Source organism: Hibiscus syriacus, unplaced genomic scaffold, assembly GCF_006381635.1.
Source record: "Hibiscus syriacus cultivar Baekdansim isolate YM2019G1 unplaced genomic scaffold, ASM638163v2 tig00111427_pilon, whole genome shotgun sequence".
NCBI classification, from domain to species: Eukaryota; Viridiplantae; Streptophyta; class Magnoliopsida; order Malvales; family Malvaceae; genus Hibiscus; species Hibiscus syriacus.
In genome coordinates, this window is record NW_024063088.1 from 1564791 (window position 1) to 1636879 (window position 72089).

The window sequence follows — 72089 nt, forward strand, 5'->3', positions numbered from 1 at the left end:
TAATATAGAGAAAACAAGCTAGACTTGTTGCTCAAGGTATACTCAAGAAGAGGGCATAGACTATGATGAAACATACGCTCCCGTAGCTAGGATGGAAGCAATTAGAATATTATTAGCATTTGCATGTTTTCATGAATTTAAATTATATCAAATGGATGTTAAAAGTGCATTTTTAAATGGTTTTATAAAGGAAGAAGTGTATGTGGAACAACCTCCAGGTTTTGAAGATTCAAAATTTCTGGATCATGTTCTTAAATTGACAAAAGCGCTTTATGGTTTAAAACAAGCTCCTAGAGCTTGGTATGAAAGATTGTCAAATTGTTTAATTGAAAAAGGTTTTTCAAAAGGGAATGTTGACACTACATTGTCTTTAAAGCACAAAGGTAAAGATTTATTAGTATTTCAAATTTATGTTGATGATATAATATTTGGTTCTACTAATAATGTTCTTTACCAAGAATTTTCTAAGCTAATGCAAAGTGAATTCGAAATGAGCTGATGGGGGCTCTCATTTTTCTTGGGACTCCAAATCAAGCAAAGAAAGATGGCATCTTCATCAATCAAGCTAAATACTCAAGACATGCTTAAGAAGTTTGGACTGGAAAATGGCAAACCTCATGACACTCCAATGAGCTCTTCAACAAAGCTTGACTTAGATGAAGGAGGTAAATGTGTAGATGTTAAATTATATAGGTCAATGATTGGATCTCTACTTTATCTAATTGCAAGTAGACCGAACATTATGTTAGTGTTTTCTATGAGATTTCAATCATGCCCTAAGAAATCACATTTACTAGCTATTAAGAGAATCTTTAGATACCTTAAGGACACTCCTAGTTTAGGACTTTGGTATCCTAGAGACTCTAGCTTTAGCTTGTATGCTTTTTCTGATGTGGATTATGGAGGATGCAAATTAGATAGGAAAAGCACCTCCGGTGCTTGCCAATTCCTTGGAAATATGTTGATTTCTTGGTTTTCAAAGAAATAAAATTGTGTTGCATTATCTACCACTTAAGTCGAATACATTTCAGCTGGTAGTTGTTGTGCACAAGTTTTATAGATGAAACAACAACTTTTTGATTATGGAATTGAAGTTGGTACCATTCCTATCAAGTGTGACAATACTAGTGTTATTTGTCTCACTAAAAATCCCATCCAACACTCTAGAACTAAGCACATTGAAATAAGATATCACTTCATTAGAGACCATGTCACTAAGGAAGATGTAGTTTAGAATTTGTTGATACTTTACACCAATTAGCGGATATCTTTACAAAACCTTTAGACAAGGAAAGATTTTGGACACTTAGGAGAGAATTAGGTTTGACCAACCTATTTTCACTTAGTGTTTAAAATAATTTTAGCACTTTTAAGACTAAATGAAAAATGCTAATTTTTGATTGCATTCATTGCTATTAGTTAGGGGGAGTTTATGATTCTTGATGAAAAATTAATTTTATGTTCAAATATCGTTTAAAGAATAATTTGATTGTTTGAACATGATTAATTTTCAATATATGAGTTGCCAATACCACTAGAGAAAATTAATTTAGCATTTTGTGTGTTTAAAATCGGATTTTAGCATTTTGGTGCAGAGGGAATCGATACCCCCATGAGGGAACCGATTCCCCCTTTGAAGGGAATCGATTCCCCCCACAGGGGAATCGATACCCCCCTGGGGTTCTGGTTTTATCGGGCAGAACCTCACATTTTTGCTCAAACCCTCTCTTTTCTCTTCTCATTACCGCCTTTCTCCTCCTCTACTCTCTCAAATCTCTATTTTTCCTCAAATCAATGATTTTAATCGGAATTCACTTCAAACATCATCTTCTAAACCTGCTAGCATCATTAAAATCTTGCAAACAACATCAAAATCCACTCAATCTCATCTTTCAAGGTAAAATTTTCTAAACTCTCTATTTCATTGATTTTGAACATAGGACTAGTTTTAATTAGTTCTAGGTAGAAATAGTGATCGGACATTGATTGTTTAGTGATTAGAAACTAGATATAACAACTAATTTCATCAAAAACACAAGAATTTTCCAAAATATTTGAAATTTTCGAAATAAAAAAATATATTGTTTTTCAAATTATTGTGTTTTGATTGAATTATGTTGTTGTTACGAAAACTATATTGTTTTTCAAAATCTTATTTTTCGATAGTTTTCAAAAACTTTGCCCATTAGGATTGAATTAGAGAACCTTGAAATATTGAGGACTCAATTGAGTTTTGGGATTGATTGAATTGCATACATGTGTTTTCTAAATTGCAGGTTATCCATTCTATTCCAATTTCCTAAACCATGACCAATTCTAAACGTGCTAGGTCATCATCTAGTCGCTCACACAGTCAACCAAATCCACCTCCAAATCCTCCTCCTATTCCTGAAATTCCAATTCCTAATCCTAATCCCATTGATCCTAATTTGACTATCCAAAACTCGTGCTTCAATCATCCTGGTCCTAGAAATCATCGTTTTTGGTATTATTAATATTTCGACTCTTACAAAATTAGAGAAGAACATATCCCTTCTCGTCAAGCTATGTTAGATATTAATTTTAAATATCTTCCTCTTTTACAAGAGTGGAAATTTGATAAACCTTTTGATCTTGAACCCATTGTCTACCATCAACGTTTTCGTATCTTCTATTCTAATGCTGTTTGTGTTAAAAATCGAACTGAAACCGAAACCATAGGAGTTTGTTCCTACCTCCTAGGACAATTCTTATATATTGACTCTGCTTACATAGCCAATGCATTCGGATTAGATAATGATGGTATTTCAAATGAAAAACAAATCTTATGATCTCGTTATAAAAGAAGGGATAGTGCAAGTATCATAGACCTTCATGAACGTTTTCTTCATCTAATGATTTCTTGGTGGTTTCGACCATCCGGAGGTCGTTATTATACTCTTAGAGTCTTGGATCTTTGGTGGTTACATTGTTTCGAAAATAGTATTAAAATAAACCTACCTCAGATCATTTTTGTTGAAATTGTAAATCTTGTTCCTAACAAGAAACTCTGTTCATCTCTAGTTTACGGTTGCATTTTGAGTAATCTTTTTTCGAAAGCCGGGCTTAGAGTAGGTCTAGATGCCTCATTTCCTCTAAAGAAACAAATTAATCTTCTTTCTTTAACGAGAGCGGGAATGATAAAGGATAAGGAAACCGGTGAATGGGTTCGATCGTCTTAACATACTCCGGGAGCTAGTTCTTCACGAGCTCAACCAGAAGCTGACGACGATCCCAAGCTTCAACAATTAATGCGAGGCATCGATGAAGCCGAAGATGAGCCTGAATAGCCCGAGGAGCAGCCCGAGGAGCAAGCACAACAAACGCATCAAATGCCTCCATATTTTCAATCTTTTATGGAGACATTCGATTTCCGATATGCTACCATGGATTCGCGCTTTACTTCTATAGAGTCCCATTTATCCACAATGGGAGCTCAACAATTAGAAATCCTCCGAGAGATACGCACAAACAAAGCTTCGATGAATGAACGTATTGATGCACTCTCACACGAGATGGCCGCTATGCGAGCTCGTTTTCCTCCTCTCGATCCTGATGTTTAATTATGTGTTTAACTTTAAAACTTTGAACTAAAAGATTATTGTTTCAACATTTTGAATGTTTTGGATAGTTTGATTTTGTGGATTGTTAGACTTTGGATTTGTTTGGATGTTTGAATTTATATATTTGGTTTAATTAAATTTATTGCATTATTTACAACATATTATATATATGACCAATTTTGCCATAACACATTGTTTATGAATATTGATTATGAAACTAATGGCTAACGTTTCTCTTGATTGTGATCTTAGCAGCTTAAACTATAATCAAATTGGCTAAATGATTCAAAACCTTGTTTAAAATCTTTTACGAATCTTTTTGATTTAACAAAAGGGGGAGAATGTTAAATATTTTAATGGGAGAAGTGTTAAAGTAAGGGGAGTAATTTTCAAAACGTCGTTTTTGATTCAAATCTTAAAATTACTAAAATGTTTGTTATATCAAAAAGGGGGAGATTGTTGAAAACATTTGATATTTCGATATAACAAATTAAGTTAAATGAATTTTAAGATTTTCCAAAAGATTTTATAAGTAATTCGATATATATTCGAATATCAAAATATTACTCCAAATCTTTCAAATGTCATTTTTAATCCTTACTCAAGTGTAAAATTAATTTTTAATCTTAAATAATTCAAAACATTTTACAAAATATTTCGAACCATCACAAAGCCAAAATTCCAGATTGCTCAGAGCGAACCGATTCCCCCCAGGGGTACGATTTCCCCTGAATGGTTGGCTCCTAGAATTCAGTATGCTCGGAGGAACCAATTCCCCTAGGGGTACCGATCCTCCTGTGTAACGTCGAAATATTTGAATTTTACACTTAGGGAACCGATTCCCCTAAGGGTACTGATTCCCCCACTCTCCAAATGTTTTATTAATTGATTTCACACTAAAACGGCTATATTATCTTCATTAATGATCCCAACATTCAGAAGTGATTCAAGGTGTATTTAAGCAAGCTTAGAAGCCATTGATCAAAACAAGAGCATCAAGCAATTAGAATCAAGAGAGAATCAAAGAGAAAGCATCAACCTCAAGTTTGAGCATTTCAAGCTATTTTCATTCATATCATTTTGTTTCAAGAAACTTATTGTGCTCAATGTATTCATCTTGAGTGTTCTTTTCTTTGTTCTAGAATTGTGCAAACAATCTACCTTGTGAGGATTTCCTTGTAAGTTGCAAATTTGTATTGTTCTCTTTGGGAGAGAGTGTTCTCAAGAATATGGGGTATAATTCTTGAGGGTTTGTAAGATACTTTTGTCCTCAAAAGAAAGACAATTAGTGAATTTGTAGAAAATCCTTAGTGTGGATAGCTAAGGTGTGGACGTAGATTGGTTGAGAAAGTCGAACCACTTTAAATCGCTGTGCAATTTCTTTCAATTTTCTGTAAAAGCTTCCACCAAAATTTTTATTGCCAATTCATCCCCCTCTTGGCCAATTCCGTCAATTGATTAACTCAACATATATATTTTGAGTAAGAATACACAAATCAAAATAAATATACAACTAACACACTAATCATAATTTCAATAATAAATAGCAATAAATTTAAAACATACTACTTGAAAACCACTAAAGTTCTAAAAAAGATAATGCATACAATTTAAATTCGGGATTCTAAACAATTAAATAAGAATGAATGGATCAAATGGAAATAATAAAAATATTTTAATTAAAAATTAAATCAACTTACTTGTTTGCTCCAAAAAAATTCTATCAAAGCTCCAAAATTTCTTTCCTTTTTCTTTTTTGCTCCAAATCTATCGAAGTTACATACATAAAATTAAAATTATATCAATAAAATACAATCTACAAATTTAAATAAAACTAGAAAAATAATATTTCTTCAATAAAAATTAAAATACCAAATTCAATTTACCATATTTTCACCAAATTTTCTTCCTCTTTCTTCTTCCTCTTTACTTCAATGTTCTTCCTCACTTTATCTTCAACCTCGTATATTTAATATAAAAAATATAAATAATCAGTTGATCTAGTGGGATGAGACACTAAGTCCCTTAAGTAAGGTCAGGAGTTTGAATCCTGGTATTTACGAATGCAGCAAACTGGGTTGAGATGATCGCCCTAATCTATGTAGTATCCGATCTAAATTAATTAGTCAATAAATCAGATATCAGTGATTAATTAAAAATATATAAAAAATTAACTCTCTCAATAAATCAATTTATTTTCCGGTTACCTATACCTACCCATAATGTCTATTTTAATAGCCACTTAGGGTGCGTTTGGTTCACGGAATATAAGATTACCAGTGGGAATGTAAGATTACCAAGGAATAGCATTACTGGGAATGTTGTATTTTGTGTTTGGTTGGCTTAGCAGGAATGTAAGATTACCGTGTTTGGTTAAAGGAATAAAAGATTATTGGAATGTATATTTGACCAAATTGTCTTAATATATATTTGTGTAATTACAAGTTGGAAAAATATTTATATATTTTCTTTAAAAAAATTAAATTCATAATATTTATATTTTTTACAAAATTAAAAATAAAAAAAAGTTTAATGAAATGGTAAAATTTATTTTAACCCTTGAACTTCATATAAAATTTTAATTATAGATTTTTTTTGTAAATCTAAAATAATTTAAGGATAAATTTGTAATTAACCTTCGTAAAAATTTTTATTATTCGATTACAGAATAATATATTTTTGAAAAAAAATAAAAATTTAAGGGCATTTTAGTCCAAAACGCCGGTAATCCAACAATACCTAAGGAAAGGGAGGTAATGACATTCCCGGTAATATACCCCAAAAAATCCACTATTGGTAATCTTACATTACCGGGAATAGGATTCCCGGGCTAACCAAACGGGGGAATGTGGATTCCATTCCCATGGGAATCCCACATTCCCCCATCCAAACACCCCCTTACTCTTCAATCTCATATACCCCTACACTATAATTTATTTTTTAATAAACCCTACCCTATATATCAAATCATATCACCCTATCACCCTATCACCCTTCATTCCGAAACCCCATAAATTTGCTTGCAAATGAACCTAGCCTGCACTCCTACACCAACCTGCATGCAGAACTAAAGGAATTTTGAAACATAAAAAATAGATTCAACCATACATTGCGTTCAATTTTTAATTAAAAAACAAATAAAATATTTTTTTAATTTTAAAAGCCATGAAAATAGTAGACGGTGTGTGTTTGCACCATCTTTAATTTTTAATTTAAAATGTAAAATAAAATAATAGAATAGTGTAATCGATAGGAATATATTCGTCTCCAATATGTGATTTTTTTAAAAAAAAAAGTGAAAATGGATTACAAACTAACCGCATTTAATTTTTTATTCGACAAAATTAAATTGAATAGTAAAGTCGTGCTTCCATAAATCCGTCTTTAAATTTACTATTCAAAATATCATAGATTGAAAAATAAATTATGAGTTGTTATATTTTGAAAGAAAAAAACTTAAACTCTAATATTTCGCTAATTCAGCCGAAAACAAACCAACAAAAGTTACAAAGGTTGGAACTTGAACTCACGTCCTTTGGCTATAACAACAAAATCTTAGCCACTAGACCAAACAAGACCTTCGATAATTATTCTCCAAACATATAGTGCATCCTAACTACAAATTAAGAAATTTTAATTAAAACTATGACCCGAACCTAGGATCGCTCCTGAAGAAAAAATAGAATCTAGCCATTCAACTACTTTATGATATTAGTTATATATCATCGATTTTATATTTAATTTATAGAAATATTTAATTCAAGACCTAATTACTTTTATTATTTTTTTTGGTACCGTAGATACTATTTTTCGCCCAACAACCTCTCCCCGGAGTTTACGGCACCAACAACATAAAATCAATGAAAAAATCAACAAATTATCACCAGAAAAATCGAATCCCATTAAATCTACTTTCAAAATCCACTAAACCCATTCAAATAATAGAAGAAATCCCGCAAAATCCGGGTTTGATGCAACCTACTCCACCACTAAACTCTCATGCTTGCTACTATATATGGAGGGGAAACCCGAAGGCTTCAGGAGGGAAGAGGATACACGATCTACACAAAAGAAATACGAGGACAAAAAAATAGAGAAAAAAGAGAGAGGGAGGAGATTTTTTTCATCAACTACATACCAAAAAAATCGAAGCAAAAAAGGCCATCATCGAGCAAGCCATTGAAAGAAAAGAAAAATCAAAAAAGATAAGTGGAGAGAGCTTATCTTCTTCGCCTATTGTCGGGGTGTTCGAAGGTCGCCGGAGTCTAAGTTGTAGAGATCGTTAGAGGAGAGTTGGAGATAAGGGGAAGAAGTTTGGTTCCTGGAAAGAAAGAATAAAAGAAAATGGAGGGGATATGTTTTGCGGGTCTCACGTATTCTGGAAATTAAAAGGGGAGAGGTTTGTTTTTATAAATGTTTTGGGTAAATCATGTTTCAGGCCCCTAGGGTCTAGAAACTGCATGATTTGTTCATTTATCTTAGGAGTTAATCATTTAATGGTCCCCTTAACTTTAGCATTTTTTAGTAGCAGTCATTAGTAGTCTATTTCATCATTTGCATATTTGGTGCTTCCACCAAAGTTCAAGGTCCCTGAGTTTGAGAAGTTCGATGGGAACAGTTGTCCCTTAGCCCACATCATTATGTTCTGTCGGAAAATGACAGGGTATGTGGGAAATGACCAACTACTGATCCACTACTTCCAGGAGAGCCTGTCCAGTTCAGCTATCCGGTGGTACAACCAGCTAAGCCGATCATATATCAAGACCTGGAAAGACCTGGCCAAGTCATTTCTGGAACAATATAAGCACGTCAATGATATGAGACCAGACCGGCTTATGCTACAAAGCCTAGAGAAAAAGCACAATGAAAGTTTCTGACAATACGCACAACGATGGAGGGATTTGACTGTGTAAGTTCATATACCGTGGATGAAAATGAAACTAGGAAGCTCTTTGTACAAACCCTGAAAGCACCTTACTTCGGGCACCTGGTGGCAATCACATCGAGAAGTTTCTCAGATATAATTATGGCTGGTGAGATAATCGAGTTGGCCATAAACTAAGGAAAAATTGAGGGAGAGGATTCCAGTAAGAAGCCTCCTATGAAGAACAAAGAGATAGAGATCAACAATGTCAACACCAACAACATCAACAAAGATGTTACAATCTCAAGTTCAAAAACCACTGCTGTTGTACCATCTGGAACTTCTAAACAAACTCAGAGAGAACCAATGAATGAAAGGGAATCTTACCTGACTAATATGGGGATGGACCTCATAATGTCTTCCGTGAAAAGATTAGCATCAGTCCAATCCCAATGACATATGAGGAGTTGCTCCCAACGCTAGTTGAGAAGAATCTTGTGATTCTGGTTCAATCCAAACCTACAGAGGCCCCATATCCTGAAGGCCATGATATTAACGCCATATGAAGCTATCATATTGGGAGCTCAGGGCACACCACTGAGAACTGTGGGGCATTGAAACGTAAGGTCCAAGATCTTATCGATTCAGGGGCATTGACTTTCAATGTGTAATGGGGCATTTTGATCGAGAGTCGGATGGGGCATCCATCAATATTTTTTTTGCATTTTCAAGCATATCATCTTGTTTGAACTTTTTTCTTTCATACTTCTTATGTGTAAATGTTTTTAAGTCACTTGACGTTCAAACATTTTAAATAAAATGTTTCCTTCTAAGGAAATGAGCAAATTTTAATCTTGAATTCCTTGAATATAACCTTAATTAAAAACTTTTTAATAATTGAGGATGTAAATCTTTGACAAATGAAAAGATTGAACCCTACAAAACAATGACCACTTTTGATCCAGAACATACATGCTCTTCTCTTACGGGGACCGAGCTAGTTTTCTCTTCCCATGAAGAGTTCATCAAGGGTTTGGCATTCAGACATGTATTAGGAGCGGATAAAATAGGGTATCTAGTACCCGAAATTGCAAAGCTAATTGGTTTCTACTTCTGTTAATGACGTTCAATAATGATCATGATCTTCTCAAATGGAATGGTCAAGTAGGTGAATCTAGTTTAGGTCAGTTGTTTGGAAATTGAACTCTAAAGATGATATTCCTTGACTTTCAAAAACACCTAGACTATAACAGGTTCTTCTTAACAAACTTAAGAAATTGGACCCCTATACCCAGATTATAATATTATGTATATACAATAAAGCTTGAACTGTCCCTCTAAAGCAATTGGTTAAACGCCCCGACTTTATGGATAAGATTCAGCTAGCCTGATAAAGGTGATTATAATGTACAATAAAGCTTGAGTTGTCCCTCTAGAGCAATTGGTTAAACGCCCCCGCTTTATGGATAATATTCAGCTAGCCTGCAACAAATATCTCTCCGAAGCTCAAGATCAAAGTTGAGGCAAAGAAAGCCATTTTTGGGGGGAAATTTGATAGGGGAAGGAAAATAAATTGTCTTAGGTTAAGGTTTGCAAGAGTACACCCTGGTGGAAATGAAGACAAACTGAGTCAGTGATAGATTGAAGACTGCTCACGCAATTATTCCCTTCACAGAGCAGCGTTTTGTGCATCGGATTTAAGCATATTGAAGAATCCAAGATCAAGAATCAGAAATTCAAGATTCCAGAATCAAGAGTCATCAAGACTGACAATCAGAGATTGAGATTTCTCTCCAAACTCTAACATATTTCGCATATACATTTTAGGCATACATAAGAGCATTGCATCCATAACATCACATATGTGCATAATTTTACAGATTCATGCTAGAGTCAATTTCAACTTCACAACGAAAGATATTGGACTCGAAAGATATGTAATTTACAAGTGTGGATTTTAACTTCACAACGAAGGACGTCCAATTAAAAGCTCAATTTCATAGTGAAGGAGCCATCCGCAATTTTAACTTCACGGAGAAGGATATCGTGCCCGATGAAGTGATTTAGCGTCACAGCAAACATGCCATCCACAGATTTGACTTCCTTAAGTCAACGATTAGAGCTTCTAAAAGGATTTCTTTAACATGCAGGAACAAGCAGATTATCGATCGCTTTTGAGATTGTTTCTCTCGAAACAAGGGGTCGTCTCGTTTGAGACTAATTTACTCAAAACAAAGTTTTGTCTCTTTTGAGACAGTTTCTCTTGAAACAAATTTTGTCTCTCTTGAAACAAATTTTTTCTCTCTTGAGACAGTTTACCTTTAAACAAAATCTTTGAATATGTTTTCCTTGAAACAAATTTCGTCTCCCTTGAGACAGTTTCTTTTGGAACTAAGTTTTGTCTCTCTTGAGACAGTTTCCATATAAACAAATTTTGTCTCTTTTGAGACAGTTTCTCTTGAAACAAATTTTGTCTCTCTTGAGATAGTTTTCCTTGAACCAAAGTTTTGTCTCTCTTGAGACATTTTCTCTTGAAACACCAACCTTTGAATAAGTTTCTCTTGAAATAAATTTTTACATCCCTGGAGACAATTTCTCTTGAAACACAAAAAACCTTTGAAATCGTTTCTCTTGAAACACAAAAAACATTTGAAAATGTTTCTCTTGAAACACAAAGACCTTCGAGTTCGACTACACTCAGCTTCAAGGGCCATCATTTGCAGCATAACTCAAGTCTAGAAGGGTTATCTGCCAAAGACCTTAGAGTTCAATTCCATTCAGCTCTAAGGCGCATCATTTGCAGCATAACTTAAGTCGAGAAGGGCTATCTGCCAACCAAAAACCTTCGAGTTCGACTACACTCAGCTTAGAGGTAAATCAAATTTACAGAATATCTCAAGGCAAAAAGGGATATCTGTTAATAAATTGGTCGAGTTCAATTCCATTCAGCTCGATGACATCGCAATCACACTATTGTCCAGTTGCAATCGAGGTTTTCAAGTCAAGAAGAAGACTTGGGTTAACTGTGCCTTAGTGACGAGAAAATGTTTTCCTGCAGCATAGCTTAAGTCGAGAAAAGCAATATGTCAACGAAGACCTTTTGAGCTCGATTTCATTCAGGTCGAGGGCTTGTCAGCAGCATGGTGGACTCAAGAAACTACTTTCAAGTCGAATTTTTAAACCAAGGTCTTTAAACCGAGAAGAAGACCAAGGTTGACTACAATTTGGCAATGAGAAGCCACATTCTGGTCCAAATTCTGAACTACGACTTCAATTCCAGATCATTTCAAGATAGACTCGACTTCGCGTCAGATAAGTTATCCGCAACTCAATTTGACAGGGAGTTATTGAAACATCAGAGTCAATTTTCAACTCCACCGAACAAAAAGTGTGTATTTTAATCGTTTCCCTATCCCTGTTACATGACTATAGGCAAAGAGGGGTAGCTGTAGACACTATTTTTCACCAAGCAACCTCTCCCCGGAGTTCACGACACCAAAAACACTAAATCAATGAAAAAATCAACAAACCATCACCAGAAAAACGAATCCTACTAAATCTACTTTCAAAATCCACTAAACCCATTCAAATGACAGAAGAAATCTCGCAAAATCTGGGTTTGATGCAACCTACTCCACCACTAAATCTCATTCACAAGTCAAGAAGAAGACTTGGGTTAACTGTGCCTTAGTGACGATAAATGTTTTCCTGCAGCATAGCTTAAGTCGAGAAAGCAATATGTCAACGAACCTTTTGAGCTCGATTTCATTCAGGTCGAGGCTTGTCAACAGCATGGTGGACTCAAGAAACTACTTTCAAGTCGAATTTTTAAACCAAGGTCTTTAAACCGAGAAGAAGACCAAGGTTGACTACAATTTGGCAATGAGAAGCCACATTCTGGTCCAAATTCTGAACTACGACTTCAATTCTAGATCATTTCAAGATAGACTCGACTTCGCGTCAGATAAGTTATCCGCAACTCAATTTGACAGGGAGTTATTGAAACATTAGAGTCAATTTTCAACTCCACCGAACAAAAAGTGTGTATTTTAATCGTTTCCCTATCCCTGTTACATGACTATGGGCAAAGAGGGGTAGCTCTAGACACTATTTTTCACCAAGCAACCTCTCCCCGGAGTTCACGACACCAAAAACACTAAATCAATGAAAAAATCAACAAACCATCACCAGAAAAACGAATCCTACTAAATCTACTTTCAAAATCCACTAAACCCATTCAAATGACAGAAGAAATCTCGCAAAATCTGGGTTTGATGCAACCTACTCCACCACTAAACTCTCATTCATACTACTATATATGGAGGGGAAACCCGAAGGCTTCAAGAGGGAAGAGGATACAGGATCTACACACAAGAATTACGATGACAAAAAAATAGAGAAAAAAGAGAGGGGGAGGAGCTATTTTTCATCAACTACATAACAAAAAAATCGAAGCAAAAAAGGCCATCATCGAGCAAGCCATTGAAAGAAAAGAAAATTCGAAAAAGAGAAGTGGAGAGAGCTTATCTTCTTCTCCTATCGCCGAGGTGTTCGAAGGCCGCCGGAGTCTAAGTTGTTGAGAGCGTTAGAGGAGAGTTGGAGATAGGGGGAGAAGTTTGGTTCCTGGAAAGAAAGAATGAAAGAAAATAGAGGTGGATATGCTTTGTAGGTCTCACATGTTATAGAAATTAAAATGGGAGAGGTTTGTTTTTTTAAAAAGTTTTGGGTAAATCATGTTTCAGGTCCCTGGGGCCTGGAAACTTCATACTTTGTTCATTTATCTTAGGGGTTAATCATTTAATGGTGTCCTTTACTTTAGCATTTTTTTAGTATCAGTCACTAATAGTCTATTTCATCATAATTGTATACGTTTCACGTTGGTCATAATGTTTTAAGTTATTCCATTTTAGTCACTGTTAATATTTTTATTTCATTTTTTATTTTTATTTTATTTTATTTTTGTTTTATTTTATTATTATTATTACTTTTTTCCTCTCTTTTATTATGCTTTTTATTTATTATTAATATTTTTTGTTAATTTATTTTATTAATATTTTTTATTATTTGCTTTTTTCTTAAAGCTAACATTTGCTTCTTTTGTTATGTTTTTTCTTTTAACATTTTTATTCATAACCTTTTTTTTTTTTTCCTTCTTTGATTTACTTATTAATTAATTAATTTTCTTTAAACTAAATTTTATTCGAATCGATGATTTAAATTTCAACTTAAATTTTAATTTTCGCAATTAAAGACGACCGACACATTAATTGTACCGAAAGGACGGTTCAAGGGTACTAATTTTTCCTTGACCGTAACCGACTCCCGAACCCGACACATTTTTGGTAAAAACACAGATCAGGTAAGATGGTGTCCGACCCACCTAAATTCGTTTCAAAATGGTCGGTGGCGACTCTAACCCACTCATTTCAAGTCGAAGCCCAATTTCGAGCCCAACCGAAAGACGGTTCCGGAAGATACATAAAAGTTTAGGTTAAGGTGGCTCTCCCAATCCAGGGTCATGATATACCTAAGACTCAATTGTTATTTACATAGAGATTTACAGATTGCCCATCAAGAGCGATTATGGTAAGATTCGAACTTAACCTTATAAACTCAAATTCTTAATATTTATTTAATTTTAAAATTATATTATATCATAAATAAATATTTTAAAGTTATTTTTTCAAATAATTTAATATAATTAGAAGATATTAACTGAAAAAAATATGGAGTCAATCTCAAGTATATTTTATTCATCAATGATCTTAAATCTATATAAAACTATTTTACGTTGTAAAAGTAGATCCTAAACAATATTTTATTCTAAAATAAAGTTAAAATAAATTAGATTTTAATTATACAATTATATAAATTAAATAATAAAATTGATAAAATATAATTAAATTTACATATCTTTTCAACAGTGCTATGTTATGGAACTAATTAAGGAAGAATTTGCTTGACCCAGTGGCTGAGTTTTTACCCTTCTATCTTTTCAACAGTGCTATGTTATGGCACTAATTAAGGAAGAATTTTGGTGGTTTGTTTTCAATAATTTAAAACTGTTTTTTTAAAGTTACATAAAACTAATATAAAATTTTTATTTAATTGCTGATGTTGAAATTTTAAAATATTAAAAAAACTTATGATTTAAAAAAAAATGAGTAACAAAATAAAATAAAGATAATAATTTAAATACTAAACATATAATTTATTTAATTTTTTTATTGTGATACGAGATTCTAGAAATCCGGTCATATTGCTTTGAGGACTAGTTTGAATTTAAATATCGCCCGTCACTCTCAAATTAATGATTAGTGGCGTTTGGTTGGATGGAATCTCTTGAAATTGGAATTCAATTTCACCACTTTTCCATTTTTGGTTCAAAATTTTTAAGGGAATTGGAATCCCTGATGGAATTCAATTCCATCAAATGAGGGAAAGTGAATTCCATCCAAAAATTCAATTCCCTTGTTGGAGGGAATTAAAATTTAACCATACTACCATCATCAATCCTTTGGTAACTTATTCATATATTGAATAAAATTTTTTATTATTTCGGGTCGAATCCGGTTTCTAATTCATATATTCGGGTCGGGTCGGGTTCGGGTTTAGGGTGAAAAAAACCGGACTGACCCGAAAATATATATAATTCAGGTCGGATCGGATTAAGTCATTGTTTTTATTAAATAATTTTTTTTTATTTCGGGTCGGGTCAGGTTGGATTTCTAATTCATATATTCGGGTCGGGTCGGATAAAACTTTATTTTGTTCGGGTCGGTTCGGGTTTTTTAAGTGTGATATTCGGGTCGAGTCGGGTCGGGTTTTTTTAAGTGTGATATTCGGGTCGGGTTCGGGTTTAGGGTGAAAAAACCGGACCGACCCGAAAATATATATAATTCGGGTCGGGTCGGATTAAGTCATTGGTTTTATTAAATAAAAATAATTTTTTATTATTTCGGGTTCGGGTTGGGTTGGATTTCTAATTCATATATTCGGGTCGGATGAAATTTTATTTTGTTCGGGTCGGGTCGGATTTTTTAAGTGTGATATTCGGGTCGAGTCGGTCGGGTTTTTTTAAGTGTGATATTCGGGTCGAGTCGGTCGGGTTTTTTTAAGTGTGATATTCGGGTCGAGTTAGGGTTTAAGGTGAAAAAAATCGGACCGACCCGAAAATATATATAATTCGGGTCGAGTCGGATTAAGTCACTGTTTTTATTAAATAAAAATATTTTTTTATTATTTTGGGTCGGGTCGGGTCGGATTTCTAATTCATTTATTCGGGTCGGGTCGGATGAAACTTTATTTTGTTCGGGTCGGGTCGGGTTTTTTAAGTGTGATATTCGGGTCGAGTCGGGTCGGGTTTTTTTAAGTGTGATATTCAGGTCAGGTCGGGTCGGGTTCGGGTTTAGGGTGAAAAAAACCGGACCGACCCGAAAAAAATATATAATTTTATCTTATATATTAGGAATAATTACAATAATACCCTCTATATATATTTTTTTCAATTAAGTCAATGTTTTTATTGAATAAAATAATTTTATTATATTTTGAGTCGTGTCGGGTCGAGTTTTTAATTAATATATGAATAAAATAGTTTTTGGTATATTTTGGTAACTAATTAACATACTCGATTGGAATGTATCGAAATATTGCTCAATCTTTTGGTAACTTATTAACATATTTTGATTGCTATAATTTTAACTTATAATGTTTATTAGAATGATTTTTATAATTTATTGAAATGAATAATCAATCAATAAAATGAAAATTTAATATTTAATATTTTTTTATTTTTTTATAATATATTACTACATGTAAGTTGTAAAATAAACTAAAAAAACAAAAAAACAAGAAGGGCAATTCTGTCATTTTACATTACTGAATCAAATTCATCTAATATGTCTGCGAACCAAACAGAATATGGAATTGAATTCCAATTCCATTTCCTGCCAACCAAACAGAATATGGAATTGGATTCCAATTCCTACAGATTCCAATTCATTCACAGATTTCAATTCCCTCATAAACATTCCAGCGAACCAAACGCCACCTAAGAGTTATATAGCTCTCTGAAGATATGTCTTGAGTTTATGTAATCAACAATGACGAACATAAAATTTTATATCAAAGGTTAAATTATAATTTTTTTAGGGAAAAAACCATATCAATAAAAATATAAAACCAAATTATATGAAAATTTAAAAATTTCAGGAGTGAACACGGCCAACCTCGATAGCTTTATCCCCAGTGATTAAGTTTGAAGGTTAGTAGGAGAAGCATTTGCTGCTAGCCAAAAGCCCTTCTCACCGAGCAAGCATGGAAGATTAACATTGGTGAGCATACTTTAGTCTTAACCCATATGTCTGGCAAAGTTCTAGCCTTTGTCTTAGATGTCCAACGACGTCCATTTGATTCTTGGATATGGAAAGGAATTCTCATTGGTATATACATTTCTAAGCCTGAAATGAATGTTCAAATCTTATAGGTAGTCAAGTTGGGAACGTATGCAAAGAGCAACAAAAACAAAATATAAGAACAAAAAATACTTGCATGAACTTTTAAATCCCTAATCTCCTCTTTCAACGCTGTCTTAAATAGGTCGGATTGAATTTACTGAGTGGTCTTAATGTTGGAAAGCAGGGACGAATCTACATTGAAGGGCAATTGACCCCCCAAACTTTGATGGTTTAAATCCCTAATCACATGCGGCAATTTGTTGATATTCACGATTCACTTGATTCTCCCCCTAGGGTTTCTCTATGCAACTTGATTGATGAAAGTGTAATAATGTCTATTTATGAGTCTCCATCCCTTATTCCCAGGCTTGAAAAACTTCAACTTGAGCCTCCAGTGATGGTTCACGTACAGGCAAATGATGGTACCAAACTATATGGTGCTTTATATAATCCGGATGCAACAAGATTTGGATCCCCACTATAAAAACCTTGGTCAGTGTGTATGGTGGTCTTGGTGTTCAGCTTGTTCATAATTCTTGGATAAATACAGTTGACATGCGGGCACAGTACATGCGGAGCAAGGGCATTTTAGTTTGAAAGGTTGTATTTCCTGCATTGACAACTTATATACCTTGATCATATTTTTCCCTCTAGAAAAGTTTAGTTCATAGTTTAGGTTATATGACTGAGAAACATGATCTGATCCTTCGACAAAATGAAAGATAGGGGAGGGGACTATTGATTCCTAATAAGCCATCAGTTTTGGGACATTCAGTATTTAGCTGATGTGTTTGATTTCTATATGTTAGCAGTTTTTTCTGACATCTTATGCATCCATCCCTTTAGTTCCTCACCTGACGAATGCTCTTTGCAGTTATATAATAGAGGATCAGCTAGACGTGGACTGAAGTTTGAAGTCTGTCTCAAAGGAAACATTGGCCGTATTGACGCTGAGGATCAGCTCACCGGTGTTCAATGGCTAATTAAACTGGGGCTGGCAAAGCCTGACCATATCTGGTTGTACGAGTGGAGCTATGGTGATTATCTCTCAGCCATGGTGTTGACCAGGTTCCCTGATGTTTCCCAATGTTCCATCTCCGGTGCTCCTGTCAGATAGTGGGATGGCTAAGACACATTTTATACCGAGAAATACGTGGGGTTCCCTTCCAAGGATGCTGAACGTTACGAGTATGGCTCTGTTATGCACCATGTTAGCAAGAAGAAAGGAAAATTGCTGTTGGTCCATGGCATGATCGATGAAAATGCACATTTTAGGCACACAGCAAGGCTTGTGAACGCACTTGTGACGGCTGGAAAGCCGTATGAGTTACTGATTTTTCCGGATGAACGCCACATGCCACGCCGCCATAGGGACCGAATTTACATGGAAGAGAGGATATGGGAATTCATCGAGAGGAGATTGTGAGTCGAACTTCCATGTGATATAACCTCCTGCCTTCAATAATAAATAGTAGTTTGGGTATCATTTCTCTTTCAAGTGCACTGGATTACGCTCTTTCTAAATTTGACCAACTCGTAAAATCTGGGACAAATTTTGCGTTGTAGTAATACTATTTTGTTTTTAAATATAATAGTAAGTGATCTCAGTAGTTAAATAGAATATTATTCTTCTTAGAAATTTTAGGTTCGAACAATTGTGTCTACAGGGTGTGCGTTATCAATTAGTTAAGAAAGTTCTGAATAGATATTATATCGTAAACATCATAGATTAATAAAAAAAAATGAGTCTAGTTGTTAAAGAGATGAGTGATGATGCATTCTTTGAAACAGTGGCATTGATCATATATATGCATCTTGATGAACTTGCGTAGTAAGAGGTAAATAGTTGGGTAGTTTGGGATATCTTCGTTTTCTATTTCGCAGAGTTATTACACAAGGATGATGGTAGTCCATAATTTTATGTTTAAAAATTGAGAAGTTAACTCTAATTTTCTTCTTATATGGAAAGTTGGGACATGACGAGGGACGGAGTTGGGATCAAAATATCGAGGGACTAAATTGTTTTACATCAAAAGAATAAGGTTTTATTGAGTATTTAAATCTAAAAATTAGGAGAGACAAAAGTTTTGTGTGATTAATATTCAAACTAAAAAGACCTAAAATTAGGGGTGTTCATAGTCGGTTAACCGTACCGTTAAGTCTAAACGGTCGGTTAACCGTTATAACGGTTATTAAATTTTGTTAACCATAACATAACCTTTAAAAAACTGTTAACTGTTATTAATGTTCGATTATAGGGTAACATATGGTTAAACTATTACAATATTTTTCAAACATAACACAACTTAAAATTTTTAAAATTTCATAAAATTAACCACGATAGAAACATATATATTTATAAAAACCTTATTTATTTGTAAAGGTATTTTATTTTATAGAAGTATATATTACAAGTTATATACATTTTTTTACAGTTTAAAATCTTACGTGTATATCTATATTTTTTATAATTTAAAATCGTGTATTTCTCCCATATATATTTGATTTAATGTGCTCCTATATATGATAAACATGATAACTAAAAGATAAGATGAATCATTTTGATTTTATTTCTAATTCTTTTCTCTAAAAACTATAATTAATTAATTATAATTTATTAATGGTTAATCGATTTATCAAAACCGTAATCGTAATCGTTAACCGATATTTTTAGCGGTTCGGTTAACTAAAATCATTAAACCTTAACGGTTAGGTTAATTAACCTATAAAATGTAGCAGTTACATCGATTAATGGTTACGGTTAACGGTAACGGATTAATTTGAACACCCCTAACTAAAATGCACCTATCAAGAAAACTAGTTAATAAAAATAATGGTATACTATATAATGATCTCTAAACTTTTAAGGTGTTTATATTTTAGTCACCTAACTTTTAAAATTTATAATGCCGTAATCGAAATTTTAATTTACTTTCATTATAATCATTGTCATCAACTACCATCAAGAAAAACTAACATGGTATGTTATAGTCTTCTCCCTTAATAAAAATCATAAAGTCTTCTCCTAAACTGATAGCTAATGGTCTTCTTTCGCATACGTTGTCACCGTCACATTCTTTCAGTTTATTGTATCCACTAGATACAACATCTATCATACTCAAGAGTTTCACCATCTTCCTATGATTGTCGAATCATTTACCATGCATTGAGAACACTGAAGTCCATATTTAGGAAATAGCATGTCCTTCATATCTTGTCTTTATACGAACCTTTTTATGGGGTATTTAAATATCTTTGGTATGGGTGTTCAAACAGTTAATTGGACTATTGATTGGATCAAATTTTCATTAATTGAATTAATCAAATTTTTTTCTTTAACACTTAACCCAATCTAACTTTTTTTGAAAATATTAATTGAACCGAATAAAGTTCGGTTAATTCGGTTGGTGACCGAATTAACCGAATTTTTTAATTAGATTAATTTGAGTTTAATAGAAGTATTTTTTTATTTTGGTTAAAATTCAATTAGGTCTTGATAATTTGATGGGTCTAGTGTGGTTAAAAAAATTAGGTCTTAATTCTTAATTGGTTTAAGCTTAAAATATGTATTTAATATATATAATATATATTATATTTAATATTTTTGGTTAATCAAATGTTGAAAAAAATTAACGGTTTTCTGACTGAATTAATTCGTTGACTGACCATTTTAATCAAACTAATTTGGTTCGATCAATTAATTCGGTTAAAACTAAGAAGTGAACACCCCTAGTCTTTAGCAGTAAGAAGCATACACAACTTAAATGGACAACATTTTTTCGTTACCCTCATCGATTCCAAAGTTGTGGGCTAATTAATCTGGACTGGCTCGTGTCGCACACCTGATAGGTGAGTTTTCGAACGAATATTTTCTACATATATCAGTCGAGACCTATTGAAACAATATCAAATTCCTTACCACTTTAACCAACTCATTGATTAAATGGAGAAAACATTAGGCCGTATAAGATACATGCAGGAAAATCAGTTCTTTTTGTGAAAGGTGGGGAGCAAACCAGAATGGAAGAGGGCGAAACTTTTGCCATCAAAATCTTTAGTTGTATGGATGGATATAATTTTATATTACGAGTGAATTTATAAAAAAAATTATAAAATTTTAAAAGAAAACTAAAATAGATTTTCAATAAAAATATAAAAATATATAAAAATTTAAAATTTTTAGAAGGTAACCACCCCGATCCACCATCTTGAACCATCCCTACATGTACTTAATATATCTCTGCTTTTGTTTGATTTTAGAAAATGAACCAATCGACAGTTGAAGGTGTTAATGAACCTGATACATAAAATATGATATGCATGATTTTATTGTAATTTAAAAAAAAAGTCAATTACCAGACGTGATCTCTGAATAAAAAATATGTTTATTTCTTACTTCTAACTCTTTATTTTATTTTTCAAAATCCAACTCTAAATGTAATATGTCACACAACAACCGCATTACAATAATTGTAATAGGTTTATTTGTAGTTTTATCTGTTTTCCGATTATATATAGTTGTCAATAGTGGCATATCTAGAAATTTAAATGAAGTTTAAAATTTTAATATTTTTTTTCTTAAAAATAATGGGATGTATTTTTTTTTCTTTTTTCCTTAACGCATTCAACTAAATTTAACCATTTTCCAAAACAACAAGGACGCACTAAGCCCCTTAGTTAGTACATCTGACCCTGGTTAGCAGGTTCGTTTATGAGGTTTAGAGATAAATTTAGAAATTAAATCTTTAATAATAATTACTAAAAAATTGAATTTTAAGAATATACAAAAGTAAATTAATTTACTTATAAATTATTTTTATTATATTCAACAAACTATCTAATAAATATATCAAATTTCAAATAACGTAAAATATCAAGAAATTTTAATAAACACCCAACTACTCATAAAAATAATTTATACAAGAATTTATCGGTCTGTAAACTCTCTTCTTTACAACGATTAGGAAAATAAATCTTTTTTAGTTTCTTGATTATGTGTTGTTTAATTATGGGCCCCGGACAGATGCCTCTCCTATTTAGACTTAACTACGCCATTAATGGTAGGTGTTGTGTTTAGTGGTGACCAACGATTGAAAGATCGTCGAATGGTTATGATACAAGATAGACAACTATTATTAATTTAAAACAATTTTAGGGTTTTGTTGGGAAGAAAAATTTTACGTGGCATATTAATTTTTCTTAGCGGTAATCGAAATAGTGGCAGTAATTACGAATTAAAAAAATAGTGAGTATGATACAAGTTTTAAATGTTAAATGACCAAAATAGAAACATCCTAAAAGTTCAAGTGTCATTTATGTAGTTTTATATGAACAAATTATTTGTGTTTGTTTTTAGAGATACTAATTCACCCATGCAATTTTCAAAAAAAATAATAATAATAATTCACCCATGCAGTTAAAAAACACTTTTACTTTCAAAATAGTTTTTTTTTTACTTAAAAGCAATATTGAATAATATGAGTTTTTTCAAATAAGTGCTTTTTCACAGCACTCAATACTTCCAACCGAAAAGGTTAAAAAATCTAGCTTTTAGACTTCTAAAAATCACGTTTGAGATTAATTGACATTTATGCCTTTGAAATTTATGAACCCATCGATAAATTGCTTCCCATTAATGATTTTCTGCATAATAAAAAAGTTGACACGTGTAAATTAATCTTTAGCTTTTAAAATATGATTTATACATCTAACTTGAACTTGACACATAAATAATAGTATTAATTCTTTATCATGTATTTAAAATTTTCATTTTTATAAAATAAATATCTTATATATACAAATATTAATAATAAATTAATAAAATATATATTATATATTATAATTTGAAATCTTTAATTTATACAACATAACGTCTAAGACATGCATTTTTATCTTTTTAAGATTATTTTTAATAATAATCTTAAATACTTAAAACTTAGACAAACACTTTTTTTTTAGAAGTACTTTTTTGAAAAACAATTCACCGGAAGCAAATTCACTGTTTGATTTATCCACAGTGAAGCAAAGATTTAGTTGAACTGGTGTAGTTCAACCTTACCATTAAAATTAGGATCCCACCACTGTTGAATCCCATGAGCAGTCCTAAAATCCGGAACTGGACTTAGATTGATAGTGAGATAAGCCGAAGGAAGCAAATGCAACGGTTCGGAACTCATCCTGGTCACAACACTTGAGAACAGACAAACAATGGAACTCTTCATTGATATCCTTTCGATTCTCCCAGCTCCAATCTCTTCCATCTTCTTCCTATGTTCAAAATACCCTTTATACTCCGAGCAAAGAAGATCATTTGGATTAACAAACAGGTGAGGAATCCATGAAGATAATGCAGTGAATGGATCTTCTTTCCCAGGCTTTGGATTCCGACCCTTTATGGCAATTGCCAGTGCCGCTTTAACCACACTGCTTGTGAAGCGAAACCCAGTTTTTAATACCGGATGCTTCAGTATTTCCACTGGGGTGGCTAAGAATGGGGGGTTGAAGAGGTAAGTTTCAATGAAATAACCTTTCTTGGTCAAGTTCTTCCCTGCTAGTAATGCCATGGCTGACCCGAGTGAATGACCCGATAACCAAATATTGGGTCCATTTGCTTCGGCTATGTCTCCCACGAACTTCATGGCGAGCTTAAACCGGGAGCTCTCGTGGAGTCTGTGGCACATGCAAAGAAGATCCAACTTGAGATCACGGGAAATGGATGCTGGAGTATTCAAAGTACCCCGGAAGGCAATGACATAATTTGGGACGTTTGGGGGTTTAGAGGAGCTTTTGAATTCATAAATGGCACCAAATATTGACTCGTCTGCATCGTCGATAAGACAACGGTTCAATTGAAAATTAAAAGATTCCCACCATGGAGGAGCACAAGAAGCTTGAAGCCCTTGCTTGTTCTTTTGGCGATCACGCTCTAGAACATAAACACCTTGAACCAAGCTCGCTGCAATCGATCTTCGATGATGTTCATTTGACCTCAAAAAAAAAAACGAAAAACACTGAGTAATCTAGCAAATATTTTCCAGAAACACACGGGAAATCATCTAAAATGGACTGGTATCGCTTTAAAATGAAATGATAGCTGAACCAGAAGCTCTTACCAATCAATAGCTCTTATGTGAGATGGTCCCGAAAAGCTGAAATTTGCACGACCAGAGGCCATTTACCTATTTTTAAGTACATGGAAAGAAGTAATCAGAACTGCATACACGCTGGGCCGGTCCGTTGCTCAAAATTTTCATTTTCTTTGTTTAGGTTTGTTCTTAGTCTAACTTGATCTCGAATTAATGTACATGTCGATCCTTCCATTGTTTATCTAACAGCCATATGTTACCTATTACCTATTATCTATGCTACTTAGGGTGAGTCTCGGATACTTGTACACAAAACCCGAGTATACGTCAAAATACCGACAGTGAAAGAAAAATGGAAGTTTGGGTAACATACTATACTGATTCTACAAAGTATTGAAGCAGTTTTCTACTGTGCAGCAGCAAGTAAAAGCTTAAGAGCTGCAATTTGTATCCTCTTTTCTGAAATTTCAAATAAAGAGAGATTTTATCTAACACAAAGATTAATGAGTAAAGAAGCATACCTTTGGTCCAATTGTTGAGAGCTTCCAAGCTTTTGTTTCTTCAGGCAAAGAGTAGAAGCTAGAGAGAGTTGCAGAAGAAATTGTATAGCACGAGCACCATTCATGATGGCGTGAAATTAACGAACACATGAGAATATTTATTATAATGTTTACAAGAACAAAGAGGAAAACAAGATAAAGTTAGAATATGGGATCAAATCCTTATCCAATAAAAAATGGTTGTCCCTTGTTCCCATATATAATGGGGTAAGGGGAGGTAAGATAGTAGGCTGCCCCAACACCAGGTTGAGAGCAGCTTCCGTAGAAGACCTCCGAATTATGAAATGCCCTCCGTTGGACTCGATCCCACGACCTCAAGGTTAAGAACCTTGTGCTCTAAAGAAGAGCAATAATGATAAGCATCTGCATTCCATTTCATTAAAGGTACAATACATTCCATTTTTTTTTAATTTCGGAATCAATGAAAGAATATTTTCAACCAAAAGCTAGAATGGAAAAGGCAAAGTGAGAGACCAAAGAAAGGGGCCAACATGACCAAGCATGATTGTCAAGGCTATCAAAGTTCTCTGCCATTAACCCCTAACATCTACAATGTAGATATAATGTTTCAAGAACCGGACTCCTTCGAGTTCTAACGGATTCATTTACACTATGAACAGAATTGAGTGTATGTCTTCATGGTAAAAACGGAACAGGAAGTCGATTACAATAACCCATAGTTCTTACACCAATGTCAGGATTTTAACTTTTTATTATATAGCGTTCTTAAAAGTAACTTCTCATCCATATCATATGTATTGTACTCATGTAGTTCTGACAGACCAATAAAAGCATGATCCCACCATTTGTGAATTCCATGAGCATTTTTGAAATTCGGCGAGTGACGCAAATTAATAGTAAGATGAGCTGAAGGAATCAGATGCAGTGGTTCTAAATCCCTTTTCTCCGAGCATGAGAGTAAACTCACTATAGAATTCTGTGTTGCAATTTTCTCAATATTTCCGGCCCCGATCTCCTCCATGTGCTTCCTGTGTCCAAAATAGCCAATATACCCTGAGCATATTAGGTCTGCAGGATTCACAAACAGGTATGGTTTCCAAGCAGAGAGCAAACTGAATGGATCATCATTCTCATGCCTATGATTGAGACCTTTTATAGCAACAGCGATTCCAGCTTTGACTACACTGCTTGTAAAGCAAATCCCATGCTTCAGCTTTTCACTCTTGATTCCTTCTATATGAGCAGACAAGAATGGGGGATTGAAGAGGTAAGCTTCAACGTTATAACCCATGTTAGTCATATTTTTACCTATAAGCAATGAAATAGCTGATCCTAGTGAATGGCCGGTTAACCAAATTCTTGAATTTCCAGCAACCGCAAAGGTACCCTCCACAGCCTGCATTGCTTGCTGAGAATGAGAGCTTTCATGAAGTCTATTACGGACGCACAGGAAATCCAACTTCAGATCACGAGACCTCGTGTTTGACTTATTTATAGTACCCCAAAAAGCAATAACATAATGTGGATAACTTTGGGCTGAATGGTTGTGGTTGACGTCAGAAAAATTGAATTCATAAATGGCACCAAAAATCGAGTTATCAACATCGTCTACGAGAATATGGACCAACTGGAAATTGAAGAACTGGCACCAAGGTGGTGCATGAGCTAGAGGGTCAATGCGGTTCTGTTGGCGACCACGTTCTATAATGTACACTACCTGAACCAAGCTTGCAGCAACAATTCTTCGGTCATGAAAATCATTCCTACCAAAGTACCACAAATAAGCCCCTTACATTTACTAAAAGAAAATGCTTGAACGATCTCATCAAAGGAAAAAAAGAGAGGCCTTAAACATAACAATTCTCTTGTCAAAAGATACAACTAAAAACTAATAAAGGAAACTACCACGTTATCCGTCTTATATTATAACCACATGTTCTCATAGGTTGCAGCTTTCGCTGCAAACCTCACTGAATTTGGCCCTCAGAGTTCTCAGCACCAACAAATCTTCTGGATTTTGATCTTGCTTAGGGAAATTAGAATTATCTATTGTTCATACTACTTCATTATAATTTTCTCAACAAGAGTTCCAATTCATCGAGACAAAGGAGTTTTAGCTCGGGATTAACTACAATTAGACAAGTACAAGATTTATGGTTCTCAGCATCATAAGTTAGCTCATTCATATAACTATTATGAATTGAGATGAAATTCTGTTTGAGATAATCCTACACTTGCAAATCTATGAATTTCCTAAATGCCTCAGGCATATCATGCAATTTTTTTTTCACTTGAGAGAAAAGTTTAAAAAAATGTAAACATAAATTGGAGATTGTTAATGAAACAAATGAAGGAAAAGGTGTTTACCAATCAACTGAAGTGAGGTAAGGGTCCTGAAAGGCAGAAAATCTGTCTGGAAGAGGTCGGTTTCTCTTTCTTTCTTTGTTTCTTGTCGTCCATTTATCCTCAACAAAGGCAATGAAATGCTAAAAAGTAATAAAGCAAGATTCCCACTATTTATCAAATTTGGTGGATATACATGAATTGCAAAGATATCATGAAAAATGTCGTTTTTGAATCGTTTTTCATGTTTTTCTCCTGATCTAAAAAGAAAAGGAAAACTCCAATCTTGATTTCCTTTGATAAGTTTGTGAAAACCCAATATTTGATCCCCTTTTGATGAGTTCCTTTTTCTTCCTGGGAAAATTCAAGCAAAACCCAAAAAAAGAAAATGAAAAACACAATTGCCAACCACTGAATCACCAAGACTGACGATTATTCCATCGAATCACCATTGAATCATGAACTTTAAATGGAAATTATTCCAAAAACAAACCAAAGTATTAAAGAAATTAAAAGGAAGTTTACTGGATGCGAAGAGATATACAAATTTCACGTATTTCCCCTCCTCTTTTATTCCCCTTGAGGAAGAAAAGGGAGAGAGTTGAAGACAGCGGCCTTTGACAGAGTGGCATTAACAGACAATGGATAAATGCAACCAAACAATGTTCTGTTACTTTCCCTTTCATGATGATTGATTATCAACAAAAAAAAAAATCTTGAAGTTGTATTTTTTTTAAGAGTAAAGCAAATAGTCTCTAATTATAAAATACTGATTTGTTGAATCACTAGGGTATTAGAAGTTTCTTCGATTATAGCATGTTGTTTTGTTGAGTTGTCGTATATTAAAAGTTACAAAATTATCATTTGACTATTCGTATGTTCCAAACTCGTTTTTTTTCGTTAAAAAAATTAACGATTCTCTAAGCTGGACGTTGATATGTTGATTGAGGTGTGATAAAATCATATTTTAATGATATTTACTGACACCGTCGTTGTTTTCATGTTCTGGCTCGACGATATAATTTTTCAAGCACTAGCTCGACGATATAATATAAATGGAGAATCGATACACAAAATACAACTCAAACGGTTAAGGAATCAAATTTTTTCATATCTCAGTCAATAGGTTATCATCTAGCTCAATGGACATCAATTTTTTAACGAAAATAGACGAATTTCAAATATATAAATAATTAAGTGATCATTTTGTAACTTTTAATAGTTCAATGATCCAACAAAGCAGTGTCCTATAATCGAAGAATTATTTTGTAACATTTCATAGATGGAGACTCGACAAAGTAATATCCTATAGTCAGAGAATCATTTGTGCACTTTATCCATTTTTAAGTTTTAGATGAAAATTTTAAGTCAATCCGCTAATTGCCATTAAAAAAAATTATCATTCATTATTTGATATGTAATTTAATTTTCAATTTTTCATTTAAAAAATCAAAACAAATTCTAAAATTCTTAATCTTCACAAAACCCTTAAAAATCTTAAAAAAATCTTAAAAACTTTTTCATCTCTCATCGTCTATGTTGTTGTCGCAACCATCTTTCGGGTGGGCCTGAAATTTGGCTTCGACTTAAATAAAATGTTAGAGCCGTCACTAATCATTTATTTTTTTTAAAAAATTTGGTTGATCGGACACCATCTTACCAGATATGCGTTTTGCCAGAAATATGTCGCATTCGGGAGTCGGTTGCAGTCAAGGAAGGATTAGCACACTTGAACTGCCCTTTCGGTACCATTTAATTTGTCGGTTGTCATAGTTGCGAAAATTAAAATTTAAAACATTCGATTCAAATTATTTACCTTTGATTGGTTGAAAGTATCCCTAAAAAGTCGAAAATATTAGATAAAAAAATAAATAAATATTTAATAAATCAAAGAAAATAAATAAATAAATAAATCAAAGGAAAAAAAGATAAAAATAAAAATAAAAAATATTAAATAAATCAAAGGAAAAAATAAAAAAAATAAAAAAATGTTAAATTTTAAAAGTAATAAAATAAAAATAATAAGAAGTAAAAAATAAAACAAACAAATAAATAAATAAATAAAATACTAAAATTAAAAGGAAAAAAATAAATAATTAAAATAAAAAATGCTAAAATTAAAAAAGGGAAAAAATGAATAACTAAAAATTTAAAGGACGAAATTGAAATAAATTGAAATTGATGGATTAAATTGGTACTAAAAATGATCTGCAAGAGAAAAATAAAAAGTTAGGGGGCCAAATTGAAAAATATAAGAAATGTAAACAGGGATTAAATTGAATAAATTAAAAATTCAGAGGCAAAATTGAAACAAGTGACCAAAATGAATTACACTTCAAAATATGAGGGACTGCAGAAATAATTTAACTATTGGTTAATTACACAGTGGTCTCTCCTCTATAAATAGACCAAAACCGAAAAAATATCATTTTTACCAAACCAGAAAATAAAACTCTGAACACCCCTCCCAAATGCTCTCCCCTTCCTCAATAGTTGGCCGAAACCCGGTCACCGCTTTGGTGGCTAACCACCGTCCGCCGCCACTCCGATGGCCGGAAAAATTCCTGACCATACCCAAAATATTCCCCCCAACCTCATGAACACGAAACCAGAGTCCGATTACCACAAAAAACCTCAATGGGCCTAGATCTAAAAATGAAGCTCTCGGGTTTTACTTTTCCCGGTGAACTTTTCGTTTTCCGGTGGCTCTTCCCTCTCGATCCGAGACTGACACTCCGTTTAGTCCTTGCGTGCTTTGATTGTTTTGTGTTGCTATTTTGGTTTTTTTGCTCGACGGTCTTATTTTTATCGTATATTGTTTTGTTTCTCTTGGTATTTTGATAGCTACTGCGGTTGTGTTGCTTGTATTTTTGGTTTTTCTTGTCGTGGTGTTGTGTTTCCTTTGTGTTTGGTTGCTCTCCGATCCTTGTGTTTCGTGACAGATTTGGTGGGGTATTTATACCCCACTGCCGGTGGTTCGTTTATGGTGATCTCAGGATCGTTCATGGTTATTTCGGGATGTTAGTGGATTGTTCGTGGTTGTGGGTTGACTGAACACCCCGAGATGGTTCAGTCTTGGGGATCTTAGTTGGTTGGTAACGCATTGTTCCTGCTGAGATCGTTTTCTGCCCGTTGGATTGGGTCAGATCCAACGGTCTAGATCTGGCTACGCAAGTGATTGATATCTTAGGGTTTAGCAAACCCTAATCCCTTAATCAGTTATGGACCGTTGGATCAATTGATCTTATCCAACGGCTGTAATGCTTGCGACGCTTTGACAAATGTTAAAACCCTAATCCAGGTAGGCTTACTAGGTCAGGCCTGCCTACCCGGTTGGGCAGCCCACACCCTTGCTGGACCTGGACCGAATTAAAATAAAATAAAATAAATAAAATAAAACATATAATAAATAAAAAGTATAAATAAAGATAAATAATAATAATAATAATAATATAGTATATATATTTTCAAAAATATTTCCCAAAACTATATAATATATTTTTTTCAAAAATATTTTCAAACTATATATTATATATATTTTTGAAAATGTTTTCAAAACTATATATTATATAGTTTTCAAAAATATTTTAAAACTATATATTATATAAGTTTTCAAAAATATTTTCAAAAACTATATATTATATATATTTTCAAAATGTTTTCAAAAAATATACATTAAATATATATTTTTAAAATGTTTTTCAAAAAACTATATTATATATATATATATATATATATTCAAAATGTTTTAAAAACTATTATATATATATATATATATATTCAAAATGTTTTCAAAAACTATATATTATATATATTTTCAAAAACCGATTTTTAAAAAAAATTATATGTTTCAAAATAAATCAAAAACTATACTATATTATTTAAAAAAGCTCCGGACGAAAATGAGTGTCTACAGCTGCCCTCTTTGTCTTTTTTGTGTAACGAAAAATAGGACAAAGATAAAAAGACACAAATTTTTGTTTGTTATGAAAGGATCACTGAGTCTAATATCCTCCCTTGTGGAGTTGAAAATTGACTCTGATATTGCAATTAGGAATAACTGCCTGTGAAATTGTGTTGTAGATGACTCCTCCGTCGCGAAGTTGAGTTAGTCTTGAAATGATATCATTCTTCATGAAATTGAAACCGTAGTTCGAAATTTGAATCGGAAGGTGACTTCTTGTTGCCAAATCGTAGTCAACCTTGGTATTCTTCTCGATTTAAAGATCTCAGTTTGAAAATTCGATCAGAAAGTAATTGATATGCCCTTGAGATGAATGGAATCAAACTTGACGATTTTTTGTTGACAGATAGCTTTTCTCGACTTAAACTATGCTGCTGGGAGATAGTTTCTTGTCACTAAAACACAGCTAACCTAGATCTCCTTCTTGACTTAAAGACCTCGTTTTCGACCAAAAAGTAGTTATTCGCTATTACAATGCGGTTGATACGCCCTCGAGCTGAATGGAATCAAACTTGAAAGTCTTCATTGACAGATAACCCTTCTCGCCTTGAACTATGCTGTAAATTTGTTATGCCCTTGAGTTGAATGGAATCGAACTCAAAGGTTTTTGTTGACAGATAACCCTCATCTCCTTGAGTTATGTTATACTAGATTGAGAGATTGCCCTAGATCTTCTTTTTGACTTAAAAACCTTGGTTTAAACTTCAACCGGAAAGTAGTTCCTCGCTGCTACCATTCAGTTGATATGCCATCGAGCTGAATGGAATCGAACTCGACAGTTGTTTGTTAAGAGATGACCCTTCTTACCTTGAGCTATGCTGTAAATTTGATATGCCCTTGAGCATAATGTAATCGAACTTGAAGGTTTGTTGATAGATGACCCTTCTCGCCTTGAGCTATGCTGTAAATTTGATATGCCCTTGAGTTGAATGTAATCGAGCTCGAAGGTTTTTAATGACAGATAACCCTTCTCGCCTTGAGCTACGCTGTAAATTTGATATGCCCCTGAGCTGAATGTGGATGAGTGTTCAGAATCTTTAATATTTTCTCGTTATTTCTTCGATTTTGTGAATTCATTGCTGCTGATTTGATTGTGTCATGCTGATTTTCATGCAGGATCATACTTTCCAAAATTAGCGATAAAATGGGCGCATTCTGTATTTTTTTATTATTTGGCCACGGCTGGAGACATGGGCACGACTCTAGGTATGACACGGTCTGACGTGACAGTTTCTAGAATGTCCAGTCAGTGACGGTTTCTAGAAGATCTACTCAGCGCACCTTCTAGAAGATGGACGAGCAGAGTTGCATTGAGAGACTTGATTAAAGTTTGAATTTAGGAAAAACAATTATCTTTAGGATTATTTTATTTTAATTTCTTTGTTTATCCTTAGGCTTTGAGAGGCTATAAATACCCTCTTGAGGTAAGCCTAAACATACAACTCAGATTACAATTCTCTTATTCTTTCTAGTTTTATTAAAGCTTTCTCTTTTATTTTACGTTTCAAGTTTTTTTGTTTTTACTTTTATTTTCAACTTGTTTTTAAATATGCTAAGTATGACTTTTTTCATGCTTAGCTAAATTTTTCATAAGCTGAGAGCTGAAGCGATGACTCAATTCCAGCAGGAGAATTAAAACATGCCCTTAATATCTTCGAAATATCTATCTAAATCTCTGCACTAATTTTTCAAAATCAAAACAGTTTTCAAAATCAAAGATAGACTTTGGTCAAGATTGTTGTTGCGATTAAATGTGTGGGAGGAAGATTCGGCTTATAGAAAGCACATTCAACTTTATGGGAACACATTTAGGGACATAGCTTCACCAAGAGGGAATTGAGATCGGAATTGACGGTTATAGAAGCAACAATCTGAGTCGGTCACTATGAACTTAAACGGTGATTGATCTATGACAATTGATGTTGATTAGATCAATTCCTGAAGCCAGAATCAAAGATTACCTTGGGTATTCGGTACAAAATAGAGTCACGAGAATTGCCCTTGTAGACAAAGTAACCAACGTGAATCCCGAAGGGAAAATCTAATTTGATGATCTAAAGGAAATTGAGTCAAAGTGAAGCTTGAGGCTATTTTTACCATATCCATTTTCAACTATAAATCTTTTCTTTATTTTACTTTAAATCGCTTTTATTATTATTTAAATATCTTTTTACCAAACCCCCCAATTTATTATTCATGCATGGCATAAATAATTCAGAAAGAAATTTAGATTTTCTAAGTCCTGTAGAATCGACCCTTACTTCTCTACACTACGTATTTCCTTATTTATTAACCGAGAAGAAGGAATTTATTTTGACATCGAAAATGACAGTTGTCAAATTGACATTGTTACCGGGGACTTCGCCAAAGTTACTAATTTTTTGTTTGCTTTTGATTTATGACCAGGACTAATCTGGGCGCATTAGTGGAGTACGACCCAGAGATCGAAGCCAGAGCTAGGAGACTTCACGCACAGACACTTTAGGAAAGAAGGAGACAACAATCAAATCCATAATCAGAATCAAATTCAGGTGGATCTGTTAATACAGAACCAATTCGATGGCCGATCCTACTATTCGGGAGTTAGCCCCGACACCCACTTAACAAGAGTCTTTGTGCACTGATTTTCCCTAAGGTGAAACTCCATACCAGTTAAAAACTGGCCTTTTTCATATCTTCCCTACATTCTGCGGATTGCTAGACGAGAATCCACACAAACATCTCACGAAATTTCACATGGTCTGCTCTAGTATGAGACCACAGGGAGTAACCGAGGACCAAATCAAACTTAGAGCTTTTCTTTTTTCCTTAGCTGAATCGGCTAATGAGTGGTTATTTTATCTACCCCCTAATTCTATTTCTACAAGGGCTCAAATGACTCGTCTTTTTCTTGACAGGTTTTTCCATGCGGCAAACGTAAGTGAACTACGATGGAGAATATTAAAATCAAGCAGCTTGATGGAGAGTCAATCTACGACTACTGGGACCGATTTAAAAAGTTATGTTCTAGTTGCCCACAACATGGGTTAACTGAACAAACACTCATTCAATACTTTTATGAAGGATTAACTCCCCTGGAGATGAAGATGATTGATGCTGCTAGCGGAGGAGCCTTGGTGAACATGACTCCTACCGAGGCTAGGGACTTAATTTCCACAATGGACGTAAATTCCCAACAGTTCCGCGCAAATAATGAACCTCCTCGAAGGGTTCATGCGATAAGTTCGTCTTCTAAGAAAATAAGATAGATAAATTAACTGAAGTTGTCAACTCTCTTATTGTAAGAAATACATGACTAAACAGATTATGTAGAATATGTGCATTACCTGATCATCCAACAGATGGTTGTCTACTATTAGGTATGGCTTATAAATATACTGGTAAAGAGGACAGATGATGGAGCAGAGCGTAACGAACATCATCTGTCCTTACAAAGAAAGTCTCATAGTAGGGGTTACGATTATGTGGGTTGGAGGTACGGGGGTGCAGCCCCGTAGTACGATACAGGGTTAATTTTGTAAATATATACTAGGGTTTATTTATTATAAAGGAGATGTAACCAAAACCTATGATATATTAAATGAAAAATCTAGCGCCGCCCAGGGCACCAAGGACGTAAGCACATTGCTGAACCTCGTTAAAATTCTTGTGTTCTTTTTGTTTTCTTTACCCGATTATTCAATAATTGGTATCAGATGTCAGGAGCTAAATTCGAAGTTGATAAATTCGATGGTTAGGGTAACTTAGGATTATGGAAAACAAGGGTGAATGCTCTATTAGCGCAGCAAGAGATCATGAAGGCTTTACGACCTACAAAGCCGTCATTGATGGAGGAGGAAGATTGGGAAGAATTGCGGTAGTGAACGCAACAACCATACGATTATATTTGGCGGACGAGGTCATGTATCACGTCATGTATCTGTTGTCTCCAGATGAAATTTGGAAGAAGTTGGAAAGTCAGTTTACATCCAAATCCTTAACGACTAAACTGTATCTAAAGCGGCGACTGTATAGGCTGAAAATGTAGGATGATCATGATTTAGCACAACAAGTGAATGTCTTTAATCAAATCGTTTCTGATTTGGCTAGACTTTATGTGAAATTGAGGATAAAGATAAAGCGATGATTTTTTTGTGTTTGTTGCCTCCCTCTTACGAACACATGGTGACTACTCTTACATATGGGAAAGAGACTATCAAAGTTGAGGAGATTATTGCAACCTTGTTAGTTCACAACCAGCAGAAGTGGAATGTAGGGGAAAGCTCTCAAGTTGATAGCTTATATGTCAAGGGTAATCAAGACCGTTGATGGAAGTCAGAGAATGCAGGGTCTGGGAAGTAAAATTTTAGATCCAAATCTAGGGATAATAAGATAATTCACTGTTACAAGTGCAAGGAGGCGGGACATATGAAGTGAGTCTGTCTGAAGTTGAAAAAACAGACTGATGAGAAGCGTGATGACTCATCCAAGTCTATGTATGTGGTCGAGGATGATAATTCTGATTGTAGTAAGGGTGGTATGCTCTCTATTTCAACGGCTCAATTGACAGATGCTTGGATTCTTGATTCTGGATGTTCTTATCACATCACACCAAATAGGGAATTATTTTCGATATACAGGTCGGTTAATTCTAGTTCTGTTTTTTGGGTGATGATCGATGTTGCAATATTGTTGGTATTGGTGATGTCAAAATTAAGATGTATAGTGGTTCTGTTCGGACGTTGTGTGGTGTTCGACATATCCCAGATTTGAAAAAGAATTTGATTTCTTTGGGCCATTTGCACAAGAATGGTTTTATCCCTAAGGCTGATGAGGATAGGGAAACCATTCGGATTATTAAAGGAGCTTTGATTGTGATAAAAAGAAAGATGACTACAGGGAATATTTACAGATTGTTAGGAAGTATCGTTGTAGGTGGAGTTCATTCTGTTGAGTCCTGTGATGATACTACCAAAATGTGGCATATGTGTCTTGCTCATCTTAGTGAACGTGGTATGACTGAATTGCATAAAAAATCTGTTGCATGGTGTTAAAAGTTGTAAGCTCGATTTTTGTAAGTATTGTGTTCTTGGTAAACAAACTAAAGTTCGTTTCAAGACTGGGAAGCACACAACTGAAGAGATTCTTAATTATGTGCATTTTGATGTATGAGGGCCTTCCACGATATCGTCTTTGGGTGGATCTAGGTATTATGTTACTTTTATTGACAAATTTTCACGGAAATTTTGGGTTTATTTTTTGAAACATAAGTCTGACGTTTTTTAGAAGTTTAAGCTGTTGAAAGCTGAGATAGAAAACCAAAAACGACGTAAAAATCAAGTGTTTATGGTCTGATAATGGTACGGAGTACACAGATTCATAGTTTTTAAATTTCTGTAAGGAGCATGGGATTAAGAGGCATTTTATAGTGCGTAAGACACCACAACATAATGGTGTTGCGGAACGAATGAACATGTCATTGAATAAAAGAGCCAGATGTTTACGGTTGAATGCGGAGCTTCCCAAACACTTCTGGACTGGTACTTTTAACATGGTGTGTTATCTTATCAATAGATCGCCAAGGGCATCATTGGCTGGGAAAGTTGCAGAAGAGGTATGGACTGGTAATGATGTTACTTTTGATCACTTACAGCTTTTTGGTTGTCCTGCTTATGTGCATGTACCTGCTGATGAGAGATCCAAACTTGATGCAAAATCGAATGAGTGCATTTTTCTGGGTTACAAGACATGTGTCAAAGGATTCAAGTTCTGGGATCCAGTTGCAAAGAAAATTGTGATCAGTAGAGATGTTGTTTTTTATGAACAACCCATATTGCAGGAGAAGAAAGACACGCCAATGGTGGATTTTGGTAGTATCCAATTGAGAAAACATAAACTTCTCAACCGTCTTCTAGTGGTTTCGCTACGGTTGATTTGCAGGATTATAGTCTCGCCAGAGATAGGGTGAGACAGATGAATATAAAGCCTCCGAACATATTGGGTTTTGAAGACTTGGTCTCTTTTGCACTTACTATTAACAGTGATGATCCAGTTACTTTTCATGGTGTTGTTACTAGTTAGGAAAACGACAAGTGGATGGCTGCCATGGTTGAGGAGATGGAGTCTTTGAATCATAATCGTACATGGGAGTTAGTTCGCCTTCCTGAGGGTAAGAAGCCTGTTGGTTGTAAATGGGTGTATAAGAAGAAACCAGCAGTAACAGAAAAAGAGGGGGAGAAGTTCAAGGCTCGTTTGGTAGCAAAGGGTTTTTCACAGTAGAAAGGAGTTGATTATAATGAAATTTTTTCTCCTACGGTCAGACACACTTCAATCCGAGCAGTACTTACATTAGTGGCTAGTTGGGATTTGCATTTAGAGCATATGGATGTTAAAACTGCTTTTTTGCATGGTGATTTAGGAGCAGATCTACATGTAGCATCCTGAAGGTTTCACTCAACCTGGAAATGAACATTTAGTTTGCAGATTGAAGAAATCTTTGTACGGGTTGAAACAGTCTCCGAGACAATGGTATAAACGGTTTGACTTCTATATGATCAAGATTGACTACAAGCAATGTGAGTATGATTGTTGTGTCTATGTTAAGAGCCTTGATGATGGTTCTTTTATTTTTTTGTTACTGTATGTTGATGATATGTTAATTGCTACGAAGAACATGGATAATGTTATCGGTTTGAAAACTTTATTGAGTCAGGAATTTGATATGAAAGATTTAGGTGCTGCAAAGAAAATTATTGGAATGGAAATTTGAAGGGAAAGAGACTCAAGGAAACTATGGCAATCTCAACGGGGTTATGTTGAGAAAATGCTAGAAAGGTTTGCGATGGGCAGCGCAAAACCAGTGAGCACTCCATTGGCGAATCACTTTAAGCTTTCATCAGAACAATGCCCTAAGATAGATAAGAAAGCTGAAGATATGGAAAATGTTACGTTTTCTAATGCTGTTGGTTGCTTAATGTATGCAATGATATGTACTCGTCCTGATTTAGCTCATGTTGTCAGCCAAGTTTGTAAGTACATGTCTAAACCTGGTAAGCAACATTGAGAAGCAGTCAAGTGGATCTTTAGGTACTTAGTTGGACATGGAATTGTTTGTGGTAGTCAGTGGGATAATCCTTTGGTTGTAGGATATGTGGATTCAAACAATGCGGGTGATTTGGATAATAAAAGATCTACGACAAGATATGTCTTTACTCTTGGTGGAGGGCCTATTTATTGGAAGTCTACTGTTCAATCTATTGTGGCATTATCTAAACTGAAGCTGAATACATGGCAGCAACTAAAGCTGTGAAAGAAGCTTTATGGCTTACTGGTTTAGTGAAGGAGTTAGGTGTTAAGCAAGGTGGAGTTCAGTTGCTTTGTGACAATCAAAGTACTATTCACTTAGCTAAGAATCAATTATATCGTGCTAGAACTAAGCATATTGATGTAAGGTTTCACAAGATCAGAGAGTTGGTTGTATCTGGAGAGATTTTGTTTCAGAAGGCACATACTGATGAGATGTCGCTGATATGTTCACCAAACCAGTTACGACAGACAAGTTCATGCATTGCTTGGACTTGTTGAGTGTTTTGAGTTGTTAAAGAAGTAAGGTAACCCAACCCACATTGAATGTTTCCTAGGGGGTAGGATATTCTCCAAGGTGGAGATTTGTTAGGTATGGCTCATAAATATACCGATAAAGAGGACAGAGGATGAAGCAGAGTGAGCGGAGCATAGCGAACGCAACGAACATCATTTGTCCTTACAAAGAAAGTCTCGTAGTGGGGGTTATGATTATATGGGGTTAATTTTGTAAATATGTACCATGGTTTATTTATTATAAAGGAAATGTAACCAAAACCTATGATATATTGAATGAAAAATCTAGCGCCGCCCAGGGTACCAAGGACGTAAGCACATTGCTGAACCTCGTTAAAATTCTTGTGTTCTTTCATTTTCTTTACTAGATTATTCAACATCTACTGGTCCAAGATGACGCAACAACTCAAGTCAATACAGTCGGAAACTTTCTAAGACCTCCCCAAAGAGCTTAAAATCCCTACGGCAATACATACAACCCAGGATAGAAGGATCATCCGAACTTTAGTTATGCTCAGAACTCAAGACCGGATCAAGGTTATCAAACGAGACCACCTCCACTACCACAACAGCTGCAAAAAACATCGTTAGAGTCAATTGTTGAGAGGTTAGCACTTTCCCAGGAAAAATTCCAGATTCGTACTGAAGCCTACTTACAAAAGATAATCAAGAAAATGAGCCAACTGGCTCAAACTATAGGTCGCTTGGAATCATAACGTAAGCTTCCATCTCAAACCGAGGTAAACCCAAGGGAGAATGTTAGCCCCATCACTCTTCTAAGTGGTGCCACCCGTTCCATAGATGAAATAATCCAAAAAGGAAAAAAGACTGTTGATTCAGGATCCCATAAGAAAAGTAACGAAGAACAATCGAATCCAACACCATCTCCCTATGACCTGCTACCACATTTTCCATCGAGGTTAGTAAAAAGGGATAAACAAACTGAGGAAAAGGAAATACTAGACGTATTTCAGAAGATGGAAATCAATATACCTCTCCTTCATTTATCTGAAAAGTTCCAAGGTATTACCGGTTTTTGAAGGACCTTTACACAACAAAGAGAAAACTTATCGAGAACGAGAAGGTAAATCTAGGAGAACATGTCTCAGTCGTATTCCAAAAAAAGTTATCACCGAAATTGAAAGACCAAGGTATGTTCACAATACCCTGTAAAATTGGTAAAGTTGGGATAAAACGAGCCATGTTGATAGAGGATTAATGTAATGTCTCTCTCTGTTTACAATATGATTACTAATGCACCATTGAATGATACAAAAATATCAATTCAGCTTGCCGACAGATCTGTCATTTACCCGGAAGGACTCTTAGAAAATGTGCAAGTTGAGGTAAACAACTTAATATTTCCTGCTGATTTTTTATGTAATTGACATGGAGAATGATCGTAAAAGCACGTCTTCTGATATCATATTGGGGCGTCCTTTCCTAAGTACTGCACACACAAAGATTGACGTAAGAAGCGGAATTTTAACTATGAAATTTGACGGTGAGATCGTTAAATTTGATGTGTATAAGAAAATTAAACACCCAGATAAAGTGGCGAGCATAAATTATGTTGGTATTATTGATCCTTTGGAGAATAAGTTTATAGAAACTAATGTATCTTTTGATCTATACAGGGAGTTAGAAGACCACAATGAGGAAATCAGGGAGTTGGAAAATTTATTTTATGTTCATTCTGATTTATGTTTGATTCTTGTTAAATCTAATGTTATGCCTTCTGTTTTGCAGGTACCTGAGATAGAACTGAAACAAATGTCGAAGAGTGCCTTTTTGAGAGAAAATGCTATTTCACTGATTATTTCAGATAAGCTTTCAAGGCTAAAGAAAATCCGAAGAAAAATCTATGAGAATGCCAAATTCTACAAGGAGAAGATAAAAGAATTATACGATGTAGAACTTCTCATAAGGAAATTCTTAGTTGGAAAAAACGTGTAAAGTGGAAGAAGTATTTATCTAAAAACTTATAGTCTGAATAAGGTCGTCGAGCTAACGACGTTAAACAAAAGTGCTTCATGGGAGGCAACCCATTGTTTTTAATTCCGTTACATTTTCAATTTTTATTTTTATTTTGATTAAATATGTTTCATTTAATTTTTATTATTATTTTGTAGGAACAAAATGTTTTCAAACTTAAACAACGAAGAATTGAGAGATTATCATCTGAATAGTGCCAAATTCGGACACCAGGAGACATGTAATGGCGTGCAAACAGTGTGGTACCGATACCCGATACCCATCTGACGGTATCGGTACCGTGGAAACAGAATCTAGATAGGGTACTAATACCCTCATATGGTATCGATATTACTATGTATAGTGGTATCGATACGCCTCTAACGATATCGATACCATTAACTCCCTACAGCACACGTTAGCACACTTTTAAGTAGACCGACGCACGTTAGTAAAACCCAAAAATATTTTCCCCTTTTTTTATCTTTCTGCCACCCCCACTCCCCTCTTCTCTTCCTTTTTTCTTTGACCATGGACCCCACTTATTTCCCAATCACTTCATTTTTTACTTTCAAGCTCACATTTTATGCACATAAAAAGCAAATTCCACTCAAACTTAAACACAACCCCACACATAAAAGAAACAAAAAACCCCATCTCCTTTCCTCTTCTTCCAGACAATTACTTCCTCCCCAAAAACGTTTTCACTCCCTCAACCCGGTTACTTCTTCTCCTCACTGTGTCGGCCTTACCGAACTGCTAACGTGCTTCAACCTCTCCACTTCACAATGTTGCTGAGGCCAGCACCAAACACTCTGACCAATCGTGGTCACTAATTCCTCTCTTCCAACTATATCGATGTATTCGACGACATCGAAAAATACTCCAGAGGTAAATTTTGATCCTATTTTCATTCAACTATTACTAATATACCATCCAGTTTATGGTTTTACAGAGGATTTCAAAGCCGATTTTCCACCGACAACATAACCTAACCTAACCTAACCATCCTTCTAGTTCACGACATCAAACCCGAACCGCCCACTTCTTCACCGCGGTCGACTTTAAATCCGGGGGTACTCTATTCCTTCTCTTGCACTTTAATTTTACGTTTTGAGGCAAAACGCTTTAAGTGAGGGGGAGTAGAGTATAGGTTGAATTTCCCTTTTCTTATCTTTATGTTTCGATGCTAGCATGTGTTGGATGAATTTGCAAAAATTTCATTGAATTTCTCTGTCTTGTTGAAAATTTTGGAATGATATGCTTGTTTGGGAACAAATGATTCTTTAGGTTAAGATGTTCTTGATAGCGAATAGCATGAATTATGATCAAGTTGGTATTTTTGTGATATTTCATGATTTTGTTGGTTGAAATATGATTAACTCAATGCATGAAAACAATTTGGTGAGATTTGAGCCTTTACAAGCATATCATTTTCGCTCTCATTTTATTGGATTGAGTATGTCGAATTTGGCATTGGTATTCTAGAACCTTCATGTTAAATACTATCGAGATTACACATGAACATGATGCTTAAAAATGATTTGGGCACCTTAGGATTAACCATTCCGTTTCCCCACTAAAATTGCCTACCCATGCATTCTTCCCCTAGTTAACCACTTTTGAGCCTATTCCATTTCCTTATTTTCACCATATATATAACCCTGAGCCTTTTTATTTTATCCCTCTTTTCTACCCTTTTAGGGCAAGTGAACATTTTAGTCGATGCATTGTCCATAAAAAACAAAACAAAAATAACAGTTCGAAAAAAAAGATGATGTTCGAAAAAAAAGGAGAGAAAAAAAGACATGAAAAAATGGAAAACAAAACAACAACAAAATGAGAAAAAGATAAAATCAAATGCATTTCAAAAAGAATTTTTTTGTTCGATAGTTTGTCTTTTTATCTTGTTGTGCTTAATGTTTTGATGGAGTTGAGTTATTATTTGTTAGTTCCTTACCTTGAATTCTAGCCATATTAATTACCCTTTTCCCCACCTTTATCTAAGCCCCGTTACAACCAATAAAAGACCCTTTGATTTATGCATCTTATTCTCATTAGTAGTTGAGATTTGATTTACTTGCAGGCCTATGGTAATATCTTTTCGATTTTGACAATAAGTGTTTCTATACCCCAAACACATTGAGTGATTTGAGTGAATCCCGGTAAGGTGTTGAGTTATGGGCATTGAGATTAATGAATGAATGGATGTTACAATTGCATTTAACATGTTCCAATTGGTGATATTTAATTGATTGATTTCTTGACTTGAATAGTTATTGTGGTCTCTACCTTGCTTCCTTGAATGTGAAACTAGACAAAGAACGGTAAATGGAACTTTTGACAAATTTGGTTATATCATACTTGAGGAAAAACATGAGATAAGTGGAGGGAATTTTATGAGTGTTCAGAATCGTTAATATTTGCTCGTAATTTCTTCAATTTTGTGGATTTATTGATGTTGATTTGGTTGTGTTATGGTTATTTTTGTGTAGGGTCAATTCTGCATTTTTTTATTATTTGGTCATGACTGGAGACATGGGCACTACTCTGGGCACGACACGGTCTGACGTGGCAGTTTTTAGAAGGTCCAATCAGCGACAGTTTCTAGAAGATATACTCAACGCGCCTTCTGGAAGATGGACGAGTAGAGTTGCATTAGGAGACTTGTTTAAAGTTTGAATTTAGGGAAAAACAATTATATTTAGGATTATTTTATTTTAATTTCTTTGTTTATCCTTAGGCATTGAAAGGTTATAAATACCCTCTTGGGGTAAGCCTAAACACATAACTCAGATTACAATTCTCTTCTTCTTTCTAGTTTTATTAAAGCTTTCTCTTTTATTTTACTTTTCAAGTTTTTTTGTTTTTTACTTTTATTTTCAACTTGTTTTCAAATATGCTAAAGTATGACTTTTGTCAGGCTTAGCTAAATTTTTCATAAGCCAAGAGCTGAAGTGATAACTCAATTCTAACGAGAGAATTGAAACAGACCCTTAATATCTTCGGAATATCTCTCTCAATCTCTGCGCTTATTTTTCAAAATCAAAACAGTTTTCAAAATCAAAGATAGAATTTGGTCAAGATTATTGTTGTGATTAAACATGTGGGAGGAAGATTCGGCTTATAGAAAGCACATTTGACTTCCTGGGAACACACTTGGTGACGTAGCTTTGCCATGAGGGAATTGAGACCGGAATTGACGGTTATATAAGCAATAATCTGAGTCGGTCTCCATGAACTTAAACGGTGATTGATCTACTATAATTGATGTTGATTAGATCAATTCCCGAAACCGGAATCAAAGATTACCTTGGGTATTTGGTATACAAAATAGAGTCACGGGGATTGCCCTTGTAGACAAAGTAATCGACGTGAATCCTGAAGGGAAAATCTAATTTGGTGATCTAAAGGAAATTGAGTCAATGCGAAGTTTGAGGCTATTTTTACCATATCCATTTTCAACTATAAATCTTTTTTTTATTTTACTTTAAATCGCTTTTATTATTATTTAAATATCTTTTTACCAAACCCCCCAATTTACTATTCACGCATGGTATAAATAATTCAGACAAAAATTCATAATTTTCTAAGTCCCTATGGATTTGACCCTTATTTCTCTACACTATGTATTTCCTTATTTATTAATCGAGAAGAAGGAATTTATTTTGACGTCGAAAATGACAGATGTCAAACGTAATCGAACTCGAAGGTTTTATTTTACTGATAGCCCTTCTCGCCGTGAGCTGAATGAAATCAAACTCGAAGGTTTTTTGCTGGTAGATAACCCTTCTCGCCTTGAACTATACTGCGAATAGTTCCTTCAAGTGGAAAATGGCTCCCCTTCACGGATCTAAGCTGGTCATAATTCTTTAAATGACTCCCATTCACGGGAAAGGCAAGTGGTATATTCTATCAGTCGGTTATTATCTGCCGTGGAGTTAAAATATGGCTTGAAAACGTTAACTGGAAACTAGCCACTCGTCGTTGAGTTAAGCTGAACTGGATTCGTTCTGAATTGGCTCTCGAACCCGTCTGAAGTTGATTATAAGATCTGACGATCTTTCAATATTTCAAGTTCATTGAGGTGTAGCTCTTCGCCGTTGAGTTAAGCAACCACCATCGCTTTTATTGAATGTGCTTTTGAGTCGAGTATCTTTCATCTTGAAGTTGAAACTTGACTCTAAAGCTGCAAATATCATATATGCGAAAAAATGATAAATGTGATTCTCTTAAGTATGTCTAAGATGTATGCAACATGAATTAATTCTTTTTTATCTCCTAGATGGAGTCACGTTCTTTATTTGTCGATCTGGTCCTTGGAATCGATCATGCCCCATTTTCATCTTGGGTTGTAACTTTTCACATTGGAGATTGTCCTGTTTGAAAATGTTTTTTTTCCTTTATCTTATTTTAGAAGGGAAAAGATATGAGAATATAAGAATTTTGTAAAACATTGCCCATAATTCAGGCTCATAATTGAATCAAATCATAAACATGAGTTCACAGAAAATCAAAAGAATCAATAACTCTTTAATGCTTTCGGAGTTGTAGCTCTTTGACAAATATCAGAGTTGGCTTCAGGTTGGCCTCCTATTTTCTAAGGTTTCGGCCATCAAAATGTCATTTCTTTCTTGGTCCTTTTGAACATTACAAGATTCTCTTTTTCTTGGCTTGGTATTTTAATCAGATGCGGACAAAATGGCGCAACAAACATAATCATTACTAGACCTTCTATTTCGATTCTCTAAAATCTTCTATTTGTTCAAGATTTGTAGACTCCTCTAACAAAGACAGTGTCGAAATATCGATCTAAAAATGAAATTTTTGAGTGCTCGTGTGAAATTGACTATAAAAGGTGTTCCTTAACTCCATTAGTCCATCATTATCGAAAACTCCTTATTTGATTTAATTTTCCATTGTCTGGCAAGCTGAATCTTAACCATAAAGCCGGGGTGTTTAACCAATTGCTCTAGAGGGACAGCTCAATATTATAATCACTTTTATCGGGTTAACTAGAGGGTTCATCTCATCACAAAGTCTTCGACCTGAAAATTGCATTAGAATAAACACTGAATTGCCAAGTGTTCAAGCAATGTAATGGTTTGAATATAATCTATTCATAAAGTCAAGGCTTTTAAGTTTCCTCTATAACCAATTACTTTAGTAGAATAGCTCAGCTTTATTGTATGTATATAAATACATTCTGGGTATACGGATTCGATTTCTTAAGTTTGTCAAGAAGAACTTGTTATAGTCTAGGTGTTGTTGAAAGTAAAAAATCTCATCTTTAGATTTCAATTTTTAAGCAATTGACCTAAACTAGATTCACATACTCGACTATTCCATCTGTAAAGATCATCATCGTCATTGAACGTATTGAACAAAAGTATAGTAATGTCATACGCAAAAGATGCCCCATGTTGTCCGCTCCTACACATACCTGAATACCAAGCCTCTTGTTCATTCCATTATGAGAGGAGAATGCTATATTGGTTCTTGTAAGAGAAGAGTATGGTGTTCGAGTATACCTTCTAGGGTAAAGACAATGTCTTTGTTTTATCAGTTTTCAATCTTGATACTTTGTCAAAGATCTATAACTCCAACTATTTACAGAGTTTTTAATGCAGTGATATTCAAAGAATTTCAAAGTGTGCAAATTTGATTCATTACTTGTCATATTTAAAGTAACATAAATTCATTTAAGTATCCTTACAAAAAAACTAAGAAAAATGAAAAACAATTTCAAACAAAATGTTGCAAATTGAATACAGATTCATGATGGAATGAAATGATCTTCTTCCTTATTTGGATGGCCCCGAGTTGTTGAAGTCGATCTAATTCTTATTACGTATCTTCTGTACGATTCTCTTGAATACAAAACAGTTCTCAATAGTGTATCCTGAGACACAACCATTAAATTCGCAATGAGAATTCTCATCATACCACCTAGGGTATGGGGGCTTCATGGGTTTCAGCAGGGATGGTGACACTACGTGGGTGTTAAAACGTTGTTGGTAAAGTTCTTTATAGGTTATGGGAATAGGTTCAAAATGTTCTCTTACCTTCATAGGTTCTCTTGAATCTTATCTAGAAGTACCTTACGGTACAGCTGCAATTGTTTTTGGGTTAAAGATTGTAACACCTTTATTGGCATGATAGGTGTTGATTTTGTTAATCTCTTCATCCCTCTCATTCATAAGAGGTTTCTTACTGGCCTCCCATTCCTTAATCTTGCCTTGCTTTATGGCCATTTCTACCATCTCCCCAGCCATGACTAAGGGGTTGTTTGTTTACTTCAGAATTATTAAGCGCTGAATGATTCAGATGCTCTGTATGAATTAGCTCTGAATGTGACATGTTGTTTGATAATGGCTCTGAATCATTCACACTGTTTTTCTGAATCAGTCAGCATTGAATCATTCAAAGGTTAGAAAAAAATAGTCTGAATGCTGAATGGTTCAGCATCAGCGCTGAATGGTTCCATTTAGAGCCAAATAAACAACCCCTAAGTCAGAAATTTTTTCAAATATGATTGCAACCAGGTGCCCGAAATAAAGAGCCTTTAGTGTTTGCATGAAGAGCTTCCTGGTTTCTTTCTCATCCAAAGGTGGATGAACTTGTACAGCTAAATCCCTCCATTTTTGTGCATATTGTCTGAAACTTTCATTATGCTTCTTTTTCATGCTTTGTAGCATAACTCGATCTGGCCTCATGTCATTGACTTGTTTGTATTGTTCCAAAAATGACTTGGCTAAATCCTTCTAAGTTTTGATATGGGATCGGCTTAGCTGATTGTACCACCGGATGACTGAGCCCAACAGACTCTCCTGGAAACAATAGACCAGGAGTTGGTCGTTTCCTACATATATTGTCATCTTTCGACAGAACATGGTAATGTGAGCTGACAGGCAACTGTTCTCATCAAACTTCTTGAATTTCGGGGATTTGAATTTCGGAGGAAGAACCAAGTCTGGGACTAAACTGAGCTCTGCAGCATCGACTCCATAGTATTCATGATCTCATTTGACCACCTTCATTTGATCCTCCAATTGCTTGATTTTTTTCTTCCATCTTCTTTGTCTTGTCTTCCTCGTCCAAATATGGTATACGGTAATCACCCAAATTATTCTTAGGGTTAGATACAGAAGTCTGTATCCTTACAGTAGACGAGGCCTTCACTTTTATAGTGGATGAGTACCCTTGAAGTCTTGGCAAGATTCCAGGTGAAATAACCATTTACGGGGTAAGTGGCACAGTTACCACATCAGACAAACCTGCCCCAGGCACACTTTGATATAAGCCAGAAAACTTGGCAACAATCTAATCGACCAAGAACTCTTGGATCCTAGTGATCGTATCTAGAGTACTTTGATTATTTTGGCTTATCTTTTCTTCTAACTCTCTTTGCATCCTCAGCGTGTTCTCTTCAAGTTGAGCAATTTTTTCTTCAATCTTCTTCTTCTTTGAGCAGGTGTTATGTGGATGGAGTGTTTCCAATGCTTGAGGTGGTATATCCAGTATTTATTCCCTTTTTTGATGAGACATTCTTTTGTTAGTTAATGTGAATGTAAATAAATGAAAATAATAAAATGCAAAATATGTTTAAATGCATGATGCATGAAATGTTCGAGGCATTGATCCAAAAACACGTATGTTATTATAAATAATCCTTATTGGGACAAAAGTGTTATTTCTTAAGAGACAAAATAGACCCCAAACAACTTCTAACAAGTTAATTAGTCTTCTACCTTCGTTTGTTACCGGTTGGATACCCTATCGAACCACTACGGCTTCATTGGCTAAACCGTGCAAGTGACTAGTTACTTTTTTTTACTTGTTCCCAAAAGTATCGAACAACTGCATCTCTAGCTTTCATCATTTGTTGAACCTGTTCCCTAACAGAAATGCTATTGGAGCCCTCCATCGATGGGTTCAGTTGCTTGTTTCTTGAATTCATCAACAATGACCTCCAATCTCAGCTATCGTTTTGTCATCTTGTTCTTGTTGTCTTTTGAAGGGACTCTCCAGGTCAGTAAACTTTTTCTCGTCTTTCCCCTGTAACCTTTGCCAACCTATTTTTGAAAAGTTGACTTTTGATCTACTTAATGGTGGGCACCACGTCTTCTTAATTGAATATGACATATAGTTGTCTTGCAGATTATCTTCCTTTTCTTTCTGAGTCTTTTCTGACCATAGTTGGACCCCTGCGTTTTCATCTCTTGTATTATAACCCCTCTGTCCATTAATGCAAATTATTTATGTTTAACGAACATGTTTTTTTATATCAACACCTCTTTTGAATGATGTAAATGATAAAAATAAAATGAAAGAGAACAAAAATGGAAGGAAAAAGTTAGTGAGGTAAGTAAGGATAATAATAAAAAAATAATGAAAATAAAAAGTTCTACCCCACATGATATCTACCCCACATGCTTATTATTCCTACACGGACATGATCTCTATCCCGCATATTAATTTTGAACAAGTCCTAACCGCATATCTTTCTAGTTCGCATGCTTCGAACAAAAAGTAAAGCAGGAAATAACTCAAGCATCTTAGGTTTTGAAATGGGGTTTCAAGGTGGGCTCTAATTCCCTGTAGTCTCCCAGTTTAGGTTCTAAAAAGGGTACCCGAGTTCTCTTTGCTGGTGTCCCCTTGAGCTTGCCAGACCCTTAGTCCTAAGCCCATTACAAGCTTATGTGAACTAAGTTAAACTCGAAAGGATACATTCCTTTATGTCTGCACAGATAATAAATTTACACGAAGACATAAGGTATATGAATCCCGAAGGTTACTTGCTAGGCTCGCACAGAGAATAAATTCTCACGAAGGCATCACTTTCGCCCCACTTAAAAGGGTTCAGAGCTCGGGTGTAGAGCCTTAGATGGAAAAAGTTAAAAAAATGAAATCATTTAAAAAAAACGTCAGTACAACTATTTATTTGAAAAATAATCAAAGATAAATAATTAGAATCGAATAAATAAATTAAAATTTATTATTTTCGCTTAAAAAGACAATCGAAAATTAATTCTGGCCTAACCCACTTACCTATCCCCAGTGGAGTCGCCAAGCTGTCACAACCGTTTTTCGGGTGGGCATGAAATTAGGCTTCGACTTGAATAAAATGTTAGAGTCACCACTGATCATTTATTTTTAAAGAAAATTTGGTTGATCGGACACCATCTTACCTGATCTGCGTTTTGCCAAAAATATGTCGGATTCAGGAGTCGGTTATAGTCAAAGAAGGATTAACACCCTTGAAATGCCCTTTCAATACCATTTAATTTGTCGGTTGTCTTAGTTGCGAAAATTTAAATTTAAATTGAAATTTAAAACATTCGATTCAAATTACTTACCTTTGATTGGTTAAAAGTATCCCTAAAAAGTCAAAAATATTAGATAAGAAATAATAAATAAATATTAAATAAATCAAAGTAAAAAAATAATAAATAAATCAAAGGAAAAAAATAAAAATAAAAATAAAAAGTATTAAATAAATCAAAGGAAAAAAATTAAAAGTAATAAAATTAAAATAATAAGAAGTAAAACAAATAACACAAATAAATAAAAAATACTAAAATTAAAAGGAAAAATTGAATAACTAAAATTAAAAAAGGAAAAAAATGAATAACTAAAAATTTAAAGGACCAAATTGAAATAAATTGAAATTGATGGATTAAATTGGTAATAAAAATAATCTACAAGAGAAAAATAAAAAGTTAGGGGGCCAAATTAAAAAAATATAAGAAATGTAATAAGGGATTAAATTGAATAAATTAAAAATTCAGAGTCAAAATTGAAACAGATGACCAAAATGAATTACAATTCAAAACATGAGGTACTTGTAACACCCTCAACCCGTATCCGACCCGGATCCGAGTCCGAGGTGTCACGTTGACTTTTCAAAACTCTTTTCTTTACAAATTTCCCAAAATCTTAAATTCATCATTTGAGAAAGTGAGTACTTTTTAGAAATAAATATAATCAAATTGTTTTACAACTCAATCAGAGCATATTCAATCCGAATCTTGTAACTACATGCCAACTAAATTCTATAATATAAAATACATATACTCCATATGTTTCTGATCTGATATTCGTAAGGAAGATGCTAACCTGTCTTGCTCCTCTTAGCTTCTCTTCTCGTTTATGTAACCTACGTGTGAAACAATCACACGCCAAGTCTATGACTTAGTGAGGCATTAAAATTATAAAAGAACTCTAACTATTTACACATGCATGACCACATCATCTTATAAATCATATCAGATTATCTAATAAGAAATACATACATACATACATATAAATCAGCATTAGTCACTTACCATTTAATCACATAACACATATACTTAACCTTTTTAATCATATAATATACCCATACCTCATCATGTTCTTTCTATAACATTTATCATATCACAACATATATTTGTTATTATCTCTTGATTAGTCTATGTACATATGTGAGAACTATAGATATGTGAGTCTCTAGAGGTTGTGCACTAATGCTGTCACCACAGCTCGTATAAATGCACCAAAGTGCCACGTATAATTGCACCAAAGTGCCGCGTAGAATTACACCGAAGTTCCATATAAAATGTCCCTAAGGACCATGCAGAAAATTCCTTAAGAATCATATACATATACAAATGACCAAATATGTGTCTCAAAAGACCTCATATATGTTCCAAAGAATACATATATGTCCCGAAGGACCGCGTAGACCCTTGACTCTTGGCATGCCAATTATACCTCTAGCTCTCTTGACACATAACATGGGCATTAATATTTAGATTATCTCACATTCACATATACATGTAGTCTCATAGTTCTTCCACATAACTCATTATCAGATTTCCATAAAATCACACATAGTCACGTAGTTCATTTCCATACAGTTCACATGTACATATACTCATATAGCTATTATCATTTCTCTTGTAATCACATAGATCACATCTCATAACATACATCATGTACATATAATAACTTATCGCATATCATATAACTTATGGTTTGTACTTTTATACTCACATAATTTATATACTAATTTCATATATTCCTTAGTTCAATTTCACATAGTTTATCACATATACATGCATTCTCATAAATTATTATCAACTAGCTCCTATAACATCTTCCTATGGCTTCATTTAAGCCTATAAATCTTTCTCATATAATTTATCTCTTGTTATCATATGTTTATATTTATCATATAACACAACTTTTATTGCATATTTATATCGAATTCCTACCTCACTAATTCATAATATAATTTATATCGTATCATTTATCTTATTCTCTATTTCTTGGTATGCACTTATGTTACAGAACATATGTCATATTTATAAACATATATCTTATATTATATGTGTATATCATCACTTTATATACAAGTTTACTAAGTGATATATTATTCCTAGTTCATTTAATAATTCAATCTTGTCTAGTTTTCTTAAGTTCTCATAAATCATATAATATCTAATATACTAATTCTCATAATTGATCATATAACTTATATTTGTTCTCTTACAACTCTTCATATCCATATATTTTCATTTTCATATATTACAAAAAAAATCTTATCACATGACTTATCCTTTATACTCATATAATTTCATATATATTCTTATATCATCATATAATTTATGTAAACATATATATTATTTATACCGGTTCTCATATCTCATCACACTAACATAAATTCATACAAATCATGTCTCACATAAAATAACATATTACTCATACACCCATAACAAACACATACTCAAGTTCATGAATTCATGCATAATAATATCGGAAATAGACTTGTCGCAAATCTTATTTCCATTAAACATCATATAATATCTAATATGCACTCACCTGGCCTCAATAGTCAATCAATCTCTTATCTTTCCCTTGAACGATCTTACTTTCCAAATATTCTGGAATTGTTTTAAGCTCATAATCTACATAAATATACATTTTAAGATAATTTTTAGATACCTACACCTTGTAATTTGATACTATCAACTTAAACAAACTTAATAAACCAATATTCACATTTTTCCTTTAGGGGGTATCGATACCCTACTGGGGGTATCGGTAACCTCATGACATTTTGTAATTTTTCGTTCAAGGGGGTATCGGTACCCCTCTGGGGGAATCAGTACCCCTATGACATTCTGAAATTTTTGTTTGAGAGGGTATCGGTACCTATTGAATGGGTACCGATTCCCCTAGCCCAGAAGTCATGTTTTGAGCTTGAAAATCACTTCATTTTCAACTCCATACTTCATACTTCACTTCCTTTAATATACCTAACTTTCATACACATACTTAAACTCATTTCTACTCCATAATCACTTCTTTAAACTTAAAATTCTATCATTTACATGGCATTCAAGATTGACACTAAATTTCCAACGTGTTCTAAATTTAATTCTAACACCTCATATTTCCTAATTAGCTTGATGACAAGTCAAATTTAACTTCCAACTTCAATTACTAACTCTTTTCCAAGATTTCAACTTGAAACCTCTTATTTTCAATCTCTCATAACTTGATAATCTTTGAGTTTTAATCCATCTTAAGCTTTCCTTAATCTTTTCTATCACTCTAAGAATCAAAACCAACATTAAAACAAAAGAATTAATCAACTTGGAACCAATTTACCTTTTCCATGGAGCTTACGAGAAGAGAAGAGAAGAGAAGAGAAGATAAGAGGAAGAAGATAAAACAAGCTCCATAATTTTCTTTCCTTTCTCTCTATTACCATGTGTTGCTCTCCTATATAAAGGGAGAAATAAAATCCTTCCTTAGAAAAGACCATTTTACCCTTATTACTTTCAAACTTTGTTATTAAATCCAACATCAACATTTTTCATTTAAGTCCCTAAACTTTTAATCTTTTCTGAGATTGGTCACTAAATTTTAGAATCTTTCAATTTAGTCATTAACCCCAATTTTGGGATATTACAGTACTGCATAAATATTTTAACTATTAATTAATTACATAGTGGCCCCTCCTCTATAAATAGTCCAAAACCAAAAAATATCATTTTTACCAAACTATAAGAAAAAATCTCAACACCTCTCCCAAATGCTCTCCGGAAAAATTCCTTACCATACCCAAAATGTTCCCCCAACCTCGTGAACACGAAACCACAGTCCGATTACCACAAAAAGCCCCAATCGACTTAGATCTAAAAGGGAACTCTCGGGTTTTACCTTTCCCGATGAACTTTTCAACTTCCGGTGGCTCTTCCCTCTCTAGCCGAGACCGACACTCCGTTTAATCCTTGCATTGCTTTGCTTCGACCGTTTTTGTGTTGCTATTTTTCTTTTTTCGCTCGACATTCGTATTTTTACCATATATTGTTTTGTTTCTCTTGGTATTTTGATGGATACTGCGATTGCGTTGCTCGTATTTGTGGTTTTTTCTTGTCGTGGTGTTATGTTTGCTTTGTGTTTGGTTGCTCTCCGATCCTTGTGTTTCATGACAGAATCTCCGGTGGTTCGTTTTCGGTGATCTCGGGATCGTTATCGGTTATTTTAAGATGTTAGTGGATTGTTCGTGGTTGTGGGTTGACCGAACACCCCGTGATGGTTCAGTCCCAGGGATCTCAGCCAGTTGGTAACGCGTTGTTCCTATTGAGATCGTTTTCTGGTCGTTGGATTGGGTCCAGATCTGGTTGCGCAAGTGATATCTTAGGGTTTCGTAAACCCTAGTTTCCTGATCTGTTGTGGGTCGTTGGATCAATTGATATGATCCAACGACTGTTCTGCTTGCGACGCTTTGAAAAATGTTGAAACCCTAATATGGGTGGGCTTGCTGGGTCAGGCCTGCCAACTCGGTTGAGTAGCCAACATCCTTGCTGGACTTGAAGTTGGACCTGGATCGAATTAAAATAAAATAAAATAAATAAAAATATAATAAATAAAAAAATATAAATAAAGATAAATAATAATAATAATAATATATTATATATATTTTCAAAAATATTTTCCAAAACTATATAATATATGTTTTTCAAAAATATTTTAAAACTATATATTATATATATTTTTTAAAAATGTTTTCAAAACTATATATTATATAGTTTTCAAAAAAAACTCAAAACTATATATTATATACGTTTTCAAAAATGTTTTCAAAACTATATAATATATATATATATATATATATATTTAAAATATTTTTAAAAGCTATATATTATTATATATATATTTTCAAAATATTTTCAAAACTATATATTATATAAGTTTTCAAAATGTTTTCAAAAACTATATATTATATATATTTTTAAAATTTCTCAAAAACTATATATTGTATATATATATTCAAAAACCGATTTTTTTTAAAAAAACTATATGTTTCAAAAAAAATAAAAAACCTATACTATATTATTTAAAAAAAAACTTCGGACGATAATAAGTGTCTACAGTTGTTGAATGTCACCTTGCCACTACAGTAATAAACAACTCACGAAACTCTTTTTTCCATCTCACTATTAGGGATGGGCATGGGACTCGAACCCGACAGATTCTGATTCGGCCTGATCGGGTTGGATTTTTTTTAAAAAAAATCGATTTGGGTCGGGTCTGGTCTGGGTTTTTTTTGAAGTGATGTTCGGGTCGGGTCGGGTTTGGCTTTAAGGTGAAAAATACCCGACCCGATCTGAAAAAATATGTAATTTTACCTTATATATTTAAGAATAATTATAATAATACATATATATATATATATATATTTCAATTAACTCACTGTTTTTATTGAATAAAAATATTTTTTATTATTATTTTAGGTCAGATCAAGTTAAATTTTTAAGTTATATATTAGATCAGATTCAGATCGGATAAATCTTATTTTGGTTAGATTAAATCGAATCTCAAATAGATGATTTCTTATTCTCAAGCCGAATTAGATGGACAAAAAATATGACCCAATCCATGTCTATCCCTATTCACTACAAATCACTAGCGCATTGTTTGTGGGATTGTCTCAGGAAAGTCGTTTTTAGAGAAAATAACTTCAGTGACCAAAAATGCCTTATAATATACGATTTTAACCAACTTTTTTTGGATTTGCCAAAATGACCAACTAAATCGCAATGCGATCGATAATTCGTAACGTGATCTCCGGTATCGCAAATCAGTTTCCAGATTCGCAACGCGAACTTCGACTATCGCATTGCGATAGTCCAAGTTCATGTTGCGATTTACATATTCGCATTGCGATAGTCCAAGTTCGCGTTGCGATTTATTCCAAGTTCGTTACGATAGTCGAAGTTCGTGTTGCGATTTATTCCAAATTCGTTGCGATAATCCAAGTTCGCGTTGCGATTTATTCCAAGTTCGTTGCGATAGTCCAAGTTCGCGTTGCGATTTATTCCAAGTTCGTTGCGATTTATTCCAAATTCGTTGCGATAGTCCAAGTTCGCGTTGCGATTTATTCCAAGTTCGTTACGATAGTCCAAAATCGCAACGACGGTATTGCATTTGTTTCTTAAGAATTTTCTCTAAAAAGATAGTATTCGCGCGGACGTGTCGAAGACACGTATTACCACGACCATGACCCCGACCCCGACCACGACCCCGACCCCGACCCGAGACGAGACGGACAGCGGCGGTGGCAGCGCGCGAGAGACCCCCTTGTTCTCTATCACTCAACAAGAAGTGGGAAAGCCAAGCCTTAAATACCATTCACAATAGTGTTTCCAATACTATGTGGATTGAGCATTACTAACACTTGTTCCCAATACTATGTGGGATTGAGCCTTAAATAGTGATATTATTTTTGAATGTTTTGCTTAAAATTGCAATAATCGCGATTGATTGTAGATTGACTTTTAATTATGACATATGTAATCGTATAATACTAATGCAATTGGTTGCTGATTCAGTTGTTTTAAGGTGCATGATTGTTTATTGTTTCCTGAATAATCACATTGTATTGGAAACAAGTGTTGGTAATGCTCAATCCCACATAGTATTGGAAACACTATTGGGAATGGTATTTAAGGCTTAGCTTTCCCACTTCCTTGTTGAGTGATAGAGAACAAAGGAGACTCTCGCGCGCCGCCGCCGCCGTCCGTCTAGTCTCGTCTCGTCTCGTCTCGTCTCGTCTCGTCTCGTCTCGTCTCGTCTCGTCTCGTGGTCGTGGTCGTGGTCGTGGTAATACGTGTCTTTGACACGTCCGCGCGAATACTATCTTTTTAGAGAAAATTCTTAAGAAACAAATGCAATACCACCAGTCGTTGCGATTTTGGACTATCGCAACGAATTTGGAATAAATCGCAAATGTGAACTTGGACTATCGCATTGCGATTTACATATTCGCATTGCGATAGTCGACTATCGCATTGCGATAGTCCAAGTTCGTATTGCGATAGTCCAAGTTCGTATTGCGATAGTCTAAGTTCGCATTGCGATAGTCTAAGTTCGCGTTGCGAATTTGGAAACTGATTTACGATACCGAGATCACGTTACGAATTATCGATCGCATTGCGATTTAGTTGGTCATTTTGACAAATCCAAAAAAAATTGATTACTCGTTTTTATCTTTGATTTTCTTGTTGTGGCGATAGTAGAATGGCATTAACAATAACGGGGTCCACGATGGAAGGGATGGGTGATGATGGTTGATTCAGTGGCGCATGAGTGGTTTATTTGGAAATTTAGGGATTTCGTACGATGACAAGGGGATTGATTGATTAGTGGTTGCCGTACAATATGGTTGAATAGGTGGACGTATATGAATTTAGAATTAGGGATTTGAGTTTGGGAAATTTAGGATTAAAAAAAATAAGAATTTTAAGATTTTATAAAAATAACAAAAATTAAAAATCAGATCATATTTCGTGTTTATTGAATGATGTTTTTTACAAACGTTATTATTATAAATAATGAGTGACATCTATAAATACACTGTTCTCTCATCTATCATCAACCATAAGATATTTTATATTCTTGTAACGCTAATATTAATATCATAATAATTATAGTATTACAAAAACTAGTGACATCTATCAGCGCACCGTTCTCTCATCTATCATCTTCGTCCTTCCTCTCTTCCATTACTTGATTAGACGATGCAATGTAATCTAAAAAACTGATAATTGTTCATAAATTTGTTATTATTTTGTTTACTTATTTCATACCAACATTTAGACGTAATCAAACTGTTAATTATCATTATTGCAGGACAAAACAACTGTCTATTTGTGATTATCTATGTACAAACCATGCATACAATTCTGCATATGGAAATGGAATTTACCAACATATACAAATCGTTCGTCACTCTCTCTTATATTCTCTAATCCATAGTGGTCAAAGTGGTAATTCTTCCGAGGGAAAAGTTCACCAGATCAGACGAGATCATTCAATCCCGCTGATGAAAAGAGATGCAGACGGAGAGAGAAAGCAGAGCTTGTTGGCATTGGGACCGCTTCAGCCAGGTTCCACCGCTGCTGCACAGTGTCCTAACCGCCTCCGACTCTTCAGGGAACAGAAACGAGACCAAGCACTACGCTAGGGCTCGGTTCAAGTGCTGACAGGCCACGTCTCGTGTCGCACCCAGTCCAAATCGTTGGTGGCACTCGCTCAGCGCCCTCTGGAACTTCTCGCACCCCGTTTGATCGCCGCTGCCTTCTTCCATCTTTACCGTCTAAAACTGTGCCATGATTTTGTAACTCTTCATAGCCGATGACTCATCAAAAAAGCATCCTATAACCGATGGATTAATATCAGAAACTAAATCATGATACAATGTTTCCGCGGGAAGCCGAATTCATTAGACTAGTTGCAGTTTCACATCCTACAAACCATGTAGTCCAAACCAAGTTTTCGAGCTGTAAAATTCATTCCACAACAGATTATTTAAATCAAGAACACTAGAGATATAAAACTTTCAAGCTCATTGATAATTACTTGTGCACACAACTGAACCAAGAAAAGAAATGACAGAGGAAATCTTTTGAATGGTTAAAGCTAAATCATTTTTCTACAAAGAAAAAGGTGAAACCTTTTCTTTTTCTCTTTTAAAATGGCAATAAGAAAAAACTTTTTTAATCATCTGGTATCAACTGGCAGAAGAATCATAGATTATTGATTCAAATTTGACTAGTAATTACTTGATTCATTCACTATTATCGATTCAAATGTACTAGGCCAGGCTCAAAAGGCATTTTCATTGGAAGTCTCTTAATTTGTTGCACTAACCTAGTTTAAGAATCGATGTGCAGGGCTCAGTTGTTGCTGGATCGATAGGGGCTCGGTCGCGCACTTGAAAATTTCAAATTCCTACTAAACTTATCAAACTTCGTTCGCACCTCCGACATGAAATCTAGTGTCAGTCCGTCCCTGATTATGAGCGGCGAGTGATGCAGCAATTCGGTGAAGATGAGCTAAAAACTCATATTAGCAATACAATTACTAATATTAGAACCAAAATAAATGTGGATCCTGACTCAGTTTTATGTTCAAACAAGCTAGCATTAGCAATAGCAAGTTATCCCCACTCCTAGAATAGAACTGAAATAAATAAAAAAGAAAGCCTTTTATATATATATATATATATAAGCATAAATTATTTGCGTTTGGTACTATTTCACAAGATTAGAGAGGATCAATGGAAGGTGAGACAACAATAGCAGACCACTATAGCCTCTATTCCATGGGTCATCAACAAAATAACACCAAGAGCAAAGAAAACACAGCAACACCAAGCATCAACAATAGAATTTACAGAGCATAACCTCAATATATCCACTACAAATTTAAAAAAAAAACCCCATAAAAAGCATAGAAAGTGTTAAAAGAACTAACCTTTAGGGGTAAGAGATGAGGGTTGGAGCAGCAATAGACGGCGTACGAACCACCAAAGAACAACAGCAGTGGACTAATCGACAGAGATAACAGCAACACGAGTATAAACAATAGCAGCGGCTAGGGTCCCAAATGGCGAAAGAAAATAAGGTTTTTGTCTGCAAATAAGTGTCGGTAAACTACATAAATAATCACTAAAACATAAATAAGTTTTTCTTTTCCCTAATAATATTTCAAAAATAATAATTAAATTATACCTTATCATTTTATAAATAATTATCAAAATATGAATACGTTTTTTTCCTAATGATATTTCAGAAGTAGTGGTTCGATCATTAACATTAACTTATAACCTACATAAGTAATCACTTAAATATGAACAAATTTATTTTTCCCTAGCAATGTTTCAAAAGTATTAATTTCATCATTAATATTATCTTTTTATAACAAAGTGATCACCTTATTATTTTATAAATAATAATTAAAATATGAATAAGTTTCTTTTTTTAATAATATTTCAAAAGTAATGATTCGATTATTAACATTAACTTATAACCTAATCATCATCTTTCACATTTATTCTTCTTGAAAAACTCAAGTAAATTTCCACTCCATTAATGATAGATTTAAAACTATTCTTAAAGGGTAGGTTCACATATCGGGATGTACATAATCAACAAAAATATATGATTAAGAGAAGAAAAACATATCCATCCTGAATTGAGGACAGATCCGCCACTAACCGGCCCCACCTCTTTTTTACCACCATGTTTATCTCATCCTTTCTTTCCTTTGCTGTTCTCTTCACCTCTCCTTTCTTTCCACCATTACAATGTTCCTCTTCTTTGTTCTCCCCCATGTCTTTCATAACCACGGACATGTCAATAGCTACCCCTTTCTTGCCACCCACCACTTCCTCTCTCTTTTTTTACCATTCATCTTACCTTTTGACCCCATGATCTTTTCCCATCATACCCATCATCTTGTTTTGCATTTGTCCATGATCGTAACCAAATTCTTCATCATCAAACTCATCATCACTTCCACTCTATTAAAAAAATCTGCGTTGTTAACCTTAAAAAATGTTTCTGGATCTCTCATCAACTTTCATCATCCTCGGGCAAGTGAAACTGGACAGATTTCTGGTCTTTGGGAGGGTTCCTTTCATCATTTATTGCATATGTTGTGGCGGCATAAATTGTTGTCCACCTTTCTGCTGGTCCTTTGGTTCATTTCGTAGTGCTAATGTACTAGACTACTAGCTGCTCCATCACACAAAGCATTTCAGCCATTTGTCTTACTCTTACATGAACTCGTACACGTATCATTTCTTGTTTTAGTTTGCTCATTCCACGTTTACTCTTGCAAAGTATAGGAAGTTTTGGGCTATTGGCAGTCACTGCTCTGATGATTTCATGGTTTGGGTTCTTTGTACACGATATATGTTGAAGGAGTTTCTTGAAAAGCATTTCAGGTGATGAAGAACCTTCGTGGTCAGCGTTTGATTTCTTGTATCTCCCCATGGATTTTGTGTATGTTATTACCAAATTTCACATCTTTCTATCATTTATCCGGCTTCTTTCTTTTATCATTTTACATGCATCACAATCGATGGGTTGTGGATAGTGGTCGGTTGATGAGTGGGTGATTGCCGACAGTGACGGTCGTCGAAGACAGAATTGATTTGGGGACGAGATTTTTGAAATATTTTAGAGTTTTATGAATTTTGAGGTATTTTCTAAAAAGAAGAAAATTGGATTTTTTTTAATTTATAATTTTTAAAAAATAAAGGAAATTTAAAATTAAGCCACATGTCAACCATTAATTGGTTGATTGATTTTTAACGATTGTTATGAATCATATTCTTAAAAATGATAACGTCGAAAACGTTATACACTTATTTTGATCAGAAAAAAGTTTAGATACCTAAACAAAAATAAGTATAGTTTGAACACTTTTTTATAATTAAGCCATTATTTTTCACACACAAAAAAGAAAAGAGAAAATAACTTCAGTGACCAAAAATGTCTTATAATATACGATTTTAACCAATTTTTTTTGAATTTGCGAAAATGACCAATAAATTCGTAACACGAACTCCAATTTCGCATCCCAATTTCCAAATTCGCAACGCGAATCTGTAAATCGTAACTCGAATTTGTAAATCACAACACAGAAGTTAAATTCGCAACACAGAAGTCAAATTCGCAATGCGATAGTCAAATTCGCAACACAAAAGTCAAATTCACAACGCGATAGTCAAATTCGCAACACTGAATTTCAAATTCGCAACTGAATTTCAAATTCGCAACTGAATTTCAAATTCGCAACTCGATTTTCGAATTCGCAACACGAATTTAATTTCGCATCAAGTTTTAGTTTCACAACACAAATGTTTTGGGTATATAACTACGCAGCAGCAACAACTCATAACCTAAATCCCTAAATCGCAACTCATTCCATTTCCATCTATCACTCTCTCCGGCGACATCCGTTTTTATATCCAACGACATCCTTCCCCATCTCTATTTTTTTTACATAATTTTATTTCTATATAATTTGTCAATGATTTCTCTCCCAAATTATCAACTATCAACTTAATAAATGTATATTTTTCTCTAAGTTAGTGATGATATGTAGTTTATAGCTCGTTTGTTTAGTAAATTAATTTACAATTTGTAGAATGAAATCACCTAATGTTGACCATGTTTGGATAGATTTGTGTTTTGAAGGGTCATGGGAGAATGTTCATGGTGTTTTACAATATGTGACTTTACCCATGAATCTTCAACTAAAACTGTCATTAAAAAAGTTAACTTATGAAACTATAATGTTACGTGTTGCAAAGAAATTGAATTTAGAGCCTCTAAGTGGATTTAGGCTATCTTATCATAGAAAATGTAAAGTTTATTTGTTAACCGACAATGAAGATGTTGAACAATTCATTGCTTACATTAGTGTTTCGCAAGAAGATGATGTTACATTGTATGTTGTTGAACCTAGAAGTAGTGAAGTTGGGTCAGTAGCGGGTAGTAATCAACTAAGTTCTTCAACCCCAGTTTATGGTGCTCACAATGTACAACGTTGTTATCAACCTCAAAATTTAATGGTTCCACCACAATTTCATCACCAAGAAAATTTTGTTTCACCACATTTCCAATACCAAACACAATATCAAACACAATCTCAAAACCCACAACCTTTTTCCAAATCCCAATAAACTTTCAGCACCAAATTCCGGTTTTCGTATTGACCAGTTAGACGATTATGAGCCAACAGAAAAAATTGTGAGTACTAGTCAGTATTCTAAATTTGATCTTGGTCGATACCCGGACTTTGATCTTGGTCAATACTCAGATTTTGATGATGTTTCAGAAGAAGAAACAGACCCTGCATGTAATGATTTTGATATTGGTCAATACTCGAATTTTGATGATGAAACAACCGCTGCCGAGGAAGATGTTGTTGATGATAATAAGGAGGAAGTTACGACTGTGAATGAACATGTTGAACATCCATTCTGTAATTCATATAACCCTGAAGAAGAAAAAGAAGAAAAAAAAGTCCCCGAAGAAAATAAAAAGAAGAAAATGCCACGAGAGTATAACTGAAATATACCAGAATTACTTCAGATACCGGAAGAAGAGTTGGTAAAGATAGCAGTTGATTGTTACACAAAATTTATTCGTATCAAGAAAGATGATTGTTTTGATACAAAGGAAGACTTGAAGATAGCTTTGTATACGAAATGTGTGGAAGATGGCTATAAACTAAAAGTTAACAAATCAAGCAAAGATCGTTTCGAAACAAAGTGTATGATTGACAAAAACTGTACATGGCGTATGATTGCAAAGAGGATAAAAGATTGTGAAATGTTTCAAGTTAGGACTTTTATTGATAAACATACATGTTCAAGAACCTAAGTTTTTCCTCACCATAGACAGGCAAACAAAAAGGTGTTGGGTGGTTTTTTGTCTGAGTTAATGTTTTTGAATGGAAGGGTATATCGAGGACATGAAATTATGACTGACATGAATGCTCGGCTCAAGATTAGTATCTCATATTCTCAAGCTTGGAGAGCCAAATGTTATGCCTTGGAATTGTTGAGGGGGTCGCCAGAAGCATCGTTTGCCCAACTGCCGGCTTATTGTCACAATTTATAGCTGAAAAATCCTAGGTCAGTAACTCATATCAAAACAGATAGAGATGGACGCTTTGAGTTGTTGTTTATCGCCATTGGTGCTGCGGTTAGTAAATCATTATAATTTTGTTGACTCATTTTTGTTAGTTACATGCATTTCACATTTAAATGATTATATTTCTTGTGTATATGATTTTGTAGATTCGTTCGTTTATTACTTGAATGCGCCCAGTTATTATTGTTGACGGAGCACATTTGAAAGGTCGATACCTTGGAGTAAACTTATTAGCAGTAGCCATGGATGCTAACAATGGGATACTGCTAATAGCTTACGGGGTTGGCAAATCTGAAACCTCTGATTCATGGACATGGTTTATGGGGCATCTTAGGGATTGCATAGGTCCTATTAGCAATCTGACAATCATATCCGATAGGGCAAACTCAATTGACAACGTTGTTAGAAGGTGTTTCCCAGATGCTTTTCATAGACTTTGTGGTGTTCATTTGTACAGAAATCTAAAATCAAGGTCTTCTGGTATAAAAAATCACAAATGGACATACTGGAAGGCTGTAAAAGCTTATCGGGAATTGGATTTTAATAAGCATATAAATTGTTTAAGACGTGTTTTACCTCAATGTGCTCAAACACTAGAAGATGTCGGGCTTGAAAGATGGTCAAGAGTACATCAACTTGGAGAAATATATGGTTTCATGACGTCTAATCGTGCAGAATCAATCAACACTCTAAGTCATCATTCCCAGAAATTACCCATTACTATGTTAATGGAGTTTTTTCGAGCCTCTATTCAACAGTGATATTACAAGAAAAGAAACCATGCAGGTATTATTTCTTTAAATTCGTAACTTATCATATATTTTACTAAGTAATATTTATTTAAATTTACAGGAACATTGGAACGTCGTGTTACACCATTGACTGAAAAAAAGATAACGAAACGTGTTGTGAAGTCAACGTCATAGAGAGTTGAACCATGTTCAAACACTTTGTTTGAAGTATTGGATAATGACTTAAATGGGCTTGTCGATCTAAATGCAAAGACGTGTAGTTGTAAGAAATGGAAAACAACTGGTTATCCGTGTGGCCATGTTATAAAAGTTGCTCTTCATCTAAACAAAGATGATTCAAGCGCATACGCTATGGATTGCTACACTACATAAGTATATCGACAGACTTATGTAGAGATTGTGTACCCTATTCCACATCCTTCTGAGTGGGACATACCAGATGACTTACAAACAGTTTTGCCACCAGTCATGGACAGCAGGCTACCTGGCCGACCAAAAAATCACGATCGTATACCGTCTAAGGGTGAAGAGAAGAGGATATCGACATGTAGTCAGTGCAAGGAAAGTAGTCATACAAGGTTGACCTGTGGATCACCAGTGCCATCACAATCATCTTTTCCTCTACCAAAATATGGATCCTCATCAAAATCCAAAGCTCATATGGTGACAAGCAAAAGGAAATCAAAATCGCAATCAAAATCAAAATCCAATCACAACCGGCTTCACCTTTTAGGACTTATTAACTTAGGTGATTTTTAAATGCAAACGTTGTATTATGTGTATTTTATGTGTGAATGCATACATTTTCAGTTAGACATTCATTAGTAACTTGAGTTTGAACATTGCTATGATCGTTCAGTTGTTATCACTTATCAGATTGTTGTCTGTTATCTTTTTGAAGGTGTTTTCCTTGAATTCGCAACGCGAAAGTCAAATTCGCAACGCGAAATCGCAAACCGAAAATCGCGTTGCGAATTTAACTTTCGCGTTGCGAATTTGACTATCGTAACGTGAATTTGACTTTCGCGTTGCGATTTTAACTTTCACGTTGTGAATTTACCTTTCACGTTGCGAATTTGTACCTTCAACAGGTCTTTTTTGCCTTCAACATAATGTAGATTGAATTTAAAACAACAAATCAATTAAACAAGCAAAAAAATAATTCTTATTTACACATCAAATTAAACAAATCAACTTTTACAAATCAATTAAACAAGAAAAAAATAATTCTTATTTCCTCATCAATTAAACAAATCAACTTTCAATGTAAAATTCAATTAAACAAGAAAAACAAAAGTGTTCCCCAGACTGTTGTTTATGCAAAAATACATCAATTTCACGCAGCTTACTTCAGGATTAACCTGCAGAAACCAAACATTTGCTCAAACAACACTTTCTATACATCTAAAACCAACAAACAACAAATTACTGAATTCTAGGTATTTAAGCAAATATTTTCAAACCAATTAAAGAGTATATATGTTAACAATACTTGCTCAAACTTACCAATTGTTTATGCACACTTTCAGCACGCGGATGCAGGTAGGCAGCATCTCGCATATATCGCTCTAGCCATAAAATGCCGAAACCACAAGCCTACTGCACCTCTATCTCTATATGTGGGAGGTAGAAATTGTTTACTTCTTGTCGTCAAACGTTCCAAGAACATGCATACGAGAGGACCACAATCCCCTCTGGCTCCCTACGTTTGTTGTGGCGCAGTCTCATCTCTGATCATTGTAACTTTGAACTTCTTTGGCTTCTTGTTTCCAGAATTAGTCCAATAATCAACCGCAGCCAAGTATTTAGCCAAATGAGCGCTCCATCCCTTTGTAATAATATCTCTCAAATCAGACAATGATATGTAATTCAACATGTTGTCATATACCATTGTCTTCAGGGATGGGAGATGAAGCTCGACGAGAAGCCAATGACGACGTTCCAAAACAGGGATAAACACCTGCAATAAAAAATAATTGCGCACATCAAATAAAAATTATGAACACCTTTAAAATATTCAAAAATAAATACTAACCTTATCGACCTCCCACCACGCAAGATAAAGTTTAGCTTTTCCATTACCCAACGTATATAAAGAATCTCTCGGATCCTTCAAGTGAGCTACGTGAAAAGACGTCAGCATAATAGTCCATCGAGTATTTTTTATTTTCTTCAATATGTTGTTTTATAAAAAAATACATATATTATTGAATTTATTAATAAATTTAAAACAATTTAATCAAAATGCAATATAAGAAGAATATAAGACTTACCCCCTTTGAAATAGTCATTATCTTCAACCCCGAATAAAATACCCCACCAAGACCGATCAAGAAACAAATTTATAACATCATCGAGTTTGCATATATCAGAATAACACCCCTGGCTCCGCTCATGTAGATAAAAATCAACTGCGGTCTTAGCTCAAAGGGTATTATCCATAATTATGTCAGGTAGTGTTTCCCTCTCCTGCTAAGAAATGGTATTGGCCGATAACTCATATGAAAGCCAACACGCATCCATCATATCGGGCACGGGAGGGGGTTTATCAATATGTCGACAAATGACGTATTGTGAATCGGGCTCTTGAAAGGTGGGAGGGACCCATTGAACGATAACATGGGCCTCTTGAACGGTGGGAGGGGCCTCTTGAACGATAGAAGGCGCCTCTTGAATGATGACAGGTGAATCGGGCTTCTTCTTACAGAGTCTTGGCACTAGTGGGGTGAAAAGAGACGTAATGTATGTGCACGACGTCTGATGCGTGAACCCCGTCGTGCAAGAAAAACCCGACGTAAAGCATCTACCTTATCGGGCCGCTGAAAATAAATTAATACATAAATCAGTAAATAAATAAATAAATAATGTCGAAAAAATGTTATTTGCATTTTTAGTATAGTATTAAACAAATTTACCTCATTGTGTAGAGTATAAACCTCATTTTACAACGATGAAACAATCTCACGTAGAGCGGCTACCTCATACCTCATCACGTAACGTACCATTGTCATCGCGTAAAACATCCACCTCACCACGTAAAGACCATACCTCATCATGCCATGCACCATTGTCTTCACATAAAGTATCGACCTCATGACGCAAAGCACCAACCTCATCACGTAACTCCCCTAACTCATCCCGTGGAGGTGGAGAACAGGGAGATAAATGCCGTGGCCTCTTTGACGGTCGCCTATCATGAGGTGATGCTGGAGAAGAGGCTCGATGATGTGATGGAATAGGTGATGGTGGAGGTGGAGAATAGGCTTGATCAGGTGATGGCTCCGGATGTCGAGCTGTAGAATCGGCCCGATCAGGTGATGGCTCTCGAAGTGGGGGTGCTCATCATCCGTCCCATCAAAAAACTGCTTACTAGCTTTCCACCAATCAGTGGCAAGCTCAGACTCTGTGGGTGTCAGCCTTTGTAATGGATAGTTGGCCTCCTAATAATATAAAAGCTCAAACAAATTTAAACGTGTACTAGTAATAACTTGTTTAACTATATGGTAATATTTGTGTGTTAACTTACATCATTCATCGTCGTATATGGTAGTAACTCTTCCCAATCCAACATGCGGATCCTCTTCCAAGTAATAGCCCTAGGAATATCATTTGAATTTTTATCGCATATATCCACATGCTGGGAAAAGCCTCAAATATCCAAATCTACAAATAATATAATACACAAACATCAATAATTGTTAAATAATTAATTATAAATTTGGAAACATTATATAGAAATTATAACCTTAAAGGCCCAAATAAAGCCTGCCAAAGTGTATTTAGAACCATCGCCCCACAAACTTTTTCGGTCCTCAAAGGCAGACGACAACTTCTTCCAGGTACCTTTCCATAGATTTGAACCCCACGGAAATAGGTTCCATACATTTAGGTCATCTACCAATAATATTAGGTCCTCATAAATAGGTTGTCTGCCCTTTTTGCCTAAAAAACCGACATGAAAAAGTAATAAATGACATACTCGGACAACATCAAGGTCATCCATCCGAGTAAAACCATCTTTAACAAATAATCTCTTCAAGTCATCGACGTGTAAACTCGGTTTCGACTTTGCCAGCTCAGGAAAAACCCGAGATAACCATGATGGGCAGGAGATATGACTAGTGTATCGGTCTACTTCATCGTGTCCGAAGCGTAGACCAGTGATTAAGCAAAACTCCTCCCGCCCAAAACAAGTATACGCCGGAGGAAAATGAAACCATATCTATTCATCACCACGTCGTATCCTCTCGAGTAGATCGTTAGTCATGGTCTGAAGAAACAAATGTGTCAACATAGCATCTCCACTCGGATGTTGTACTTTCAGCCATGGCCCAAAGCAAGTATCCTCAAACAATTTTCTTTGTAAAGGTGTAAGTATCGACGCAATTTTAGTGGCTAGGCTTAATTTATTCCTTAAGGTCAATTGAGACGAAAAAAATTTCTACAAAAAAATAAACATACCAAGTTAGATATACCAAAAACTACAAATTATACACTATAAACAGACATGATATTAAACAGTGAAAACAAAGCCAAATATGTTTCAAACTAGCACGGTATTCACCCAAGTCATTATTCCATCATAGTTCACAAAATGCATCAGATAACATTCCAGAAGTAAGCACTTATATAAACATAAAAGGACAACATATAGGTTTAGTGCAGGTTCAAGGACAACATAAAGAGTAGTAGTTTATTCTTGAAACTTAAATTAGCAACACTGTGAAGTTAGTATTTGTCTTTGTTTTTTGGTTGAAGTAGTGCAATTCATTCAAGTTTCAATTTGCAAAATAAGAGTAGTTTCTGAAACTTAAAGCGAAACTCAAATCGCGTTACGATTTTGATTTTCGCGTTGCGATTTTGGTGTTGCAATTTTCATTTTTATGTTGCGAATTTAAGTTTCAAAAACTATTCTTCTACAAATTGAAACTTGAATAATTGCATTTCTTCAACAAAAAGATAAAACAAAGACAAATACTAACTTCACATGGTTAAAGACTAAACAGTTTAGCAATATTGGCAGCAACCGAATGAATTTACTAAGCAAACTCAGTGAAATGGTTAATCTATATATATTGAAATTACCAGTAAATTTATCATCAATATAAGAAAAATTTAATAATAATACAAAAATTTCAAAATAAAAATAAGAGATTAAAAAAACTAAGTCTCGGTGGTTGATTTTCCATTTTGACCGTGAATGGTTGTGAGGGTTGCTCTGAGAGATGGAGATAGACGGATTTCGTCGGAGATGGGGACGGATTTCATCGGAGATGGGGACAGATGTCGCTGTAGAGAGTGAAAGATGGAGATGGGATTGAGTTGTGATTTAGGGTTTTAGGTTATGATTTACGATAATATTATTTACATTTGTGTTGCGAAATTAATATTGTGTTTCGAATTCGAAAATAAAATAAAATTCGCGTTGCGAAAATAAACGCGCTTTGCGAATTTGACTTTCGCGTTGCAAATTTGACTTTTGTATTGCGAATTTGACTATCGCGTTGCGAATTTGACTTCTGTGTTGCGATTTACAGATTCGCGTTGCGAATTTGAGATGCGCCTTGCGAATTTGACTTTTGTGTTGCGAATTTGACTTCAGTGTTGTGAATTTGACTATCGCGTTGTGAATTTGACTTCTGTGTTGCGAATTTGACTTCTATGTTGCGATTTACATATTCGCGTTGTGAATTTGAAAACTATGATGCGAAATTGAAGTTCGCGTTGCGAATTTGTTGGTCATTTTCGTAAATCTAAAAAAAATTAGTTAAAATCATATATTATAAGACATTTTCAGTCACTGACGCTATTTTCTCAAAAGAAAATTATTGTTTGGATGACATCCAATGAGGTGAGATTGACTCAGTCCAACGCACTACACCCCCGATATTTGACTGGAGGCTAAAGGTTCAGTGGAAAAGACTCTCTTCTTTATTATTAGGGTAGATTACATTAATAGTCATTAATATTTGAATAAAAATTTTGTTTTCATCACTGAAATTTCAAAAATAATATATTGGTCACTAACGTTATCGATTTGTAACAGGATTCATAATAAAATAATCACTTCACCGTCATTCCCGTTAAATTGATGATGTGACAATGCTAATAAAAATGTTAATATTTAGTTTTATCCATAAATTGATGATTTGGTAATATTAACCTTTTTGTTAACGATATCATGCCATCAATTTAATGAGAATAACGGTGAAGTGACTATTTTGTTATAAATCCATAATTTTAATGATTATTCTATTACAAATTGATAATATTAGTTACTAATATATTACTTTTGAAACTACAGTGAAAAAAACAAAAGCTTATAAAATATCAGTGACTGTATAGTTTACCCTTATTATTATTCAAGTTTAAGTGAATCTTCTACGAGATAAAAAGTTCAGTTTGATTGAAGTGAAAACAAATTTGACGGGACTGATATGTTGTTGCTCGATTTTAAACTACAAAATTTATTTTGATAATATGAAGGACAAATTTACTAACGAAGAATGTTTAGAAATATTTTTTAAGATAAGTATTATTAAAAAATATATATAAAGTTAATAAAAAATTAATTTTAAAGTAAAATAAATGGTAAGTAGTTTGATATCGCTTAAGTAACGAGAGTTGATTCAGGTGGTAAGCAACTTGATAAATTTTAAGTAAGTCTTAAATTCAAGTCCTTGTGTATGTAGAAAATCACTATTATGAGACTCATCCACCACAATTAGGTGTGCGATCCGGATCGATCCGAATTAGTCAAAGTAAAACTTTAGAAACCGAGAGAAAAGAAAATAAAAAATAAACAAATATTATCTTAGATTACACTTGCATCTGTCAATGGAAAGAAATCTTGTTCTACTTGCTCCATCTCTTAAACAAGTTGACATTGAATACATAATTCACATGTAATAATCAATCATTCATGCCCGAATACAAACATAACTGTTTAAATTTAAAATACAAAAAGAGAAAATCGCCTCAGTGACCAAAAATGCCTTATAATATACGATTTTAACCAACTTTTTTTGGATTTGCCAAAATGACCAACAAAATCGCAACGCGAAATAAAAATCGCAACGCGATCCCCAGAATCGCAAATCAGTTTCCAAAATCGCAACGCGATTCTTGAAAATCGCAATGCGATAGTACAAATTCGCATTGCGATTTTCCAAAATCGCAACGCGAATATGAAAATCGCAACGCGAACACATAAATCGCAACGCGTATTCGTAAATCGCAACGTGTATCCGTAAATCGCAACGCGTATGGGTAAATCGCAATGCGTATCCGTATATCGCAACGCGTATCCGTAAATCGCAACGATAATACATAAAATCGCAACGCGTATCCGTAAATCGCAACGCGATATTTAAAGCGCCATTATAATCGCTACGCGTATTTTATTTTCAAATTACAAAAACGAATATTAAGACAAAATCCCGTAATCGCAACTCATAACCTAAAACCTAAAATCACAACTCAGTCCCATCTCCATCTCTCACTCTCTACGGCGAAGAAATCCGTCCCCATCTCCGAAGATTTCCGTCCCCATCTCCGGCGAAATCCCTCACAACCATTCACGGTCAGAAATCCCTCACAATATTCAGAAATGGAAAATCAACCTCCGAGGGTTAGTTTTTTTAATTATTTTTATTTTGAAATGTTTGCATTATTGTAGGTTTTTCATATTGAAACTGATGATAAGTTTACTGGTCATTTCAATAATAGATTAACCATTTCACTTAGATTTCATTTCGCGTTACGATTCTGTCGTTGCGATTTTCATTTCGCGTTGCTATTCTCTCGTTGCGATTTTCAAGTTAGTATTTGTCTTTGTCTTTGTTCTGTCTTTTGGTTGAAGTAATGCAATCCATTCAAGTTTCAATTTGCAGAAGAGTCGCAACGAGATAAATGAAAATCCCAACGAGAGAATGACTGTCGCAACGAGAGAAATGAAAATCG

At 34.4% G+C, this 72089-nt stretch overlaps 1 protein-coding gene, 1 long non-coding RNA gene and 2 pseudogenes across 2 annotated transcripts; 1 reads left to right on the forward strand and 3 right to left on the reverse strand.

Annotated features, from left to right (window-relative positions):
• The first annotated feature begins 16838 nt into the window (after nucleotides 1-16838).
• Nucleotides 16839-18330, forward strand: LOC120163117 (annotated as a pseudogene).
• Nucleotides 18331-22868: 4538 nt separating this feature from the next.
• LOC120163057 (GDSL esterase/lipase At4g10955-like) lies at nucleotides 22869-24721 on the reverse strand. The gene is made up of 3 exons (XM_039173081.1): nucleotides 24511-24721; nucleotides 24017-24082; nucleotides 22869-23891 (listed from the first exon to the last, which is right to left on the reverse strand). The coding sequence occupies exons 2-3, from the start codon at nucleotides 24076-24078 to the stop codon at nucleotides 22934-22936; spliced, it is 1020 nt and encodes a 339-aa protein (XP_039029012.1). The 5' UTR covers nucleotides 24079-24082; nucleotides 24511-24721; the 3' UTR covers nucleotides 22869-22933.
• A 481-nt stretch (nucleotides 24722-25202) lies between these two features.
• On the reverse strand, nucleotides 25203-45824 carry LOC120162996 (annotated as a pseudogene).
• Nucleotides 45825-57573: 11749 nt separating this feature from the next.
• On the reverse strand, nucleotides 57574-59342 carry LOC120163042. Its single transcript, XR_005519610.1, has 3 exons — nucleotides 59180-59342; nucleotides 58574-58758; nucleotides 57574-58078 (listed from the first exon to the last, which is right to left on the reverse strand). It is a non-coding gene; the product is annotated as an uncharacterized LOC120163042 (long non-coding RNA).
• Between the last annotated feature and the right edge of the window lie 12747 nt (nucleotides 59343-72089).

Bases quoted from the DNA above. Each gene is read 5' to 3' on its own strand.
- LOC120163057 (XM_039173081.1), bottom strand. From the start codon at position 24,078: ATGGCCTCTGGTCGTGCAAATTTCAGCTTTTCGGGACCATCTCACATA. The intron at 23,892-24,016 runs GTAAGAGCTTCT...TTTTTTTTTGAG, and splicing joins CACATAAGAGCTATTGATTG to GTCAAATGAACATCATCGAA.